The 72,089-nt window shown below is 38.5% G+C and overlaps 1 protein-coding gene across 2 annotated transcripts; it reads right to left on the bottom strand.

Moving 5' to 3' along the window:
• Positions 1 to 21,661: 21,661 nt before the first annotated feature.
• On the bottom strand, positions 21,662 to 46,304 carry LOC110942911. 2 transcript variants are annotated; one of them, XM_022184676.2, is made up of 7 exons: positions 46,124 to 46,304; positions 45,499 to 45,550; positions 38,493 to 38,566; positions 37,982 to 38,113; positions 37,844 to 37,895; positions 37,167 to 37,240; positions 21,662 to 21,770 (listed from the first exon to the last, which is right to left on the bottom strand). In XM_022184676.2, the coding sequence occupies exons 1-7, from the start codon at positions 46,252 to 46,254 to the stop codon at positions 21,677 to 21,679; spliced, it is 609 nt and encodes a 202-aa protein (XP_022040368.2). In that variant the 5' UTR covers positions 46,255 to 46,304; the 3' UTR covers positions 21,662 to 21,676. The 2 variants fall into 2 exon arrangements, 1 of the variants encoding a protein (XP_022040368.2); XR_002594866.2 differs by lacking the exons at positions 21,662 to 21,770; positions 37,167 to 37,240; positions 37,844 to 37,895; positions 45,499 to 45,550 and adding an exon at positions 38,276 to 38,377 and having other exon boundaries at positions 37,980 to 38,113; positions 46,124 to 46,142.
• Positions 46,305 to 72,089: the final 25,785 nt, after the last annotated feature.

The following is a 72,089-nucleotide window of genomic DNA, read 5'->3' as shown; positions in this document are numbered from 1 at the left end:
CTAATTCTTGGTGGTTTGATTCTGGTTCTATGGTTCATGTTACCAATTCTACTCAGGGATTCCTTTCAATCCGGAAGCTGGAAAGAAACCAAAGAACGCTTAAGGTTGGGGATGATCGAGAATTAGAAGTGAAGGCCATTGGAACATTACAATTAGTTATGAAAACTGGTTTATGTATTAAACTTTATGATACCTTATATGTTCCTGAGGTAACTCGGAACCTTGTATCAGGACCAAAGTTAGACATGGACGGTTTTATTGTTTCCCATGGTCATCGCCAACTCTCTATCCATTATGATTCTGTTCTTTATGGTACTGGTGTTCTGGATGGAGGTCTCTATAGATTAGAACTAGATGATGGCTTTTCCAAATCTTTGTTGTCATATAACATTAATGAATCACTCACAAAGATGGAAGAGAAACGAGACTTAGAGACTTCATCCATGTTATGGCATCAGCGTTTAGGCCACATTTCAAAAGAGCGATTAAATCGTCTCGTAAAGGATGAAGTCTTACCTCCTCTCGATTTCTCTGATTTTGGAACATGTGTCAAATGTCTTAAAGGTAAAATGACATTAGCGAATAAGAAAGGTGCCACTAGGAGCTCTAATTTATTAGAACTCATTCACACTGACATTAGTGGTCCCTACCAAATCGCTGGCATAACAGGACATACTTCATTTATCACTTTTATTGATGATTATTCTCGTTACATGTACTTGTATCTCATTAAGGAGAAATCTGAATCTCTAACAACTTTTAAAGATTATAAGGCTGAAGTTGAAAAGCAATTAGATCGTCAGATTAAAGTTGTGAGATCAGATAGAGGCGGTGAGTATTATGGAAGACATACTGATGTGGGTCAAGCTCCTGGTCCATTTTATGAGTTTTGTAAGGGCCAGGGGATTGTGAACCAATACACCATGCCTGGTACACCTCAGCAGAACGGTGTCGCTGAAAGAAGAAACCGTACCCTTATGAACATGGTGCGCAGTATGTTAGCCAACACTAACTTACCATTATTCCTCTGGACTGAAGCGTTAAAAGCAGCTGTTCATATACTCAATAGAGTTCCTTCTAAGTCTGTCCCTAAAACTCCTTATGAACTTTGGACAGGAAGGAAACCGAGTCTTAAATATATGAAAGTATGGGGCTGCATTGCTGAAGCAAAACTTTACAATCCTTTCCTAAGGAAACTTGACCCTAAGACAGTTACCTGTTTCTTTATCGGGTATCCTGAGAACTCTAAGGGTTATCGTTTCTATTGTCCTTCCCATGTCACCCGTATTGTTGAAACCAAGCGTGCCGCGTTCCTGGAGAATTTCAAGGTCAGTGGGAGCAGTACCAACCCTTACGAAGAATTGCAAGAAGTACAAGACGCGGGGGGGAGAGACTCGTCGCTTACCATTACTCCGATTACTCCTCTTGTACCCAATGCAACTATTGTTCCTGAAGCTACTGCACCAACTCCAAATTCATCTCTACAATCAGAACCCATTATACCTCATGACGAAGGCACATCAAACGCTCAAAACCAAGACAACGCTGAACCCGATAATCCACTCAGGAGGTCATCCAGGCAAAGAAGGCCTCCTAACTGGGATGATTATGTTACCTACCTGACTGAAATGGATCCCGGAAAGCTCAATGATCCTATCTCTTACAATGAAGCCATTAGCAGTGATCAGTCTTCTGAATGGAATAAAGCAATGATTGATGAGCTTGATTCCATGAAGAAAAATGACGTTTGGGATTTGGTAGAATTACCCAACGGAGTCAAACCCGTAGGATGCAAATGGGTGTTCAAAACAAAACTGGATCCGAATGGAAACGTTGAACGCTACAAAGCGAGATTGGTTGCAAAGGGCTACACTCAGAAAGAGGGAATTGATTATCAAGAGACGTTTTCACCTGTCTCTCGTAAAGATTCATTAAGGATCGTCATGGCCCTAGTAGCTCATTTCGACTTAGAGCTGCATCAGATGGACGTTAAAACCGCTTTCCTTAACGGAGACTTGGACGAAGATGTTTACATGAAGCAACCTGAAGGCTTTGAGCCTGAAGGTCAGGAGCATCTAGTCTGTAAGCTGAAGAAATCCATTTACGGGTTAAAACAAGCATCACGTCAGTGGTACCTCAAGTTTGATGAAGTCATGAAGAAGCAAGGTTTTATGAAGAATCAAGTGGATCAATGCACCTACCTCAAGATGAGTGGGAGCAACTTTACTATACTTGTCCTTTACGTTGACGACATTTTATTGGCAAGTAATAGTTTAGACATGTTGCATGAGTCGAAGCGTTTACTCTCGCATAATTTCGACATGAAGGATCTCGGAGATGCTTCTTACGTCATTGGCATCGAAATTCACCGAGATAGAAACAAAGGGATCTTAGGATTGTCCCAAAGGGCCTACATAGATCGTGTCCTTACACGATATAACATGCAACAGTGCAAACCCTCCATCGCTCCAGTAGTTAAGGGAGATGTTTTCGGTTCGTTTCAGTGTCCGACAACAGAGGTTGAGAAGGAGCAAATGAGCCAGATACCTTATGCATCAGTAGTCGGGAGCTTGATGTATGCTCAAGTCTGTACTCGTCCAGATATCGCTTATATTGCTGGAATGCTAGGCCGTTATCAGACTAATCCTGGCTTAGATCACTGGAAAGCAGCTAAGAAGGTACTTCGATATCTGCAAGGGACGAAAGACTATAAGCTGACTTATAGAAGAAGTGATCATCTAGAAGTGGTGGGCTATTCTGATTCTGACTTTGCCAAATGCAAAGATGACAAGAAATCCACTTCGGGCTATATCTTTATGTTAGCAGGCGGCCCTATCTCTTGGAAGAGTCATAAACAACAGTTGACAACAACTTCCACAATGATGGCAGAGTACATTGCTGTCTATAACGCAACCTGTCATGGAATGTTGATTAGAAATCTGGTCACTGGACTCAAAATTGTTAATTCCATTTCTAGACCATTGAAGCTTTACTGTGATAATTCAGCTGCCGTTAGTTTCTCGAACAGTAACAGTTCGACTGGAGCTGGTTTATATCTCGATACGAAATATCTTTTTGTACGTGAACGTGTTGAGGAAAATAATCTTTGTATCGAGTATATTAGTACTAAGGATATGCTTGCGGATCCGATGACTAAAGGTCTCCCTCCTAAGGTTTACGAAGAACATGTTCGGAATATGGGATTATGTAAAGACCTTATTTGAGCATATTGTACTAGCTTATGTTTTATGTTTAATGAAATTTCCTCAAGTTTGATTTTGTATGTCTATTAGAATATGTTCAACCGGTATAATGGCATATAGACAAATAAATAAATAAAAGTTACAAATCAAACAAAGGGCTTACGTGTATTTTGATCATGATGATTAGGTTTTAAATTAAGGCTATAGTATGATTAATGGGGGTCCTGAGTCGCATAATGATTCAACGGCTGTATTTCTCTGCTATAGTACTTGTTTAAGGCTAAAATGAGTGTTAACTCCTGATCAGGCTTAGCTAATACTCATAGTAAATGATTACTCGGCTAAGTGGGAGAATGTAAGATTAAATATATTATGTTTAATATTTAATCTATAGCCATCTTAATCATTTACATTATAGAGATCAAAATATATTAGAACCTATTATTTAATTAGTTGGTAATTGTTGATGGACCATATTACCCTTAGTAACTAATTAGGTTTCCTCCTGGGTGCTTATATAAGGAGAGTTATGTGGAGGTTTAAGGGTTACTCAGTTTCAACAATTCACACCCCATTAGATCATAACATCATTAGTTTCGGCCTCCTCTCCAAAGCCGATATCCCTTTTCGGTTTCTTAGCACCATCATCAGTTAGCATCCTAAGGAGGAACCAAATCAAGATGACAGGCATGTCGAACTCCCTCACTGGATTCTCCTCTGCACTATCTGCTGTGACAGGTATGATTTATTTGTTTTCCTTCATGCATAAACAGAACTGAACCAACATAAATGACTTAGACAATACTTTAGGCATGTCTGTTATACAACAACCTAGTAATGCTTAGTCAGATATTGGCAGGGTTGAGCATGAAATAGAAGTTGAAGAGAATATTAACAATTCTGAGGAAGATGATTTGGGTCAAACTAATACAGTTTTAAGAAGATAATCTAGAAATGTCAAATTTCCTACTAAACTTGATGACTTTGTTGTTGATTGGAAAGTTAAATATGGTCTGGAAAAAGTTTTGAATTATGCTAATCTATCTCCTGAAAATATTTGTTTTGCTTCTGTGTGGAATAAAAGTTGTGAACATGAGAACTATTACGAGGCTAAAACTTATAATAATTGGGTCGATGCTATGAATAGTGAACTTGAAGCTTTACATTAAAATGGTATTTGGGAGATTTTTAACTTAACCCTTAATAGGAAAGCTATAGGATGTAAGTGGGTATATAAAATTAAAAGTATAAGTCTAACGGGGAGATAGAGAGGTATAAGGCTAGACTGTTTAGACAAAAGGAAGGTATCGACTTCTTTGACACTTTTTCACCTGTTGTGAAAATGGTCATTGTGAGATGTGTATTATCTCTTGATGTGCATTGTGATTTGGAAATATATCAACTTGACATTAACAATGCTTTCTTATATATATAACAATCTTAATGAAGAAGTTTATATGTGTTTGCCTAATGGTTATAGTTGTAATCAGGGGTCTAAAGCGTGTAGACTAAAAAAATCTCTTTATGATCTTAAAGAAGCCCATAGGATGTAGAATGAGAAACTTGTTGCTATCTTGATTAAATTGGGATTTGAACAAAGTAGACCTAATCATTCCGTGTTTATCATAATAAAAGAATATGTGTTTATTGTACTTCTTGTCTATGTGGGTGATATTGTTATCACTTGTAGTTGTTCAATAGAAATTGATAGTATAAAGTCTTTTCTCAAATCTAAGTCAGTTTATGCACTGTCCTACTCAGGCTCATTTTAAAATTGCATTAAGCTTTTTAAGGGATCTAAAGTGCTTTCCTAGCATAGGTATTTTTTAGAAAGAATACGTGTTTATTGTACTTCTTGTCTATATGGATGATATTGTTATCACTGGTAGTTGTTCAAAAGTAATTGATAGTAAAGTCTTTTCTCCTAGCATAGGTATTTTTTAGAAAGAATATGTGTTTATTGTACTTCTTGTCTATGTGGATGATATTGTTATCATTGGTAGTTTTTCAAAAGTAATTGATAGTATAAAGTCTTTTCTCAAATCTAAGTCAATTTATGCACCGTCCTACTCAGGCTCATTTTAAAATTGCATTAAGCTTTTTAAGGTATCTAAATGACTTTCCTAGTATAGGTACTTTTTAGAAAGAAGAGACTTTAGATCTAAAGGCTTCTGCTGAAGCAGAATATCGTGTCATGAAAGAGAAAAAAGCAGTCCATTGTTTCTAGATTTTCCGCTGAAGCAGAATATCGTTCTATATGTGCTGCTACATAAGAAATCATGTGGATTTCAAATCTATTAAATGAGTTAAAGCGGAAGATAAACTTCTTGTTCAGTTACCTTGTGACAACACAACTGCTATTTCCATATCTACTGTAATATATGTTAAAAACTGTAGGTCCGGCTAGGAGGATCTAGTCGCCTAATCCTTGTGTACAAACCAACCCGGTTGTGCGGAATCCAACCGGGAAAGCAAACCGAGATAGAACACGCAAATACACGACACGCAAGATTCATCGATTAACACCTCTGTATTAATACGTATGAAAAGATCAGTTACAAATCAATGTTTACAAATGTATTTTGCAAACTCTCTCAAACTCTCGTGTGTGTGTTTGTGCTCTCTATGTTCAGCCCTGTGTTCTCTGCTTATCTTATCCAGAGACTGACTATTTATAGTCACAGCACCACGAAACGGACTTGGGCTTGGCGAAACATAACAACATCGACGAAACACTCGACGAAATGGAATTCAGTCGGCGAAACACATGTGTTTCGTCGACTTCCATGTGATTGGCCGAATATGGGCTTAGGCCCAAATGTTGTTTCGCCAAACTGTTATAAGCCCATATGCTTGTTTTGTTGATCTTGTTTCAGCCTATGGACTAAGCTCAAGCCCTTTGTTCTTTTGGCCCATGTTTGATCTTTAAGCAAAACGACGGAAGAATGCCGTTGCCCGAGCCGACATACGTCAAGTCGAGTCGCGTCCACAAACATGTATCAACAAACTCCCCCTTGGACGCTACTCGCGAGATTCGCCTTTCATATCTTCTATGTCGGAGGATCTTCAAAGTCTTCACGTCTTGAAAGCAGAAAGTGTATCAACAAACTCCCCGTTTCATGTAGGAAGTGTGGTGACAAACTCCCCCTTAACATAAGCTCCCCCTTGAGTTATGCTCGTGAATGACTTGATCATTAAAGCTTGAGATCCTTGTGGTATTGATGATGGTCAGCGGCAACTCGATCATCTTCATCATTTGAGTGCCTTCACGTCGTATCTTCATTCCGAAGCTTGTCATTGACCATGTTCTCCTTGCCTTTAGAATATGCACATGTAAGAAATCTAAACGCGTAATGAGAACAACTGCTTGGAATTTAGTTAGCATAACAAACGACACACGTATGACCATGTTTCAATCAACTACCGACCGACAGTTTGAAAGTTCATCAAATTTGTCAATTTTAGCCTTTAACTTTCAAAACTTGCAAATTTCGACCGTTTATGAAGATTTAGTCAATTCGGTTTTCGTTCAGGTTTCAGGTAACGAAGACTTGAGATCCAACATCGTACGATCGAAAATAAGACAGAAATAAAATCTTTTTGGCTTTTAGAAAGTTTATATTAAAACACACCTAAAATCTTTTTGGTATTTTTGAATATTTCGAAATTTAAAGACTGAAAGCAGTAAATAAATATATACAGACATTCTTTTTGCGAGTTTCGAGGGTAAGAGAATCATATCAGTGTACGGTCATGCCAAAACGCTCTCTTTGTTCAATTAATTAACATTAAGATAAGCATCCTATAACAATTATCGGTATTGTTGTCCACATAAGCTCAACTTATCAGATGTAATCATGGCGAGGGGATACGTTAAGGTATGATTAATACTTACCGACCGGTGTTCATCCACATCACGACACATTCCCGTATCAAGGTATGCACGAGGGTTCATCTTACCGGTGAGTATACCGATTATCATCTGTTTGACCGTATATGATGTGAGATTCTCACTTATTTTGATTGAAAACGAGCCCTATGTGATAGAATCACTTAATGATGAGGAACTTGATTTTCATATGCATGAGGGCACAGGAGCAAGTCCGTGAACAGGTCAGTACTTTCGTACAGCAGAGAGACGAACTTGACTCCCGGATAAATGTGATATTTTATCACTTATTTGTTTGGACATGTGATTCTTGATCACTTATTAAGGTCGTATGCAGTATGTACACGTATGTATAGTATCATGGAAGATCTAGACTTGTGTCCCCGTTATTTTTCGGTAAAAGATACAACCATGATACCCAGATGATAAGCAACATAAAGACCGAATATCTCAGAACCTCGGCAATCTATCAAACGAAATTTCGGTACTAAGACCATATGCCAATGAATGGTTCCCACCTGGTCTTCAGTCGATTTAAGATTTATATCACCCTGCACACTTTAAAATGATTGTGAGCCTACCGATACATCTTATATATAGCTGCTTATCGTTTTTCATTTAAGGTTTAAAGAGGTTTGGATAGACCACTGATGTACTATCATTTTCTCTTTTGCTCGCCAGGAAACTCATTTTTGTTTTTCTATTGTTTTTGTGTTTTTGAAATTTTTTGATGTTTTTGGATTTTCAAATTTGGATTTACTCCCCCTAAAATCAACAAACTAAGATAAAATTAAAACACAAAGGTATTTACAAAAATGATTTTCCGATGTTGGTTTTACTCTTGCTTGACCTTAATGCCGTTTACCAATAATAAAAAGTCAAATCTTGATTTGTCAAATGCTTTGGTAAAAAGGTCGGCACGTTGGTCATCGGTGTGGACCTTAACAACACCGATTAGCCTTTTATCAAAGCAATCACATATGAAGTGATATTTGATTTCGATGTGTTTGGTCTTTGAGTGCTGCACAGGATTTCTAGTGATCTGTAAAGCAGCAGAATTATCAACGTAAATAGGAGTAGTTAGGAATTCAAAACCGTAGTCGCGCAATTGTTGTTGGATCCACAGGACTTGGGAGCAACAACTCGAGGCAGCAATGTATTCAGCTTCCCATGTTGATGTAGCTACACACGTCTGTTTCTTGCACTGCCATGTGACTAGGCGATTTCCTAAAAACTGACATCCAGCCGTTGTGGATTTGCCGTCGATTTTGCATCCGCCGAAATCAGAATCACTGAAAGCGATCAAATCAAAGTTATTATCCCTAGGGTACCATAGACCGGTGTCTGGGTAACCCTTCAAATAACGAAAACTCCTTTTTACAGCTGCAAGATGTGAGGCCTTCGGGTTCACTTGATATCTGGCAAGCAGGCACGTTGGGTACATTATATCTGGTCTTGATGTTGTGAGGTACATAAGAGATCCGATCATCGCGCGGTAGTAGGAGGGGCTAACAGCTTCACCCTTCAAGTCTGGAGTAATTCCGTGATTTTGTGGCAATGGGGTACCGATGGGCGTTGCATCAGACATCTGGAACCGGCTCAAGATGTCACCAACATATTTAGTCTGATGGATGAATATCCCAGACTCGGTTTGTTGCACTTGTAGGCCCAAAAAGAAGGTCATTTCCCCCATAGCACTCATCTCGAATTTCTCCTGCATGATACGCTCGAAATTCCTACACAAAACATCATTAGTAGAACCAAAGATAATATCATCAACGTATACCTGTACCAGTAGAAGATCTCCATCGTGTTCTTTGATGAAGAGAGTACAGTCGATAAGACCTCTGCGAAATTCATTCTCCAGCAGATAATTAGATAAGGTTGCGTACCAAGCTCGCGGTGCTTGATGTAGACCATAGAGAGCTTTGTTGAGCAACCAAACCCGATCGGGATGGATAGGATCTTCAAAACCTGGAGGCTGCTCGACGTACACCTCTTCTTCAACCACACCATGTAAGAATGCACTTTTGACGTCCATCTGGTAAACCTTGAATCCTTTGAATGAGGCATAAGCCAGAAAGATCCGAATTGCTTCCAGACGTGCAACAGGTGCATACACTTCGTTGTAGTCGATCCCTTCAATCTGACGAAAACCTTGAACGACTAAACGTGCTTTGTTTCGGATAACAACTCCACGGTCATCCTTTTTGCATTTGAACACCCAACGGGTACCAATCTTCTTGTAACCAGCAGGTTTCTCTACGAGTTTCCAGACACCAAGCTTCTGGAATTGTTGCAGTTCTTCCTGCATTGCTTCAACCCAAGAGTTATCTTTCATGGCTTCTTTCCAAGTTCTTGGCTCTTCCTGTGAAACATAACACACGAAAGACCAATCATTTTGTTGCCCGGATTCTCGAATAGCTGCATACAGGCCTGCATTGTTGTTGTTTCACAACATGTTCCTTGTTTGAATGCCACTTTGCACATTTCTGATGATGTTTTGTTGAGGATGGGTATTATGAATCCTTGTTTCAAGATTATCTCGAACTGGAATATTTGTACCCAGGTTGTTGAGATTGAGATCAACAACTAAATCAATGCCCGGAATTGACGAAGAGGATGATGCAGTAGCTTTAGCTGTTCTAGGGGCATCCACTGGAGGAGTACCCTCTGAAGTACCATGAACTGCTGTTGTTGGAGCTTCTTGATCTGTATCTAGAAATTCATCATCCTCTGAAGATTTGTTCAATTCGGTAGCATCGTGAAAATCCTCATTGTCGAGAGCATTGTTGTTCACTGAAGATGGTTCTTGATTGACAAGAATTGGACGAACCACGGGTGAAACTGTTGAAGATGGTTCTTGATTGACAAGAATTGGACGAACCACGGGTGAAACTGTTGCATTGTCACTCTCGAAAAACATCCTTGCCGCAGCATTTTCTTCAACGGCTTCAACATTGATCGAATTGAAAAAGTCATCGTACTCAAACATCCAAGGCTGACCAGGACATTTGACTGGCAAAGTGTGCCTTTGTACTATGACTTCAGACCATTCTTCGACCCTTTTTATCTCTAGATTCCAGACTCTTAAGTTTGGGGTGGCATACCCAAGAAAGTATCCCTCAATTGCTTTTGCCCCAAACTTTCCATTAGGATCGATTATTGTCCACGGAGCTCCAAACGGTTCAAGATAGGACAAATCTGGTTTCCGTTTGTGAAGAAGCTCAAAGCAGGTCTTGTTGTGCCTTTTGACTGTAAGGACTCGGTTCAACATGTAACATGCAGAGGCCACAGCTTCAGTCCAGAATGGAATGGGCAACTGTGACTCTACCAACATAGTCCTAGCAGTCTCGATCAATGTGCGGTTCTTACGTTCAGCGACGCTATTCTGTTGAGGAGTATAAGCTGCACTAAATTCGTGAAGAATACCTTTTGAAGTGCAAAACTCCGCCATGGCATGATTTTTAAATTCAGTACCATTGTCGCTGCGTATCCGCCTAACCTTCAACTTATACAAATTCTCAATCTGAATGATCAAGTTTTTGATAATACCAAAGGTTTCACTCTTGTGTGCCATGAACGCTACCCAAGAAAATTTTGAATAATCATCAGTTATCACGAGGCAATATTGATCATTCCTGATACTTTTGTGCTTGACAGGACCGAACAAATCCATGTGCAAACGTTCAAGCGGAACGGCCACCGTGTTGATCTTCTTAGTAGGATGTCGTTTCTTCGTTTGTTTTCCTTTCTGGCACGAAACACAGACATCTTGAAGATGGAAGTTTTTAAGAGGAACACCATTCACCAATTCATTTGACACCAAATGATTCATTTTGCGTAAGTGAATGTGACCCATTCGTCTGTGCCAAGAGATTGAGTCTTTTTCTGTGGCTTTGGAAACGAAACATGTTGCTTGTGCAGACGTCGTAATAGCTTGGCTCATATCAAGGACATACAAATCATTTATCCTAGGAGCAGATAAGAGAATCCATTCTTTTGGAATTTTGAAGCCGGGTTTCAGCACATAACATCCATTTGCATCAAAGTGTACTGAGAACTGCTTGTCATAAATTTGTGAAACGCTGAGAAGATTGTGATCAAGTTGTTGTACAAAGTTGATGTTGTCAAAGCTGACAATCCCGTTGGATATCATTCCTTCACCCGTAATATATCCGCCCTTATCTCCAGCAAAAGCAACATAACCTCCTCTAATAGATTTGACGTCGTAGAGAAGCTTCATGTCGCCTGTCATGTGCCTGGATGCCCCAGTATCAACAATCCAATGACTACTGATAGTTCCTCCTGGAACACCCTGCACATGAACTCAATTGATTAGTTGGAGATGGGGACCCAAGCCATTGTGGTCTTGGGTCTTCCATTTTCATCAACAACAATAACTTCTATTCTTTGATGATTTGTAAATTGTGATGATCCCCCTGATTCTTTAACCGTTTTTGGTTTCCAGGTCTGTTTTGTTTTACCAGTGTCATTCTTTAAAACCTTAACTTCATGGTTGTCTGAAGTTTTTGAATTGTCTGATTTTACAGAAACAGATGTTTTGTTAACCACATCGGCTTTAATTGCCTTTTCATTTTTCTTGACCTGTTGGCGTTTCTGTTTCTGTTTCTTTTCCCTTTCTTTTACAAGACGGGGATCTTGGTTTACAGAAACAGATCGCTTGCGTTCAGTTTGGTCACGGGGATCATCAACTTTGCCTTTTTGTTTATGAAGATATGGACAATTTCGAATTACATGTCCAATTGTACCACATTCAAAACATGATCTTCGTTCAACAAACCCCGAAGTATCATGTGATCGTCTTGCCGATGATGAACTTTGTGATCCCGAGGTACTAGGTTTCGAACTGTTTGGTTCATTTCTTTTCAACACTGTTGCTTGTTTAACAAAATCTAAGTTAGATTTGTTTTCAAACGTTTCAATTTTGTCCGTTCCCTTTGATTTCACAAAGTTCACATTCTTGTTCTTCTTTTGATTCGGCTTCCTTTGACCTTGAGTCGATGATTTTCCTTTTGGTTTGTTATGATTTTGCTGCCTTTTCTCTGTTGGTAATTTCTTATTGCCATATTGTTTTCGAACTTCGGCCTTTGGAATAGGAGGACACTGTGTCACCGTAACACGTGATCCTGTCTTTCCCAAAAACTTACTTGTCAAATTTTCAAAGACTTTACTGATTAAAGATTGATTTACATTCTTAATAGGAAAATCTTTGTCGGAATAAATTTTATCATCACCAACAAGAGTGTACAGCAAATTCACACTCTCCGACTCGTTTGCAGACGAGGACTCGATTGCAATAGTCTTAGCGGGTTTTGCAGGAGGATCACATAGAATATGATTCTCAAGAGGTATGTCCTCTTCCTTGATTTCCGCATCAGACTTTGCTGCGTTAGTATCATCGGATTCATCATCAGAAGAATCAGCATCCTCAATGATAACTGGAGGATCCTGATTCAGTTCAGCAGAAGACACACATGTATCTGCTGACACATCTGAATCTGATGATACTTCTTTCTTGTATCCGAGTCCTGTTGCAAATTCCTTGACATCTAGAGGAACAGATGGTTCAAAGAAAGTTCTATCCTCCTCGTCAGGCATTGCATCATAATTGTGTCTCACAGGTGGTGGACATTTCTTGTAACCAATGCATGTGACATCCCGTTTTTCTTTCTGAACGTCAATGATGTGATCCAACACATAGCTAGAGCTCAAATAACTGTCTAGCTTAAGTTGGATCGCCTCACTTTCAGTTTTCACACAAGCCATCTCCTTTTGCATAATCTCAAGGCGAGTTATATACAAATTAATGTCAGTTTGTTTTCTGGAAACCATTTTTGTTAACTCGGTTTTATCTTTCTTTAATTTCTCAATTACCGACTTAAACTCTTTTTCATGGTTTTCATAAAACATGTTGGCTTCAGTGCACTTGGAAAGATCCACAGTCAACTTTTGGTTGTGGATGAATGTCACATCATACTTTTCTTGCAAAGCCTCGTGTTTGCTTTGCAACTCACATCACTTGGCATTCAATGTAACATGTTTGTCTTGCAAGTCAAACAAACTAGCTTGTAAAGCATCATGTTTGCCTTGCAACTCAGACATGTTTGCTTCTAAATTAGCACATTTAGCACTCAATCTATCACAATTATCACAAATAACAGCAGTGTGTTCATCGACACATACCTGACTTGATGAACTGTCGACATTAGCCATAAAGGCTGAATGGAGAGAAGATGAAGAATAAGCAGCTTGATCCACCAAAATAGATCTTCTTTGAGTTCCTGCTGCAGCTTCTTCCAAAAGCTCATCAATATCTGCATCAACTTACGCACTTGATGTGTCATCCACCTGATCATCGCCTGAACTTGAGGATTCTTCATCTGAACTTCTACTGTAACCAGAAGAGTCTTCATCCTCAGAAGATTCACCACCATTGGCGGAAGATTCTCCACCACTAGCGTGATTTAAAGCCTTCACAACCTCAGCAAAACACGCTGTTCCATCCGGAGCATCATTACTCAACTGGATTGACCAATCACAACCTTCATCTACTTGAACCACAAGTGCCTGGTTGGCATTTGATGGTCCCGCTTGGCTTTGGTTGTTGACAGGTATCAACGTACGTTCATTGTTCCTGTTCTGGTTCTGCTGATTGCCTTGGTTTCTGAAAGGATTCTGGTTCCCATGCTGTGCTGGCCTTGTACATTCCGTTTTAAAGTGACCCCGTTCACCACAATTAAAGCACTTCACCGCCTGCTTATCGAACCCATACTTGGTGTCTTTCTTGCTTTCCAAGCTGGTTCTGCCAGTTCTTTCCATGAAATCCTTTGCACTCCTTACAGCACTTGCAAAGGCCCACTTAATGTCCATTAAATCCATCTCTTCCTTGTCAATCTGCTGATAGTCTTCTTGTGTCAGATTAATGTTGCCAATCTGACCTTCCACTAACCCACAGTATGCGCTCACCAAAGTGTTAAGCAGCTCCATGTGTTCCTTTGCTACTTCCACACTGACCTTTGAAAAGCTTGAAGTGTCGAGCCGTACTGTATTTGGCTTAGATTGTTGACCAGCAGATGATGTGCTTCCATAACACGCTTGTTGTTGAGCAGGAAGTGGATTCCCATATAGATCAGTTGCTACAGTAGATGGCCGTTAGGCTTGCTGTTGAGGAACTGGCTGTAGAGGATTTCCATACAAGTCTGTAGTTGGAGCTGGCTTGATAGGAACCTGTATCAGATTGCCATATAAGTCTGTGCTCGTGACAAATGCCGTCTGAAGAGGAGCATGAGAGACTGGTCTTGCAGAAGAGGTGCTTGAGGTTCCATAATACATCTCTGGATTCTGTGGAACTGGAACCTTCTTTGCCTTTAGAGTTTCTTCCTGATCCTTGTTCTCTAAAAGTTGCACGAAGTCGTTGATGTTTGTTGTAGCCAAAACCCCGTTGTATTTCAGAATTTCCAAGAAACTATTCCATTGGGGAGGCAACGCATCAGTAAACTTCTTCACCACCTCAACTGGAGTCGTCACAACCCCAAAATTACCCAACTCAGTAAGCAAGTGATAGAACCGACTTGTCATGTCTCCCAACGATTCCTTATCCATACACGTGAAGCCATCAAATTCTTTCTTGAGTAGATCGTGTCGCAATTGACGTGTTGCTTCATTTCCTACCCCTCTGGTCTTCAACGCATCCCACAATTTCTTCGTTGTCTTGAAACTGACAAACTGATGGTAGATATCTTTGCTTAATGCCTGAGTAAGAATAGCATAAGCCTTCTTTTCCAGATCATACGTCTTCTTTTGATCTTCAGGAAGATCAGCAAACGTAGCAGCAGATGAAGCGGCAACCTCTATTGTTTGATCAAAATCTGTGGTTAAACGTAACCACAATTCGGTATTTTGACCAAGCACGTATGTGTAGAACCTATCAACCCATCCCGGATACTCATTTAAATGCATCAACTTTGGAGGCCGATTCAAACTTCCGGTTTCGCTCTCGCTCAATAAGATGCTTTGAATTCTAGGCGTCTGATTTGATACAAAAGCCCATTGACCGGGTGATATAGCATTTGTTTGCGAAGAAGTGGATACGGGAGATTCGGCCCATGAAGGAGATAAACTAGTGTTCCTGTACTTTCCCTCATCCGCAGACGGAATACCCCACCAACTTGGATTCATATTTGATCAAGAAATATGATTACCTGAAAATAACACCTCAAACAAATAGTTAAACCACAAATGCAAACCTTCTGTTAAAAAAATATAAGTGTTTCGACGAAACAAGAAACAAGTTTCAACTCTTATGAGTGACGAAACGGGCCCAAGATTATCTAAGGCCCAAGTGATCGGCAAAACAAATATATAATTTTTTAATTGACGAAATGGATTTTTAATTGACGAAAAGGTTTTATAAAGTTTGGGCTTTACAATCACGAAGCCGGCCCACTTAGAAAACTTTATGGCGAAACAGGTTTGAATGGCTTTTGGGCTTTACCGAAACAGACCCACTAACTCTTCGGCGAAACCAAATAATATTTTGAAGGCCCAATTCTTGATGAAACAGGGGTCCACTATCCACTCGGCGAAACAGAATTCAAAATTTTAATTTGGGCTTTCTTTTTGGGCTTTATATTTGACGAAACAAACATGCAATTATGGGCTATCAACTCAAGGAAACAGGCCCAAAGATTAGTGACGAAACAGGATCAATTTGATTATTGACGAAATGCTTTTGTTTCGTCAAACACCTTTGTTTCGTCAAAGGTTATTATTTTTGTTTCTGTTTCGTTGAAGAGTGATTCGTTGGATTGTCTGATTTGTCGAAAAGGTGACAGAGGGTTGGTAAACTTTTCAACCCTTATCCTGTTCTGACACAGCAGACACTCCTTTCGGCTCAGGACATGCCTGTTTCACCAAACAGGTAAGGTAAACAATATTTTAATTTCTAAACACTTCTCAATGCACAAACAGTTTTCACAATTAACTTTCAAGGATCAAAAAGTGTATTTTTATGAAGAACACTTGAAGATTGTGAAGAACAATATGAACTATTTGAAGTTTCCGGTGAACCGAAACTTTCCGAAACACACGATTTTGCTAAAATGTTTAATAAAAACCAAAGACTAACATGTGAGCATGAGAATAACACGGTTTTTAACAAAACATAAAGCAAAACACAAGATTAAACCCGATTTTAAGATGTTTTTCAGAAAAATATAAGCTATAAAACCCGAAAAACAACCAAGAACACCTCGGTTTTAACAAGGAGAAGAGCTTGGCTCTTCTCTGATACCACTTGTAAGTCCGGCTAGGAGGATCTAGTCACCTAATCCTTGTGTACAAACCAACCCGGTTGTGCGGAATCCAACCGGGAAAGCAAACCGAGACAGAACACGCAAATACACGACACGCAAGATTCACCGATTAACACCTCTGTATTAATACGTATGAAAAGATCAGTTACAAATCAATGTTTACAAATGTATTTTGCAAACTCTCTCAAACTCTCGTGTGTGTGTTTGTGCTCTCTGTGTTCAGCCCTGTGTTCTCTGCTTATCTTATCCAGAGACTGACTACAGCACCACGAAACGGACTTGGGCTTGGCGAAACATAGCAACATCGACGAAACACTCGACGAAATGGAATTCAGTCGGCGAAACACATGTGTTTCGTCGACTTCCATGTGATTCGCCGAATATGGGCTTAGGCCCAAATGTTTTTTCGCCAAACTGTTATAAGCCCATATGCTTGTTTTGTTGATCTTGTTTCAGCCTATGGACTAAGCTCAAGCCCTTTGTTCTTTTGGCCCATGTTTGATCTTTAAGCAAAACGATGGAGGAATGCCGTTGCCCGAGCCGACGTACGTCAAGTCGAGTCGTGTCCACAAACATGTATCAACAAAAACGGGTCTTAGAAAAACCCGACTCATTTCGAAACCCAGATCTGAACCGTAATAAATAAAACCGATCAGTTTTTACTTTTAGTTTCAATCCCAAAATAACATGACAGAAGAGAGAGAGCTCATGACAGAAGAGAGAGAGCACCTAAAAAGGTTCAAATGAGAAATCACAACTTTTATATTTATTTATTGTTTTAATTATGTCATTAATTAGGTTATGTAATACAATTAATTTCGGTTTATAGATACTAATGTTACGAATGATGTAGTTTCAATGGCTTAATAAAAAACTGAGTTTGGTTATAATATTAAATAACACCACAACTAAACGACCTTAGTTCTTAAACGACACTATACTTGATAAACGACATCAGGTGCCACTTAACAATATGATTCAAACGACGCCTAGTTTCAATAAGCAAATCCCAAACGACAAGGCCATCCTTTTTGCAAACAACGCCTACCCGTGTCATACTTTTCACACCCATTCGAAACCTGACTTTAGACAGACTCGGCCCGACCAAACGATTCTTTTTATATGATGATATATCTTCTAGTTGGTCTCATTTTATTCGGTTTTAAGGAGAAATTCATTACATATCATTAAACCACTTCTTTACACCCTATAATCAATATATTAAAACTCCATTAATAGGTCATTGAAGCTTTGTAGAACATGAATAAGTCATTGAAGCTTTGTAGAACATGAATGGTTTATGATAATTCAACCACATAAAATTACAAACTTGCTTCCAATCAACTTCTCTAGTCTTTTCCTATCATTCCCCATCATCTGAACTCTTTCACCATCATCCAAATTCGAGGATTTGAAGAAAGAAGAACCTAGGGCTCCTAACTTGTTTATAGGATTTCTCTTTCATATCTCAACGGAATTAGGTAATTCTCAAGCCTATTCTATTTAGTTTTTCATGCTCTACAAAACTCCTCTATCTATTTTGTGATAGAGGGCATACAAATCCAAATTTGGAACATATTAATTCTAGGGTTCTTGAACAATCAAATTTGGGGATTTTTACATTTAAAGTTGTGTTTAAATAAAAATAAACTGAGGATTTTATTTATTATCATATAAGATTAGCTCTTGGAAATTTTGGGAATTTTCGGACGTCATATGAATTTGTTATGAATTTTAGCATATTATATTAGTTTCGAAATTCATGGAAAAATACTAATTTATGAAAATATCATATTTCAAGTTTTATATTCTGAATTTTTTCAATAGTTCCTTAGTGTAGAATTTTAATAAAAAAGTTTATGTTTAACTTTGTCATTGATCATAATATATAGGTTAGATAATTGGTAAAACTAGATATATACTTTTCATGAAAATAATGACTAATTTAATTATTATAAAATAATCATTGGGACAAAAAAATGATAATCCTTATAGGCGGTGATAATATTCTAGTTGTTAGAGAATTATTAGATGATTGATCTATAAATATCTAAATAAAAGTTTATATATATATAGTAACCGAAATATATATATATATATATATTCTAGTTGTTAGAGAATTATTTCATTTATTCCTATATAATTTTATGTTATTATTTATTAATATTGTTGTCCATCAAAAAACTCATATTATTTCATGCATGGACTTAAATGACTAAATATAATTATATAGTGTAGTATTCAAGGAAAAGGACACAGTAACAGATGATATTTATGTCCTACCAAAACACATGTATATATTTATGTCCTACCAAATTTATATACAAGTATGGTTAAGAATACTTTATATATATTTTTCAAAATAATATTTTATGTAAAGTCCCCAAATCAAGAACCCGAATGATTAGTCTCGTTCATTGTTCCGTTTGTTTAGATTTTGATTTCTATATTTTTATGGTGGTTTTGTCGTTGGATTCTTTTAGATATTATTTATGAGGAATCATTTTTGGAATGCTTCACAACGTGTAAGTAGATCTTTTTTCCCATTTTTACCATTAAACTTTTTGGGATGTATCATTATGTCATAAAGTTTCTTGATTATGTTAAATCATTTACCAAGCATGCAATGTTGTTAATGCACTTTTGTGTGGATGGCACCAGTGATGTTCGAGACCATTCGGGTCACGACTGAAGTCGTCCGTCGGTTTGACTCGTCATAAGATATGCACATGACGAAGATACGAGAATGACATCATCATAATGACATCGTGATGATGATGTCATGAATTATAGTTTGCATGAAATCATCTCATGTGCATACTTCATGACTTCATATCTCCATACGCATGGAATAAAGAAATGCATGAATGACTTTCGCATGAAGAGATCATAACATCACCTTCGCTTGGAATGCATTAGAATGACTCATAACCTTCGTGAGGTAGATGGAACCTTCGCACTTCAACATGATCTTCGCATGGAATCAAGAACCTTCGTGGTTTACATGTACTATTTAGTATAAATACCATGTTAGGCCATCTGTATAACATAGAGCTTGAATGAGCTAGAGAGAGAGAGAGAGAGTGGTGAGAGAGAGTTGTTAGTTTGCTTTGTATTAGTCGAATCTTGTACCGAAACTTTGTCGAAATTAATACACGAAACCGTTAATCGTTGATATCTCTACGTATTGTTCATTCTCTCGCTTGGTTTGTGTCGTAACGTGGATTCCGCACTCGTTACGACATCCGGAATAAGAAATCATAGTAGTCCGACGATCCGTATCAGGACCTACAAATGTTAGTGTGTATTACGTGTATTATTTGGTTGTTGTTTATTTGGTTGTTGTGTTGGTTATTGAATTCAAGCAAGCAAGCAAGCAAACATTTTGTGGATACACGACTGACATTTCCTGATGGTATCACCTCACATTTTCTTTCATGGGCTGACCTTTTCTAATGACTATGAGATGTTGGTATCGTCACCTCATTTAGTCACGCTTTTGTGGTTGTTGGACACAAGCAATTGGTTTTGGTTTATTTTATTTATGATGCATTGTCTTATTAATTGGTACATATGTTTATATATGAAGTTGCATGTTTACTTTGTTAAATAAATAAATCAAATAATAAAGAAAAATATTTTATTTGAATTTAGATCTATTCGCCTACTTTTTGTTGACCTAAAAACTTTTTCTACGCATGATACATGTACACAAATATGAGTGGATTGAAGGTTGAAGACATGCCTTAGATTGATTAAGGGATTTTATTCTATGTTTGATGAATTTGAATATTGTATGATTTATTTGAGATTTCTATGAAAGTGTGACAATTTAATTTGATCGTGTTTTAAATATTAAACTTATAATAGTTATCATGAGATATGGACAATCCTCATGTCCCGTTCCAATCCGTTGTGAGTCGGGATATGGCAGCTTGCTAATCTGGTCTTTCATAAACGCACAAAACACTTTGAAATTGCTCTTGTTTTCTTAAGGGAGAAAATTTCAACAGGTTTTATTTGGATCGTGGGTGTTAAATCTAAGGATCAAGTTGATGATAGCTTATTATTTTTGTTGTATTTTTTTGCATGTTGGGCCTCTTCTGAGTTTTGGATTGTAACCGGTGGTTGGGCTCAAGACTTGTTGCTGGGCTAGTAGTTGGGTTGGATTATATCCATAGCTGGGTTTGCACATGGATCTCTTCGCTTGGCCTTTGGCAGGGCCCAGTTGTATAAATAAGAGAGATCATTCATCTAATCACTATGATAATATCTTCTCTGATCTCTCTCCAGAAACTTCATACGCAAAATTAGGGTTTCTTGTTGTGTGAGTTTGAGTGTTTGGTGATCATACTAATCATCAGAGATGGAGCAGATCATCCTATTGATGATCTGCATAGGTTGAGCGTTTCATTTTCATTAGAATTGTGGGTGTTAAATATTAAACTTATAATAGTTGTCATGAGCAATGGACAATCCTCATGTCCCGTTCCAATCCGTTGCGAGTCGGGATATGACAGCTGCTAATCTGGTCTTTCATGAACGCACAAAACACTTTGAAATTGTTCTTGTTTTCTTAAGGGAGAAAATTTCAAAAGGTTTTATTTGGACTGTGGGTGTTAAATCTAAGGATCAAGTTGATGATATCTTATTATTTTTCTTGTATTTTTTGCATGTTGGGCCTCTTCTAAGTTTTGGATTGTAACCGGTCGTTGGGCTCAAGACATGTTGCTGGGCTAGTAGTTGGGTTGGATTATATCCATTGCTGATGTGGGTTTGCGCATGGATCTCTCCGCTTGGCCTTTGGCAGGGCGCTGTTGTATAAATAAGAGAGATCATTCATCTAATCACTATGATAATATCTTCTCTGATCTCTCTCCAGAAACTTCATACGCAAAATTAGGGTTTCTTGTTGTGTGAGTTTGAGTGTTTGGTGATCATATTATCATCAGAGATGGAGTATTGATGATCTGCATAGGTTGAGTGTTTCACTTTCATTAGAATTGTGTTTTGTTCTTTGTCGGTTAATATGTGCCGACTAGATTATTGTACGTTGTTAATCTGTGCCGACTGGTGATCAATAAAGTTGTTATTAATATTTTGATACTATGTTCTTGACAATTAAAGAGGTGATCTACACACCCACAACAACTTAGTATTTTCTATTGGCTAATACATGATGCGATTACTTCATTAACCCCTATGAACCATAGGATTATGAAAATTAATTCGGTTCATTGAAGTACTTACCTGCCAGTGTTGTTGAATATTATTAGGGAAGCAGGTTGCTGAGGTGAGAGGTCAAACAACCGTCGAAGTATATATGCACATAAAGCAACACTACAAAAAAGTTTAAAGAAAAGATTATAAATAATTTTGCAGATAAATAATGTTGGGATTGAACCCTAACAGAGGAACAGATAATGTAAAGCCAAAACCGGATCCCATCAGTGGACACTTAATAAGCAGCAGTTTGCTCTAATCTTTCCCCTTGACAGTGGTTATCCAACAACTGATGAATCTTGAAGTGCTGCTCAAATACAACAACTGATAAACCAAACTCTGATGATTATCTAACTGCTGAAGACAAACTCTGTTGCTCTATCTACTGCCGTCTCCTAAGTACTGCTGAAGATTCAAGCACTGCCCTCTCAAAGACTGATCACCTTTGAAGAAAGCACTGAAGACTCAACATCTGTGCTAAGGCTACAACAGTGGAACGTGAAGCAGTAGTTTCCTTATGTTTTGTACTTTAGTGATTATCAGATGTTACATAACAGTAGTTTGTATAGAACAGTATTTATAGTTTGTTAGGTCGTTAGATGTCACTATCATGGTGACGTCAGCTGAAGCATATCAGTAGTTTGGTTTGCCTATAAGTATGACAGTACTCTGTACTGTTACACTTGATCGTTTTGAGTGAGTTTTTCTCCTCAATTCATCCTTTCATCTTGTGCAACCAACTCTGGTATATCAGGCTGAGGGGGAGTTTAGATTGTAAGGTTTGACTGTAATCTTTTGCTTTTATGTAAATCTTTTGACTCAATGAAAAGCAATTGTTTATCAATCTACACTTTCCTTTGTTTGTGTTTACAAAGTTTGCTACTCATTTCCGCTGCACTTATTCGTTTTATGTAAACAAACACACTCACAGACAGCCTCCGATCCTAACAATTGGTATCAGAGCTTGGACAGTCAAATTCGATCTAACAATCAATTTGACATAACAGTTCAGCTCAAAATTCATTGATGCTAAGGTTGGTTGTATCCAGTTGAAAAACAGAGTAACGAGTGAATCATGGTTAAATGAATATTCAAATACTCTGAAAATCAACCAAGATGTCATATGACACACAAATCTCACACAACAAGCGTTTTCATACATATGTCACTCATTGTTTTCAGATCTGTAAAATGTCTGATAAATTATGGGATCGTTCGATGTTTTCAAAATTGATTTCAATTGTTGTGTTGATTTTTGTGATGTTTAGTCAAAATTTCTCATGTGTTCAAAGGCAGGTTGAGAACCTTCAAAAGGACCAAATAAATTTTGTCCAAAACACATTGAGAAAATAAGGTGTCAAATCAGTCCTAATCATAAGTAATGTGAGATTTGAAATAAAACATGATCAAACATGGTCAGATCTCTCAAAACATTGCTTCAAAATGATTATGGACAAAGTATGTTCAAAATATAATCTCCTAGTGAGTATTTCTGAACATATGAATAAACAGGGTATAAAGGGAAAAGGAAAATGAACAAATCTTAAAGTATGGCTATCTCAAACTTTTGAAATCAAAAGCAAAGGAGTATAAGCATAAAACACTCTTGAGGTTCAAATTAGATCATCAGTGGTCATTGTGCAACTGTGTGCATTCATCAATACAGGAATTGTTCTGGTAACAATAGCATCTTCAGTGATGGTGTTTAAAAGGAATTTACAATCAACTGACAAGAAATTGACCAAACAATGGTCAAAATAACTTGAGAATGATATGATCATGAATTTACTGAAAAATTTACGGATCCTTTTGATTATTTTCAAAACTTCCTTTGATTTTTGTTAAGGTGTTTTCCTCTAAAATAAAAACCAGATATATTTCATTCCTTTATGAAATATATTTTGTTCTTTTACTCATTTTTAATAGTAAAAGCTCATCTCTGGTCAGGATGTAATTTCCTTATTTTTGTGTGAAATTACTATCCTTAAATCTGGTCAAAAGGAAATGACATACATACCAAGGTCAGGTTGAGCTCAAGTTAGGTTTTCACTGATCATAAATTGATTGTAAATTGACTTAGACTACTGAGATACTCATGCTCTAGTTCAGGTAATTAGACACAAAATGAGCAGCTCATGTAGAAATGTCTTCATCATCTAGGATGCTAAACCATTGTCTAAATAATAGACACTTGGCAAAACCTAGAACAAAAATTCCTGTAAACAACTGCTGGCAATTTAATCTTGATAATGTACATCTAAAATGTATTTTGTTAAGAATAGCATTTCAAATGCTCAAACAGATGTTAGATAAGATACTGTGCTTTCACAAAGCAAAATCAAGTTCTACATCTGAACAAGCAGGTGCTAAAAGAATTTGTCAAAAGTCAAAACACTGCCGCACAAACAGTTGTTAAACATATGATCCTCATTGGTTTTTATCCACTGTTGTTCCTAAAATGCTGTTGTGCCATAACATCTGCTCTCTAAAGTCTGTCCACTGCTAAAGTGTCAACCTCTACTCTTCAAAAACACTGATGGTTAAAATTTTTGTTCCATCCACTGTTACACCCACCATTTCATTTTATTACCGTTGTAACTACTGATACTTGATCCATCAGTAGTTGTCGAAACAACTGTCCTCCATCATTTACCATTCTATCAGATGTTTGACACGTGGTCAGTTTTTAGCCTTCAGATCAAAATGACCGCTGCCACATCAGCAATTACTTTTTCCCTAAATAAAACCCTGATTAAATCCAAACAGGGTTTTACTGTCGAATTGAATTCCAAAAGTTCTCTTCTCATAACAGTTTCCCTCTCATAACTCCAAAAACTTCTTCGATCTTCTTCATCCAAAATGACGAAACCAAAATCGAAGTCAAAATCAAAACCAACATCTTCTTCCACAACAGCAGATGCCACTCAAATGGCTGCTGAAACGCTGGAGATTCGCTACAAATCTCCACACAACTATGTAGGTATACTCACAAAACCTACCGATAACCACACCTTCGATTCCATCCTTGACATCCTTTCTGCATCAAAGTACAAAACTTTGATAACATCAGACGCGCCTATTTACCTTGACACCCAGAGAGAGTTCTGGAAAAATGCCACCCTTGAAAAACAAGGAGATATCATCGCTGCCATCAACTCCTCGATACAGGGTAAGAAGGTAAACATCTCACCAAAATCCATCTCTGAAACCTTTAAACTCGATGATTTAAATGGAAAAACCTCTTTTACAAAAGACGAGTTGGTAAAGGATTTCATGAAAAGGGGCTATGCAGAACAACCAAACAGGGACACTGTAACAACTCTCACTAAAATTAATATTTAGTATGATAATTATGCAATAAGGAAACCCTAATTAAGTTTAGTATGATTAATTAATCAGTTAATCAATATTAATTAAGCTAACAAGATTAATTAAGCTAAGTAAGGTTTATTAAAAATAGATATATATGGGGTCGTATAAGAACGTTTAATATTAATAATTAAATATATTATTTTATTTCCCTTACTCCGTTTTTAATGAAACTTAGGTTAAAACGTAGATAAAAATATGCTCATTCTAAAGACATATTCGTCGTTTTATAAAACGTTATATTTTAAAAGTTATGCAAGAAAAACGAGTGAAGCAGCTGAATTAATATATATAAGCAAGCTAGCTAGCACGTCAAGCAGGTAGGCAGGCACGTCACTATCCCACATCGACAGAAATATGTTGAGGTGCTTGCTTGCTTGCTTGCTATAAATAGGAAGCTTAGGATTCATTTTCTTTGCTCATTTCTCTTCTTCTCTCTATATGTTGGTGTTCTAACCAATAATCACCGATACGATATTCTGTTCGGTCGATTCAGGAACCAACTAACGGAATCCAAAGTATTATACTTTGTGAGTTCGTTAAACGGAATCCAAAGTACTATACTTTGTGAGTTCGTTAAACGGATGCCAAAGTACTGTCTGAATAAGACTACACTTTGTGAAGTTCGTTAAGGTTCGAATCTCGTGACTATCGTTGAGGTTTGATTTGGGTTTTTACACAAATACGTATTCCATTCTATTAAGCTATATGTCTAAATACTCCCCACCACACACACGCGAATCACTAATTAGTATAGCAGGGTGCTGCTACGATACAGGGTATTAACTCGATCGCTATTACGATTCATTTTCCGACCGATCAATATATCCAATGGATGTTTAAGTGCCACCCACATTAGGGTTATACTTTGTCGTTCGTCGTTAAATCGATGGATGTTTAAGTATCGCACTTTGTCGTTCATTGTGAGAATTTGATCTCGTGAGTTATCGTAATTGTTGTATTAAGTTACCTACCTAGTTCGTGTGCACTAGGTTACAAGGCTAAATCAATAGGCTAAGCTTTGCCTGTATAAATCTGCAATATATCAAGGCTTATCTGTAGACTAAACTTTGGCCGTAGGAATCTGCATGTTTATAATGTGAGTCATTCTTCTTTTTAACTGTTTTCTCACAGTTTGTGAGTAAGTATTACAATACCTCAAATTATTTTCAAAGGTTATAATTATAGGGATTAAGTCTTTGTAATCACCAAATTACAGCTGGTATGTGGGGTATTGTGCACATTACTATTTTTATCACTCTAGGTGAGTGAGTATCACTCTATGTGAGTGATTATTACTCTGTGTGAGTAAACCGTCACTATTGGGGCGACGGGACCCAATAGTGGTATGACCACAGTCACAGATCCGGTCGAGTGACAAATACCCATTCTTGATAATTGGTTGATAAAAACATTGTAATCGCTCTTAATACTGTGAATTATAACAAATCTGTTTTTATAAAACCTGAATGAACTCACTCAGTATTTCCCGCTGACAAAACCTTTTTAAAACGCGTTTCAGGTAATTACAGTAGATTGGAGTAAGGATTAGATCCAGCACTGAAGGATTTCAAGAAGTGGCTTATTTCATTAATTAAATCAAATTAAGAAATATCGTTTTTATATTAAAAGCTACCTTTGTAAAACATGTTTTTATCCCATCTATTTAATAAATAAAATCCGGTGTTTCTAAACTCTGATATTTTTCCTAACTCACGGTCCTGATGAAATTTCCGCTGCAATGTTTTTCAAAATAAAAATAATCACCGGTACCACTGGACTGCTCACGGCACCCGATTCCGTCCAGGGTGGGTCGGGGGTCGTGACAGAAGGTGGTATCAGAGCCACTGCTTTAAGCCTATAAGTGTTGTGATAATAATACTTAAGCTTAATTAAAAAGAGTTAAGAGATTTCTATTAAATGGTAGCACAGCTGATAGCAGTTAGACTTGAACATAAGAAAAGATGCCTTAGTATAAGCTAAGCCACTGGTTTACACAATTAGGTGTTATAATAATACCTAAGTGAAACGGAGAATTAGAAACTTAATATTATTTAATAGCACTCCGGATGGTATTTAGACTTGAACTTAAGAATTTTGCCTTAAAATAAACTTTAAGGTAAATTACTTATATAAGTGTAATGTAATGGATACTGGTATGACGGTTAGCAGGCAATAACACTTAATTGCTATTTATTCTTGCTCATTGATATTATTTGGTCTAGAATAAAGATATGTTATGGGAATACAAATTTCCTTGATTCTGGATAAAAGTCCTAATAAAAGAGGCACTTTTAAAATCTGGAAAAGATACTATTTATGGGAAATAGAAAATTTTCTCCGGCAAAACTGGGTATAGAGTAGCAGACTCTCCAGCTTGTCCGGACATATTGAGATTACCGCTCCGGCGCGACCCGGATAAGACGGGGTAAATGTTATGTCAAATCAGTGACAAGATTTCCCTAAATAGTATCATGACCAAATACCTGAGTGGTTCTTGGAAATATGAATCTGTTAAATACATTGACCTGATAAATGGTATGTTTATTTCAGCATGTGAAATATGTGATTATATAGATAGGTATATCTATAAGGAAATTCCAAAAAGCCATAAGGATTGACAAATTGAAATAAAGCACAAGCATCCGTGTCTAGAATTCTTTATCAGGAATCTCTTTTCCAATATCAAACATTATTTTGTTTGATCATTTACCTCGTAACTCATACAATGAGAACCCTTTAAAGATGGGATATCATCGAAAGTATAAAAATCTACAATGCACAAGTAAGAAACATATAAAGTTGTGCTAATGCACAAGAAAACACATGAAACTTAAAATATACGTCCACAGACGTTGAAATATATCACACACGACTTTCCAAGGCAAGAACTTTGAAAAGTATAAATTGGGCACGATGACACCAATACTAATTCTGTCAGTAGAAAACTACTAATCAAAAAGAAGCACTTTGCCACGTGATCCTACAAACGATCTACATTTCGCTGAGGTACGTTGGAACAAGATTTCACAATCATCGGTGCACAGTCTAAACTAAGTCATAATTATTATCACTGAAAAAGGAGTCACATACCTTTGCTAATCCCCTATTCCATTTCAGTTCATTCGACATTCCCTGATAATGGCACTTAACAACGGGTATCACACAAAATTCCAGATAAAAGTTCTTATATTCCTTTCGTAGCAATTCTGACTTCTGCCTATAATAAGTTGACTTTCGTGTTCTTTTAATGGTCATCATACCATAAAGAATTCTTTCATAATAGCAAATATTGATCCATTTCGTTTCTTGGTAAATCCATACGATACACATGCACTATTTGTTGCGCATGTGGTTCATTTGAGTTATAAGACCCTAGGAAGGCTTCATTCCAAATTATTGTTTTATCCAACCTCAAATATCATTTCGCTATACTTGATCTTTGCATTGTAAACCGCGTTTTGAAAAATGATTACTCTTTGATATTTGATCGATAAATTTTTTTTTTTTTGAAAAACTCGATTTTCTTTTTGAAGGTTATACATGGTTTCTGTTGTGATCATGTCCGAACTTCCTTATTAAAACTCGTTTTATCCAAACCCAGTTAACTTGCTCTCAATACGTAATCAATTCGAAGTCCCATATGATGGATTGAAACCATCATATTCAAAATAGTCCCAACAAGCACTTCAATTCTCTTGAACCATAACATGCTTGTTTAGTCTTCGAATTCATCAAATCATTTCTTCGATCACGATCACTTTGTGATGATATTTTCACAAATTTGAAGATTGAGCTAATCTAGGATTTAATTATTTATTTATTTATATTGAATCCGCTTTGTTGATTTATTTTATGAAAGCAATCTTAACACAATTGTGTGCTAAGATAATGATCCACCATTTCATATCCTAATCGAGCCTTTCGTGATATTTCTTACCTTATCATCATTGATCGAAAAACATTATATAAACTTAATTATATATAGAAACTTACAATATAGTATTCCTACATTTAAAATTTTTGTTAAAACCATTAAGGTAAAGAATTTATATTTTTACGTATAAAATTTTGTTTGAAGTATATTCTCATTTAAGTTTATGCATTTATTATTGGCAATTAATATTAGTTTTATTATTAGTAATAATATATTAATAGTAATAGTGTTAGTATTATTTTTAGATATTAGAGTTATTATCAAGGGCATGTATTGAATAGCCTAGCCTTAGTTAGGCATGGACTGGCCACCTATGCTTAAACAAGGCAGCACTAACCAATATCCGCCGTGATAATGACTAGGTAATTAAGTCATCATACTTATTTAGTAAATTTCAATTATATATAAAAATATTTATATATTATATATATACTTTGTACTGTAAAGAGAAGACATATTTTCATAAAACAATTAAAAGGGACGAATAGAATTATCTAAATAATCATAAACAAAACATATTATAAATAAATGTTCATCTTGATTAATATTTCACAACCATTAAATACTTATAGAAATATTCTTTTATATTAAAATATCAAATGTTATTTACGCAAGCCAATACTTAAGTATGCTTGATATTAAAATAAACATTTATTATTCTACTTTTATGATTTAAAATACCATAATCTTATAGTTAAACATACTTGATTTTAAAAATAATAATCATAAGTTCTAGAATATTGGGTAAACCTATATCATTATTTTGTCAAAGTTACCACGGATTTTAATATTTAAACCTATCTATATTTATTTATTATTCTACCTTATGATAACATAAAAAGGAAAAAGGATTTTAATAAATCAAAATATCACCTATCTTTAATCAAACATTTTGATTAAAATCTTCTGAATACAATTATAAGACAAAAATACACTAACTTTATTGTCTTTTCATGTATTCTTACAAATCACCCATCTCAAACACATTAATTTTCTCATATCATAATTTAATATCTGACAAAACATTTTCATGTTTTCATTTTATTTTGACCCGGTCAATCTTAAGTCTTCCTTAGGTACCAATCAAGGTAAGTTTTCTTCTGACAAAGAATTTTACTAATTCCAAAAAGTTCTTCACATTCATTTTAAGAATCTATAGATCGTATATCTTTTGGCTTGAACCCACTCACCTTGAAAAATATATATATATATATATATATATATATATATATATATATATTCGTTTGAACATTTCATCTTTTGAAATATCCAGATTCGCCTCCTTGAAACTCTCAAATTCGAAAACAATAAATTTATTCGGTCATCATTGAATTCTTTCAATCATTACAAACACTTTGTAGCGTCCGAATAGATTTGTAGCCTGTGCTAAACCCTATTCATACGCCATTTTTTTGATTTGTCATATTCTTGGTACAATTATGTACTCAGATTACGATACACTAAATTCTATTGTCCAATACCATTTAAGTAAACGATATTGACTTTCGGATAATCATTGACAAATCATTTTCCATACTTACATTCACAAATAGATATTTATCAATTCAGAATCTCCCCTAATTGATCAAAGTAAGTTCATTTCGGATATTGAATCCAATTGTTTCTATAAATCATTTCTATTTTTAAAATTTATACCCCTCAAAATATCTTTTGATTCCATTCCACGATACATTATTTCTCTTAAAATAAAAGAAGAAACATAAAGAAAATATCATAGTCCAAATCTCGAGGACGAGATTTCTATTAAGGTGGGGAGGATGTAACAACCCTCACTAAAATTAATATTTAGTATGATAATTATGCAATAAGGAAACCCTAATTAAGTTTAGTATGATTAATTAATCAGTTAATCAATATTAATTAAGCTAACAAGATTAATTAAGCTAAGTAAGGTTTATTAAAAATAGATATATATGGGGTCGTATAAGAACGTTTAATATTAATAATTAAATATATTATTTTATTTCCCTTACTCCGTTTTTAATGAAACTTAGGTTAAAACGTAGATAAAAATATGCTCATTCTAAAGACATATTCGTCGTTTTATAAAACGTTATATTTTAAAAGTTATGCAAGAAAAACGAGTGAAGCAGCTGAATTAATATATATAAGCAAGCTAGCTAGCACGTCAAGCAGGTAGGCAGGCACGTCACTATCTATGTTGAGGTGCTTGCTTGCTTGCTTGCTATAAATAGGAAGCTTAGGATTCATTTTCTTTGCTCATTTCTCTTCTTCTCTCTATATGTTGGTGTTCTAACCAATAATCACCGATACGATATTCTGTTCGGTCGATTCAGGAACCAACTAACGGAATCCAAAGTATTATACTTTGTGAGTTCGTTAAATGGAATCCAAAGTACTATACTTTGTGAGTTCGTTAAACGGATGCCAAAGTACTGTCTGAATAAGACTACACTTTGTGAAGTTCGTTAAGGTTCGAATCTCGTGACTATCGTTGAGGTTTGATTTGGGTTTTTACACAAATACGTATTCCATTCTATTAAGCTATATGTCTAAATACTCCCCACCACACACACGCGAATCACTAATTAGTATAGCAGGGTGCTGCTACGATACAGGGTATTAACTCGATCGCTATTACGATTCATTTTCCGACCGATCAATATATCCAATGGATGTTTAAGTGCCACCCACATTAGGGTTATACTTTGTCGTTCGTCGTTAAATCGATGGATGTTTAAGTATCGCACTTTGTCGTTCATTGTGAGAATTTGATCTCGTGAGTTATCGTAATTGTTGTATTAAGTTAACTACCTAGTTCGTGTGCACTAGGTTACAAGGCTAAATCAATAGGCTAAGCTTTGCCTGTATAAATCTGCAATATATCAAGGCTTATCTGTAGACTAAACTTTGGCCGTAGGAATCTGCATGTTTATAATGTGAGTCATTCTTCTTTTTAACTGTTTTCTCACAGTTTGTGAGTAAGTATTACAATACCTCAAATTATTTTCAAAGGTTATAATTACAGGGATTAAGTCTTTGTAATCACCAAATTACAGCTGGTATGTGGGGTATTGTGCACATTACTATTTTTATCACTCTAGGTGAGTGAGTATCACTCTATGTGAGTGATTATTACTCTGTGTGAGTAAACCGTCACTATTGGGGCGACGGGACCCAATAGTGGTATGACCACAGTCACAGATCCGGTCGAGTGACAAATACCCATTCTTGATAATTGGTTGATAAAAACATTGTAATCGCTCTTAATACTGTGAATTATAACAAATCTGTTTTTATAAAACCTGAATGAACTCACTCAGTATTTCCCGCTGACAAAACCTTTTTAAAACGCGTTTCAGGTAATTACAGTAGATTGGAGTAAGGATTAGATCCAGCACTGAAGGACTTCAAGAAGTGGCTTATTTCATTAATTAAATCAAATTAAGAAATATCGTTTTTATATTAAAAGCTACCTTTGTAAAACATGTTTTTATCCCATCTATTTAATAAATAAAATCCGGTGTTTCTAAACTCTGATATTTTTCCTAACTCACGGTCCTGATGAAATTTCCGCTGCAATGTTTTTCAAAATAAAAATAATCACCGGTACCACTGGACTGCTCACGGCACCCGATTCCGTCCAGGGTGGGTCGGGGGTCGTGACAGACACCCTACAAAAGGGTTACTTCCCTTCTGCACCCAGATTTTTATTCCACACACTGCTCATGTGTGTTTCAAATAAAACAACGTCCTTCAATGAGATACCAACAAAAATCCAATGCCTGGGGTATGCAATTTTGAACAATGAAAACTATAACTACTCCCAGGAAATATTTGATGATTTGGTAAAGAACGTTGATAATAAGGCATTTCTTCTCTTTCCAAGGTTTCTAAGTTACTATTTTGAACAAAAATTTGTCGAGAAAGAGGCAGAAGTGCCCAAACAAGGTGTCTCATTCAAAATAAACTGTTTAACAATAGAAACTTTTTCAAGAATGATGGCACCAATAAAATTAAAAACAAAAGAGGCAGAGCAGACTGTAGAAACTGCCACTGACCCTCAAGAAACCACTGCTGAGCCCACTGCTCCAGGTGATCAGAGTAGCACACCCACTGCTCTGAAACCCACACCTGCCACCACCAAAAAGACCAAAAGAAAACCATCCAGAAAACCCACCAAACCCAAAACAAAGGCAACTCTGGAAGATGAGATCCCAGAGCAACTGCCAGTGACAACACAAAAGTCACCAGAAACCACTACTGCTACTTCCTCACAGCAGTTGGTAGAAAGATCTCAACCCCAGCCTCAAACTCCTCTTGCATCCTCACAAAAGGATCAAGTTGTAAGCACAGGGACACCACAATATGAAGCTCTAGGTCCACTCGGATCTATCTTCCACAGTCCTGATCCCAAGGACATGTCTCTTTCAACACCCATACCCTCACCAATAATAATGCCACAATCAATAATACCCCTGTTGCATGCAGTTGATATGGCACAGACAAAAACCAGTTCCTCTCTATCACCCATTAGAGAGTATACCTCCACAAGTGACTGGGTCTGATGCACTTACCTCTGCTATCCCAGCAACAACTGAGGAGGTTACACCCCCTGAGTTACAAGTAACTCCCGGTGGTAGTTCAAGTGGAGCAGCAACTGCAACTGATGGATAAACAGATCTTCAGTTGGACAGTTGTTACATAACTAAGACTCCCTTAAAGGCAATTTCTTCCATGGCAACATCGGTAACCACCAGTGAGTTATCTTTAACTGCTGGTAACATCAAAGGATTATCGAGTGCCGAAGAAAGAAGTCCCCAGTACCAAGAAAAAGGGGCATCAATGGATGATTTTTGGGCTACAGCTCCTAAGTCACACATTGATACAACCACTGCTGGTGGGGATTCAGATGATCCTGTTAATTCAGGTGATGATTCAAAATACAATGAATTGACGGCCAGAGTTGAAAATCTAGAATCTTCTGTTGCCGAAATAAAAGATATGGTGCAGCAGCTGTTAGAAGCTCAAATAGCCCAATCTTCTGCTCCTCCTGCTCAAGCACCTGCTCCACAAGCATTTGCTGCAAATGAGCTATGGAATATTCTCCAACCACTGCTTGAACATCAGCAACAATTGGCTGCTAAACAGCACGCAAATCAAGTACAAATGCTGACTAACATGGTGGAGTCTCGGTTCAAAGACACTCAAGCAGACATTAAGGCTATAAAGGCCAGCATACAACAGAATGCTCAAAGGGAGAAAGGCCCATCTACCATTTTCTTCATGGATACACCCCTGGCAGATAATGCCAAAAAGGGGGAGAAAACCAAGCTGAAAAAGAAAGGTATAGAAGATGGGATATACTTTGAACCAGAAAAACCCAAAACCACAAAAACTTCAACAGCTGATACAACAGTAGTTACAAAAACTGCTGTCAGTAGCCAAACAGCTGCCATCTCATCAACACACACACCTCCAACACACACAACTACTATTCAACACACACCACCACAACTACTGTTCCATCTTCATCACCATCTGTGTCTATAACACAAAAACCACCACTATCATCATCTACAATCACATCACCACCACTGCCTCCTGCCATAAAGCAGAAGACAGCAGATGTTATAACATCTGTTGTAATGACAACAGTGGTTGAAACACCAGTTGTTTCAACTACTGTCAGTCAGTCACAATCACAAACCACTGATCCACCCAAAACATCATCAGCCTCTCCTCCATTAAAAAGGAGAAGGGTTTTCATTCCTGATGATGAGTCACCACCACCACCACCATCACATCCTTCATTCCCTGCTCAAAAGCAGAAGACATCTGCTGACACATCAGCAGTTGTAATGACAGCAAAAGTTGAGACACCAGTTGTTTCAACAGTTGTTAGTCAACCATCCACCACTGCTCTATCCTTTCCTATATCCCAACCAAGGATCTTTAGCAGAAAAAGAAAGCCTATTACTGCCGATGAAGGGATACATGATCCAAATGCTGAAAAATATCCACTAGAGCTTGATGCCATAAAAAAATGAGATAGCTCAAAAAGAAAATTCTCCTCACTCATTGGCTACATAGCTCCAGAAGATATAACTGATTATCTCAAGTTAAAGGCTAGGCAAGCTAAAGTTAAAGCTAAAGTTGACAGTGAAAAAGAAAGGCTAAGCGAGGTAGGCATTGCTAATAGACTGGAGTTCTACCTTGCAAAGGTTAAGCAGATGGAAGAATTTGCTCAAGAGCTAGAAAAGGAAAAGGCTGATCAAAAGAAGAGATTGAGAAAACAACTTCTAGCCTTCATCATGAAAGAAAAGTTCTATTCTGCTGAAGAATCTCAGTTTAAAGAATGGCCTTTAATAGCTTTGAAGCATGAGGCTGAAAGGATCCAAAAAGTCAAAAATGATCCTTCAAAGAAGAAAACTGCTCCAAACTGGAGTAAGTACAAAAGGCTCATTGCTGATCTCACTGCTGAGTATAAAAGAAAGAAAAGGGAGTTGGTGGATGCCAAGATAGACACTGCTGAAGCCATATCAAAATGGTCTAGGCAGCAAACAGATGAAGCCTATGAAAGGCTGAAGAATAGAAAAACTGCTGAATCAAGGGCTGCACAGAAACGAGAACAAATGTTGAAACTTGAACAGCAGATAGACAACCTCAAAACAGTGTTGAAAACAGCAGACAACCTTACACTGCAACAGCTGACTGAGGCAGAGGTTAAAGAAAAAGAAGCAGAGTACTTCAAAGACATCATCATGAAAATGGATCTGAAAGAAGGCAACTCAACAAAGCTTCAGAGCCTGTTTGAAAAGGCATTAAACAAATCTGCATCACCAAACACTACAACAAATACTTCAGAGATTGACAGGCAAGAACTCATTGAACAAAAAACTGCAGATGACATAGCTGCAGCAAACAATGTCATTGAAGAAGCCCTCAAAAGAATGTCTGATAGTTTGCATGTGTTTTCAAGGCCATCATCTCTCAACTCATCAGGAAATAAATCTCTCCCAAGAAACCCATTATGCTTTAAAATACTAAAGTGGATGTCTGATCAAAAGACCCACGTATTGACTTTGGTCAGAGCCAATGGTGAGGTGAAGCATATATCAAGAAAAGAAGCACTAGGCCTTAGTGTTCAAGATTTGCAGGATCTCCTTGAGCTTTCACTGTGCAGGGATGAAGATGATCAGAGTGCCAAAGAATTTGAAGCTCAATTCAAAGAACAAGCTAAGGCACTCTTGATGAGTAATAAAGGTCCTGAATAAGGAAGGGTTTTGGCATTATCTGTTCCAGGGGGAGATTGTTGGGATTGAATCCTAACAGAGGAACAGATAATGTAAAGCCAAAACCGGATCCCATCAGTGGACACTTAATAAGCAGCAGTTTGCTCTAATCTTTCCCCTTGACAGTGATTATCCAACAACTGATGAATCTTGAAGTGCTGCTCAAATACAACAACTGATAAACCAAACTCTGATGATTATCTAACAACTGCTGAAGACAAACTCTGTTGCTCTATCTACTGCCGTCTCCTAAGTACCGCTGAAGATTCAAGCACTGCCCTCTCAAAGACTGATCACCTTTGAAGAAAGCACTGAAGACTCAACATCTGTGCTAAGGCTACAATAGTAGAACGTGAAGCAGTAGTTACCTTATGTTTTGTACATTAGTGATTATCAGATGTTACATAACAGTAGTTTGTATAGAACAGTATTTATAGTTTGTTAGGTCGTTAGATGTCACTATCATGGTGACGTCAGCTGAAGCATATCAGTAGTTTGGTTTGCCTATAAGTATGACAATACTCTGTACTGTTACACTTGATCGTTTTGAGTGAGTTTTTCTCCTCAATTCATCCTTTCATCTTGTGCAACCAACTCTGGTAGATCAGGCTGAGGGGGAGTTTAGATTGTAAGGTTTGACTGTAATCTTTTGCTTTTATGTAAATCTTTTGACTCAATGAAAAGCAATTGTTTATCAATCTACACTTTCCTATGTTTGTGTTTACAAAGTTTGCTACTCATTTCCGCTGCACTTATTCGTTTTATGCAAATAAACACACTCACAGACAGCCTCCGATCCTAACAAATAATAACATATACGATGCGAAGGATAATAACATATAAATCATGTGTGTAATACGCACACATAAATGTTCGTGTCTCATATTCATCTATTTGACAAAGAGATCAATGGTGAATTTTGTAGCTTACCCCCTTAAACATACAAGTGAAGCAATCCAAAAGAAAGCACTTGTCCAACTTGACTCCTTATAAGCTATCCACACCTAGAAAACCCAACCAAAGTACAAGATTCTTAAGTATTATAAAATTTTAGTGTCTCGTGTGTGCAATTAATACAATGGGATCTAGTACATTCTTTTTAAACTTGTACGAGCCTTTTTTTACCGACAAACATGAATCTATTACATTTTCTTGAACTTATTAAAAGTAGTAATATAGACATTTTTAGCAAGGGACTAGGCTACAATGCATCCTGCATTCCGGATTATGTTGCTTCTTCTAGGCTCAATAGTGGTCTTATGTGTATAAGTGTTCCTTGGTTTCACAACATTACCCCCACCTCGGTCGAGCGACACCATGTCTCCAAGGAGCAAATGGGAAAATGACTTAAGTAATGTGACATCGCCTTCCCAAGTTGACTTGGAAACCGGTAAGCCCTCCCACTAAATTTTATTTTGATGAATTGTTTGTCCGGATCGAGAAATAGAAAGATGGTACAATGTCCCATCCTTTAGGATGTAACACAAAATAAGCTATATTGATATGTCCCATTGTTTTCAAGTTATATTTGTACATACAAATGAGCTATATTGATATGCCTATAGCATTGGGTTATAATAGACTTAGATTAGAGAAGGAACGCGAACCGAAAACATTGCAATGTGGATGTATATGTCTGTTTCAAATGTTATGAAACACCTGTCAACAATTCGTATTTATTACTGCCATTTTTCAAATAACTGAAATCCTTTTATTACTTTCACATAAAAAGGAAAAATACTTGCGATGCAAACTCTTTTGTATAAAATGGAGATAACTCATCAACTAGCGTATAAATCAGAGCTCCCAACACCAAGCAACCTAATACTGAAAAGATCACTCTGGCAACTACAACAAAAGATCCTCCATTGGCATCCCTAAGCCAAATAATCAAATCAAAATTAAAGGGTAAATATCTCAACACGTACTAGAATGAAGCCATCAAACCTTAAAGTGCCATTAAAACGCAAAATGTTTAGGTTTCGAAACACAAACGGATCAGTTTAAGAACTTGTAACTCTATCTATGTTACTTCTTACCTTTTTTAACGTCTTGTTAACACAAAATATAACGGATCTTTCAAATATTCCTCATGTGACAGCTTGTAGAACTGTGCAAGGATGTAACCAAGGCTAACAAGGCTATATATGGTCAACAAAGTTGACAATAATTAGCATGTACCAACACCCATATTAGTGAAATAGATAGAAATGATTCAAAAACATTTCAGTACTATTAGAAAGATTAATAGATTACCTTCCTAGTACATTCATTGCGGCCATTACTATAAATGCAAAAATCCAACTTGATTCCTTGTAGTATACCCATGCCTAAAATATACGGGTGTAAAAGCACATATGAGTCCAATAACTTCTAAATATATAACTAATAATGGATGACTTATAGTTTATACGTGTGTGTGTATGAACCATATTTTACTTTATCTACTTCCAAAGCTAAAAATCTTTTTGAGACTAGGTGGTCAATTACGTTACGCGTAGAAGTGCATCGCAAAACGAGTAATTGGGTGGGAGTTTAAACCATGTTGTATATTATTTTGGAGGTCAAAATGAATAAGGTTCTAGCGTACCACAAACTCAAACATTGGTCAAGGATTAAGCTACAAATTAACAAAATATAACTTTTAACACATTTTCTTAGTTTTACGAGTCAAACATATTAGAGATAAATAAATTATTAATGCACTTTTGTATGGATGGCACTAGTGATATCCGAGACCGTTCGGGCCACGACCGAAGTCGACGACGTTCCTCCGTCGGTTCGACTCGACATACGAGATACATGTGACAACGACAAAATAATGATACGAGAACGACATCATGACATCATGATGACATCATCATCATGACATCATCATGATGATGTCATAATTGTGTTCAACATGTTAACATTCAAAGAACAAGACCTTTGTGTATCTTAGCATGCCTTCATGTTTCTTGGCATGCCTTCGCATGGCATAATTACCTTTGCGAGGGTTCTTGGCACTTTCGCGTGAGAGCTTAGACCTTCGTGTGTATATTAACTGTTAGTATATATACGTTGTTAGGTCATTTGTTTACCAGTGAGCTTGAATGAGCCTAGAGAGAATAGAGAGAGAGAGATAGAGTTATCGGAGCTATTATATGATTGTATTTTGTACCGAAACTCTTTCGAAATCAATATACAGAAACATTAATCACTGTATCTTTGCGTATTGATTATACTCTCTCACTCGGCTGTGCCGTAACTTGGATTCTGCACTCGTTACAGCATCCGAAACAAGAAATCACGTTCGTCTAATGATCCAGGACCTTCAAGTGGTATCAGAGCGTAAGGCTTGATTTCTTGTTGAAAACCGTGCAGTTTTTAAGTGATTTTTAAGGTGTTCTTGAACAAAAACTCAAAACCAACATCTCTTGACTGAAAAACGAATTAAAACTCAAATATATGATGTTATCGGTTGATGTTTATGCTTAAAACTTGTTTAAAACGATGGATATTATCGAAAGTACAAGTTTTATTGAGTTTTGACGTTAAAATCACTATCCACCATTTTTTTTCGCAACAAGCTCGCCGTAATTAGTCGCCGGAGTCTGTTGATATTGTTTAAAATCAATCCTTAGTGAGGTTTTTAATTGAAAATTCTCTAAGATTGGTTAAAACCCTAGCGATTGTTCTCATTACGCGTTTAGTTTTGTTGTGTGTGCAGATGTGGCTTTCAAACAAGCTAAAGATAAAGAGAACGTGTCAGATGACAAGCTGTGGAATTACGACACGACATGCATACAAGCAGTGGATCAAGAAGATAAATTTGCAGCTGACCAATCATCAACATCACGAGGATCTAAAGCTGATCAAAGCTTTACAAGCTACATTCAAAGGGGAGTTTGTTGATGCACCTCCTGCCTGCAACTAGTGTTGATTCTTGAAGATCCGACAGAGTGAAGTCATCATGAGCATCTTCCAAGGGGGAGTTTGTTGATGCACTTTTGTGTGGATGACGCTAGTGATGTCCGAGTCTGTTCGGGCCACGACTGAAGTCGACGACGTTCCTCCATCGGTTTGACTCGACATATGAGATACAAGTGACAACGACACAATAACGATATGAGAACAACATCATCATCATGACATCATGATGATGATGTGATAATTGTGTTCAACATGCTAACATTCAAAGAACAAGACCTTCGAGTATCTTAGCATGCCTTCGTGTCTCTTGGCATGCCTTCGCGTCTCTTGGCATGCCTTCGCATGGCATCATTACCTTCGTGTGGGTTCTTGGCACTTTTGCGTGAGAGCTTAGACCTCCATGTGTATGTTAACTGTTAGTATATATGCGTTGTTAGGTCATTTGTTTAACGGTGAGCTTAAATGAGCCTAGAGAGAGAGAGAGAGAGAGTAGAGAGATAGAGAGTTATCAGAGCTATTATATGATTGTATTTTGTACTGAAACTCTGTCGAAATCAATATACGGAAACGTTAATCATTGTATCTTTGCGTATTGATTATACTCTCTCGCTCGGTTGTGCCGTAACTTGGATTCCGCACTCGTTACGGCATCCGAAACAAGAAATCACGTTCATCTAACGATCCGTATCGGGACCTACATAAATAGAAATAAAGTTTTGTATAAAAACATACTACACTAAAAAAATTCTTCTAATTTGGACTTGGTTCTGTAGATACTATATACGTATGTATAATTTTGTGTGTCTATGCAATATGATACAATGCACTTGTATAAACTATGCGAAGTGTTTTGGTGTTCTATGTTGGAAATTTATGAAAATAGTCTTTTTCACAAATATAGAAAAATGATTTTTTCCTATTTTGGACTAGAAATAAATATAAGAAAATGAGCGGATTTTATATATTTATTTGTGGGTTTGTGTTCTATCGTGGAAGAGCTTCGCAACGAACTAAACCATATGCAAAACGGAGCTAAGATGAATGAGATATCGATGCTCAAAGTTTGGTGTTTGAAACTTGAATGCTGAAAAAGTGGGAAAGTGGCATCTTCTCCCACATAGGAGGAGAGATGAAACTTAAAGGGGTATTTAAGTGGGAACTCTCCATCCTTATTGTTTCATGGAAGCACTCACTAAATGTACTCGCGAAGGGTACGTAGCACCCTAACTCGCACTCGCCCTCGCGCGCGCGTAGCGTGGGCGATGAGGGCTGCAAGGACCAGGTGGTTGGTGACGTGGCATGCAGGCACATGACCCTAGTGGGTCCGCGCGAGTACACGTGGCATGGTGGCACGCACTCGCGCATGGAGCATGGACACTGAAGTGACGTGCGCGGCACACCAAAGCAAGCCAATACGACGTGACTGTGTGGCGTGCTCGTATAGGCTCACAGGTGACGTGGCGCACGCGCGCAGGTGCGCATGGAACTGAGCCAGTGTGGCGCACACGCGCATGGAAGTGAGCCAAAATGGCGCATGCGTGCATGAGCGTTCACACTTGCACGCGCAAGGGCGCGCGCGCACCAGTGTGTCTTGCGTGCGCGCAGAAGCTTCCAGCAGTTATTGCCAGTGTAGTTACACTTCGGCATTTGAAACCGATGAGTCAATGCGTTTGACTGAGAATTTAATGACGAATTAAAGTGCATTGAAGATGTTTAATGCAGTTTAATTCTCCCATTAAATTCGTTTTTCAGTTTCGACCTTACATCTGCAGTATAAATAGAGGACCCAACTGCAGAATCAAACACACCAAAAATTTACACAACAACATACAATCTTCTCTGAATCTTCATCTTCTTTTTCAAGAATTCAAGGTATACCTTCGGGTTGGAGTCAAGACCGGCAGTGCAACTGCTCCGGGCTGTCGTATCCTGGAAACATACGTGTTCTCCTTGGAGACACCAAATTTGTTTTAAGGGACCTGTGTCTAACACGATCCTCAGCCAATAACACCAGTTCTGTTTGAATTTTCTGTTTTTGTTTTTTCATTTTTCAGTTGTAATTGTACTGTACTTTTATACGGATTCCTACATTCTATTATAATGCTAGAGAATTTGATTGAGAAAAGATGCTTACAATTAATTCACAGGGGTGTATCTATATTCTATACACAAGAATACATGAATATACCAAGACTAATTCTACGCCTAAGGTTTGAATAATTAAATGGTAATTATTGAATAGACTTGACGTATTGGCTATTGACTTGACCATTTACTATGACTTTTCCTTAATATACCCCCGCAAGATTGATAATCAGTCCGAGACTCCAATCTTGGAGCGAAGATGTTGAAACGAGCCACGATACATCGACTTTGTGAGAACATCTGTAAGCTGAACGGTTGTGTGTATATGAGTTACTTCAAGAAAACCACCCGCCTCTTTTTTCTAACAAAATGATAATCCAACTCTATGAGTTTCATTGGCGAATGACAAACGAGGTTTGCACAGACATATGTAGCACTAGCATTATCATAAAAGATCGTGTAAGGGTCAGGTACTGAAATTCCGAGCTTAAGTTAGAGATTTTGAACCCAAGAGAGTTAAACTGCTACAATGGCAAAAGTATTGTATTCGACTTCAGTGGAAGAACGTGACACTGATTTTTGTTGAGCCGACTTCCATTAGATAATATTAGAGCCAAGGTAGATGATGTAGGTTTTGGTGGTGCGTCCCTAGTTAGAGATACCGTCTAATTAAAATCTAAAAAAAGTTGTGAGTCTAAGAGGGGCAATACGGTTATGAAAGAACCAATGGTGAATGGTTCATTTCAAGTAACGAAGAACTCATTTTAGATTTTTCCATGGCAGTTATGTCGGGCAATGCGTAAATTGAGAGAGTTCATTAATGGCAAAGGAAACGTCGGAACGTGTGAAGGCTAAGTATTGCAATGAGCACACAAGTTGGTGATATGGTGTAGCATTCACAGTTGTTGACCTGTTCGTATGTGATAACTATTCAGTGGCACTTAGAAGGGTGCTTACATGTTTCGGCCCATCCATTTTGAACCTAGTGAGAAGGTTTTGATATAGTAACATATGTAGCTTACAAATATGATTTGGGTAGGCGGGGTTAACATATTTGGGAGGTTAAATCATGTACCCATCTTCATGTAACGTCCCATTTGACATCCAGTTACAATACATTCCAATTTTTGGATAAATCAATTGCCAATATAATCCGAACTGTAACCGACTTTTTCACCCGACAAAATATGTCAAATTAGTCGTTGTAATATTCTCCAATAAACTTTTTTTGCAGCAAAGCGAATGACGTTTTTGACAATTGAAGCCACTGGGTTCTAGTTTTTCCCGGGATATCCACTTGCAATCACTTGGTTTGTGAGAGATAGGGGGACCAGATCCCACATACCGTTTTTTAGGAAAGCATGTAATTCGTTGTTCATAGCATTGTGCCATTGTGGGTCTTTAAAGGCCTGGGTATGGGTGTTGGTTCAATAGTGGTGAGAATAAGATGGGGTTGAGGTACTGGCAAACTTTGGCTTTAATACATAGGATTTTGTTTATGGTTTCGTTGTGCCAAAGGTGTTTGGACACATCACACGCCTTCTCTTGGCAACAACATTTTGTTTTGGTGTATACGGGGGTTTCGTAAAATGTGGGTTGCCTTGTGATTGAAGATATGAGATGAGTCCTTGATACCCACTACCATTTTCAATGAAAAATAAGTTCAAATGAGTTTGAAAAACAACTTTAACTAAAATTTTGAACTTGGGAAACAGTTTGGAAATATCAAACTTTTATTTCATTGGATATAACTAGACGTATCTGGAGTAAAAATCCATGAAATTAACATGATAAGTAAAAGAATATACCGAATTTTCAATTGGTCCCCACACGTCCGGATATAAAAGTTTTAATGGTCTTCATACCCTAAATGAGTTGGTAACGAAATCTTTGTGGTTATTGTTTATAGAGCATGAGTTACAATAAAATTTTGAATTTTAGATTGAAGCCTTAAACATTTTGCTAAATATTTGAAGATCGAAAAGACGAGTGACCAAGTTTATGATGCCAATTCAACATGTGAAGTTGCTTAAACATTATCGAGTTCATTTCTCTCAGATCCACCTCCTGGCCTTTCTAAGAATTGTTCATTTCTAACTTACTCGCATTGCTTTCGCTAGTGCTCCATCAGTATCTCTATTCAGGTGGTTTTACGGTTTACGTGTCGACGGCGATTGGTTCACATTCAAGAAGAGGAAAGATAGTGTGTTCCTCCTTGCTATTCCTTTATGCCTACTTCTACGTATATGAAAGAGTGGAAAAACAAGTTCATCTTCATCTCCCCTAGAATGTTGTCTGAGCCTCTACAATCTCGGGATCCCTCCGCTGTTATCGAAGACGATGCCCCTCCTATGTCTAATGCCGACAGTCCCTTGTGGAAATTGATGTGTGAGCATACCACACGAGCTTTTAATTTTCCTCAGGGGATTTTAGCGATGGATGATTGATTCGGATGTGGCAGTCTCGAAAGGTCTTGGATAAAAGGACGGCTATTGAGTTGAACAAAGGTTGTTGCAATTAAGAAGGCATGTGAAAGAGGGTTTGTTGATCAAACGACAACAACAGGATGTAGTGATCAAGATTGTGATCAACAACAGCAAAACTATAGCAATCAAGGAACAATGATTGCATGCTTGATTAAAGGAGAAAACCCAGGTGTAGTGCAGTGTTAGATCGGATCAACAACAAACTTCAAAGGTGGTGAAGTAGCGGGTTTGATCAAGGTGGTAGAGAAGGATGTTGCCCTATTTGTGGCTAATGGTTCAAGTGTTTGGACAAGTTTAAGGTGTGATCCTAAAGAAGTTAGCAAACAGGGGGTGCGGTGTTGTTTGGGTTGCACCAAAGGTGTTGATGCAAAGCGGACACAAGAGACCGAGTATGAAGGTGGAAGAACTTTGTGTCTTACTTGGTATTCAAGACCTAGGAAGAACTTGACAAGATAAAGGGGTGATTGTTAGAATTAATCTTATTAACACTCAGAAGTTAGAGGATTCAAATGATTTCTTTTTATCCGTATTTTATTTCAGTAGGAAGGTTTATGATTTGTACAATTTTTATTTTATTTGGTTTCCTTATATTAATAGGTTACTTGTTTTCCAAAGGGTTGTTTAGTATAAACACGGATTATAATTTAGGATTTATGTACCTTCAGTTTTGATCAAACATTTTTTTCTTTTTAAATTCATTTTCAATTATATTGAAGAAGACCTAATTTTCAACGGTATAAAATGAAGTCTAATTGGCAAACAAGAAATTATTATCATACCACTATAGGAACAGTACATGCGGTAAAGTCTACCGCCATTAGTATGAACCACCTGTAACAAAATTGTGAACATATATATTCAGTTGGTTTTTTTTTTTTTTTTTTTTTTTTTATATGAAATGACGACTTTCTTGTATTAGGATACCACATTCCTCAATTGATAGCAGTTATTTCTTCTTGATACACAAAAAATACACTCTTAATTAACTAAATTAATATTCATGGTCTTTATATATATATCCCAAATAAATGCATCTATACATCCAAAAACAAATTGTAGACTAATTGATTGTATTAAGAAACATATATTAATTCCAGAAAGATTAGACTGAAAACGTGTATCTTTGAGAAACATACAGTTAAAATAGAGTATTAGCTTAAGATTATTAGACAATTACATCTACAATTTACATGACTTTCCGTTGCTAAAGATTGGGAACAATACACCACACAAGAAAATCTTATTACAAAGTTTTAGTTTATTATAGTAATAGTTGAATTATGTCTTCTTCTTTAAACTGCAAACCAACAGTTTTAGTTTATTATAGTTAATTAGTTCAATTCAATATTTCAAATTAAACATTGAAAAACCGTTAGTTAAGATCATGAGATTAAAAGACTTTACCTGGAATGTATATCAAAACAAGAAAAGTAGTCACCGAAAAGGAACAAGTAAGCAAACGCAGCTACCATCACACAAAACAAGAAGATAAACAACGTCTTCATTGAGACTCCAATGGATGCCGCTGCCACCATTATTGAACAGATGTGTATGTGTGGAGAACCGTTGCCAAACGTTAAAGAGTTTCTTTTTTTTTTTTTTTTTTTTTTTTTTTTTTTTTTTTTGTGATATAGAATGAACATAGAATTGGATTAGCTGACGTGCGTTGGATTCTCATGTGGGAAGTTAATTTAACACGTGGGTTTTAAAATTACTCCCTTATTTTTTAGAGTAAATTACGACGGTGTCCTTTACGTTTGCATTAAAATATAATCGGTGTCCTTTAACTAAAGAAATTACAGGCTCTGTCCTTTATGTTACCGGTTTTTAACACGTTATGTCCTTTAGACCTAACCTAGTTAAGTTTTTTTGGTTAAGCCTTACTATGTGCCTCTCGCATGAGGGCAACATGGTCTTTTCATCCCAATTTTATATTAAAAAATGAAATAAATAAATCTCTTTTATCCCCTTCATTTTTTTCAAGCCAATAAATAAATAAATAAATAAATAAACAATATTTTGGAATTAATCTTTGTTTTTTTATCAAACCAACCAAAAGAACTGACTACGATGACGTTGGAAGCTTACCATAAATTTCATCGATGTCGTTTTGTTCTAGTGCTTGTCATATGTAGAAGGCACTCATTGTAAGGTTTGATTCACGTTCCTTTTTTCTGTAGGTTTTTTTTTTATCGAAGTTTTAAGAGACATAGACAATAGCTATGGTTTTTGAGATAAATATGAACAATCAGATGCAAGGGGGAAATCCAAATTCATGATAAATTGAGATGAAAAGACCATGTTGCCCTCATGTGAGAGGCACATGGTAAGACTTAACCAAAAAACTTAACTAGGTTAGCGCTAAAGGACATAACATGCTAAAAACTGGTAACATAAAAGACAAAGCCTGTAATTTCTTTAGTTAAAGGATACCGGTTGTAATTTGATACAAACGTAAAGGACATCGGTTGTAATTTACTCTATTTTTTATTTTTACTGGTTGCACTCCCCTGTGAAGTTTTTAAATAAACACAATCAAACTTTATATTTTCTATTTTTTTAATTACATTAGAAAACATCTCTAACTTTTATAGGGGTTTATCTTATTCTCATAATTTGAATCATGTACGTATACACGACATATGAATTGAATAAAATACACAACATATGAAACTGATACTTCGTGTGGTACAGTTATTGTTTTTGTTATTAATGTGATGACAAGAGACTTTAGGTAAAATCGATGTACATATATTGTTCTACTAAATTAAATTCAAATTAATTGCAGGATCCATGAAGATTATTGCGTTTCTTATCTAAATTGAATGTTAACATGTTACTGTTATGCGTGAAATTCCGAGCCCATATCTTGCATAATATCTTAGGTTATATCTTGATTACATAATAGTTGTTCACAACCAGGATGCTGGATCAGGATATTGGTAACATTCTGATGCTGTATCCTGATGTTTACTAACAAACTGTTTGCAGGTTTCGAGTGCATGATCATAACGTTCATTAAGACTCGTTCCCTTGAAGACTCGGTCCAGATGGTTAGAAGAAGAACGTTGAAGTCGCAATACTTGGTCAATAATGTTAACAAGGGAATCTTCCAAGGCATCTCACTATTTTAGGAGAATTTGTTTATTCTTTGTAACTATAAATATATGGATAACCAGATCTCGTAGGACACATCACATTCACTGATCTCGAATACTTACACACTCTCTCGCAATTCACACACTTCTAGCAAGCATTGTAACACTTAGCAACGATCTGGGCATTATCCTGCACTGTATCCTAACTTTTTGAAGTAATAAGAAGAACTAGGCAGCTGCGATTGTCAGCTCCCGAGGTTTTATGCCGGAGATCTAGATTGATCAAGGGCTTTCCTCGTATATCTCGTGTCAACCTTTACATTTTTGCTCATTGTTTGATTGTTGATATAGCTTGATATCCTGAGCTATATCCTGAAAACTATTTTTGCAAACAACTAAATCAGCATATTTTTCACAAACACTGCTAGCACACTACCTCACTTAACTAATTTGATCACTTAATTGCTTCGGTAATTTTTGACCAAAACAGTTACCGATTTATTCAGTTTAATGAAACACCGACTATGAATCTGACTTTGAAGATTGAATGTTGACTACTGAGCACCGATCTCTTGATTAAAAATAGAATACGAGAAGAATTTTGCTACTAAATTCTATTTTTTGAAAAAGAATATATAATCACAGACTTCAAGCACCTTGATTCTTGCACTAAATTGAATGAACAGATGAAACAGATTACGCACTAGTGTGTAAATGGCAAACTTAGCAAATCTAAATGACATCGTAGATCTCAATGGTGGTTCATGATACAGACAATAGCCATCAAGTTGTAAACTTAGAAGAATAGAGAATGTTTGGTTGTGAATTCTTAGTGTTATATTTAGAAGAATAGAGAATGTTGATTGTGACTTCTTAGTGTAAAAAGTGTGAGGAATGGATTTTTAAAGGGGTGAAAGTTGAAAAGTTTTAAATTAATATTTTTAGAAAGGGGTATGAATAGTAAAAATGGAGGTGCATTTAGCCACACCCATTTTAAAAATACTTAAATCGTGGAAAGTTATTTTAACACATGAGGATAGTTTTAAAAATAAATCACTAACGTACGACGGAAGTCAAAATGAGAACACGAAGAATATATAATAAGATAACTAGTCTAAGATGTCACACCCCAACCGATGGCGGAAACATCGGGATGAGACGAAGTGTGTAGATTGCTTGCTCAAAACGTCATAACACTATGTGACAATAATTAATTTAAATTCAAATTTCATTTCAAAACTAAATGTCATACATAATTCAAAAGGAAATAACAACTTTGTTTCATAACATAACATAACAAACAAAATGATAGATTAATCTAGGTGTGTATCTAGTCCACCCTAAACTTGTTTCATGAATCATCCATACTTCAATAATCAACCTGCAACATGTATTAAAATAGAGTTTCAATGCAAAAGCAAAGAGCGAGTATACAAGTTTGTTTACATAGCATAATAGAATAAAAACTCATATCCAACATGAACATAACAAAATAGTTTCAACGTGCTAGTTTACGTAGTCCAAGTGATAGCCCAAGTTTCCCAATGCGTTTAAAGTACCTAACCCAAAGTTTAACGGGAGGTTGTTATGTCTCCTCCTAACAATACCCCAAAGACTAACGGGGAGGTGCATTACTCCTATAGCGCTACTATTGTTAAGGCGGAACTACACACAAGAATTAAACGTTCACATTGCACAAAAAGTCTCAAGATTCACAAGTTTCATGTTTCATGTTTAAATGGATAGAGTAAGTTTCAAATAAGTTTCAAGTGTCGTGTGCGTTTAATATAGAATACATGTTGCACCCAAGGTGTTAAAAGTAGAAATGGGTTCGAGTATACTCACGGTTTACAAGTGGTGACTTGAAGTTCCGAGAGCAAGTTTGTAGATGAGTTAGTTTGGAGCACCTTGTCCTTCTACACAAGGAAACGTAGGTGTGTGAGTTTGGCGTATACGGAAGATTATAGATTCAGAGTTTTTAAAATATAAAGAAAGTAACATAGGTGAAAATAATCATCTTGTACACATAACTCTTGTTCTTGACACTATTGAAACTCAAAAGAGTTGGTATGATTTCATGGATTCTAAGATCCATTAGAGTCGTAACAAGGGCATGGTCATAGATGATGTAACGTCCACTTAACAAATAACCATTAAGTCATCATCAAGTCTTAGTTACTTAGATGTATACATATAGAATAACTTAGATATTATATAGTTTTACAAGTCTTATGATTCAAGCATGAGGTAGGAGATTAATGTCTCCATTTAGGTACCTCTTTGTGTCATAGAATACATACATGAGGTAGGAAGAACGAGCTTCCATTTAGGCACCTCTATTGTGTGACACCCTAGGAAAACCAGTGAACAATACAGCTTTTCTAGCTTCCTCAGTTAGTGCGTACCAAATTTCGGGACGAAATTTCTTTTAAGTTGGGGATAATGTGACAACTCGAATTTCCAAGATTCTACTTCGTATTTATTGCACGTTCATGTATTGACTAGTCGTTTATTTGCAATTGATTGCCATGAAATTATATAAGTTTTGATTGTTTGATTGTGCATAGTTGTTTGTTATTTGTGGAATTGGTAAATATATGAACTTGGTGGTGAAACTAGGAAACGGTTATGAGATGGTGTGCTTGTGTAAAATATAATACTTAGGGATGTAGATGGTAATTAGTGAAATCCTAGATACTTAACCCTAATCTCATTTCACTAATCACTTTCACAAAAACCAAAGCACGTACATTCATTTTCTCTAGCAATCATCATCACCAAATCATTGGCAAGACATCACAAGATTTATTTCTCTTCTTCTCTAGGATCAACACAAGGTAATTGTAAATGATTGTTTATTGAGTGATGGATTGTTATCAATGTATGGTTCTTGTAATTCTTGAAAAACCCTAGTTTATAATATGAGGGTTCTGTGTTTTTAATTGATGTTGATAATTGTGATTATGATGATGATTAGTGCATACTCGGTAGATTATTCTGGTGACAATGGTTGTTGTTGATTAGCAATTGATGATTTGTTATGCTTCTGCCGTCAACACATATGAATTAGGGTTTTGAGATAGTTTGAACAATAGAAACGTAACTGCTTGAATCACAAAGATCGTAGGATGGAAGCTGTTGTCTGAGTTTCTGTGCATAGTGAATGTCTGAGTTTAATGATTAACATACGTCTGAGTTTATAATGAAAACATCAAGTGCCCGAGTTTATTTATAAATCATGCATGTCTGAGTTTTTATGTTAATGTATGGCCCGAGTTTAATGCAAGATACATAGGTTCCGAGTTTTAAAACATAAAAGGCCCGACTTTTCTTTGATGTGTAATGCCCGAGTTTCCTTTGAAATGATAAACGTCCGAAGTATTGGATGAAACATATGAAAAGGTCCGACCTTCATGATGTTTTGAGTGTGTCCGAGCTTAAACCAAACAAAAAGGGGTCCGAGTTTGATGATCAACATGCTGTCCGAGTTTAAGGATCATCAGACTGGTCCGAGTTTATGTGATAAAGACTGGTCCGAGTATGTATTTGATTATACGTCTGAGTTTAATGAGGATGATGGACCGAGTTTAATGGATTACCTTGTGGACCGAGTTTAATGATGGTGTTGTGTCCGAGTTTAATATGATCATCCATATCCGAATTTGTATGTTCATTATATGTCCGAGGTTGTATGATATATCATGTGTTATCCGAGTTTCAAACAGGGGAAACCCCCCCCACACTGGTCTGATATTGTGAAACTGTATGATGCTGTGTAATTGTCAATTTGAAACAAGTAGCTGCATGATATATTATGTTAGTCCTGTTAAGCCTGTATGACACTTTGATTCCTTGATTTCGTTAAACATGTGAAGTATTTACACTGTTAAAGGTATAAAGAGTGTTAACAGGGGCCACTAGAATAATGTACACGTAAGATTAAACCATGAAATCAGGGACGCTACGCATGAATTACGTGAATAGAATTGACTGCTTGCATGACGTATGATTCTATGTGAATAATTGTGTGCAACGGTATGATTCTGCATGTGTGAACATTATATGTGATATCATCCTATACACAATAAACACACACAACACAATCGCTTGGATATCAAAGTTGTGTAAACCCTAATTTGATGCAAACTCTTACATCGAATCATGTGCAATATATCCTAGGTTGTGTGTAACGGACTTAGACGATTAACAAACCCTAGAAGCAATAACATACCGAGCAAACCAAGGTGAGTTCACACAGCCAAGGCATGGGGTTCCCAGGGTGGGAATGGGATTTGATTATTTACTGGTACTTATCTATACTGGAACGTAGTGATGTGATTTGATGAACCATGGTACATACTCCGCTGATTGAACTACGACTAGACTAGTAACACTTATTGAACTGATCTTCGCACACCTGCCAAGGGTTGGCCGTGATATTATGACTGACTTCGCACACCTGCCTTTGGAAGGCCGCGAACTGTAATTTACATATCTTCGCACACCTGCCTGGTAGGCCGCGATACAGGTAAACCTAGTCTAGAATACACGGGATGAACACCCCCTAATATCTTCGCATACCTGCCTGGGAGGCCGCGATGGAAACTAATACGATACATGACATAACGAACGACATACTACTACTCACGCTATACTATTACTGAACTGTTAACTGTGAACTCGCTCAACTAGTTGTTGACTCTCTGCTGCATGCCTTACAGAACATTAGGTACATATGGAGCTTGCACAGGGAGGAGCAGGTCGTTGTGGAGCATGGATTATGTTTTGTAACTTATTGAACTTATGTTACACATTTGGGTTTTCGTACTTATGCTTCCGCTATACTTTAAAACTATGATTATATTTGACACCTATCATATTGAATGACTGGTTTACATTTATTATATTTGGTATTAATTACATGTTCGATATGATTGGTGGCTTGATCCTGGTCAGTCACGCTCCCAAGCGGTGATACTCCGCAGGTGGATTTTGGGGGTGTGACAGATTGGTATCAGAGCCATTGGTTATAGAGAACTTGGTTTTAATATGGGAAAACGTTTTTATTAAAACCAGACTATAACCAGAACAGTGCTCTCAACGATCCACAACGACGCTTCGCTCCACGTGCAAGACTCAACATCCTAGGTAATAAGGTCAATGTTTATTGCCTACATGCTAGAATTGCATAGAACTTTGCTCGTAGTATGCTTACCTTACTTTGCTCACTACTTGTTATTGCTTGAGAACACTTACGTGCTTACACTCTTCTGTCATCGCACTATTCGCGAACTTTTCTCACTTATGTTGCCTTTGATGTGAAGATCAATGGCCGGACGAATCAACATGACTCAAGCCCAGCTAGAGGCTCTTGTTCAGGCTCAAGTTGCTGCGGCACTTGCAGCTGCTCAAGCAGGTCAGCACGCTCAGCAACCAGTTTGCACTTTCAAGAACTTTATGGACTGTCGTCCAAGCTCATTCAGTGGCACCGAGGGGGCAGTGGGACTCCTCCACTGGTTTGAAAAGCTCGAGTCTGTGTTCGAGATGTGCGAATGCCCTGAGGCTCGCAGGGTTAAGTTTGCCACTGGTACTTTGGAAGGGATCGCGTTGACTTGGTGGAACGCGCAGGTGCAGATCCTAGGGTTGGCAGCTGCTAACGCCACACCCTGGAATGATTTTAAGGAACTTATCAAAAGGGAATATTGCACGCGAGAAGATATTCACAAGTTGGAAGACGAGCTGTATAACTTGAAAATGGTTGGGTCACAGATCGAAGCCTACACTAAACGGTCGAATGAACTGGCTGTGCTATGCCCAACTATGGTGGACCCTCCATACAAGCGTATTGAGTTGTATCTCAAGGGTTTGGCACCAGAGATCCAGAGCCATGTTACCTCGGCTAACCTTGACAACATCCAGGAAATTCAGCGCCTTGCTCACCGTATTACAGATCAGGCAGTGGATCAGAACAGACTGCCAAAACGTGTCAAGGCTACTACTACTGCTGTCACTACTGCTACTACTCCCAGTGACAACAAGAGAAAATGGGAGGGGGATTCCAGCAAGGGATCAGTTTCTGTTCAGTCTCAGCAGCGCAAGACAAATGACTACCAGAATTCGAGTCAGCAATCATCTGGCAGTCAGGGGCAGGGTGGATATCGGGGAATTCACCCACTGTGTAATAAGTGCAACAGACACCACAGCGGAAGATGTCGCAGGGAACGCTGTCAAAGATGCCTCAAGATGGGTCATGAGGCTAAGGATTGTAGAAGCTCTCGACCTGCAAACCAGGATCAGCAATTTCCGCCACCAGTTCCTCAAAACCCGCAACAGCAGCAACCACAGCGTGGAAACCGGGGATGTTTCCAGTGTGGGGCAGAAGGTCATTACAAACGCGATTGTCCTCAGTGGAACCAGAATCAGAACCACAACAATAACCAGGGCAACGGGAACAACAACAACAACAGGGGAAACAACAACAGCAATGGCAACGAGGCAAGAGGTCAAGCTTTCGTGTTAGGACGAGGAGACGCAATGAACGATATTTGAATTTATAACTTATTTTGAGTTTTCATTATTATGTTTCCGCTACACAAACAAAGTTTGGTTTGAACATCAAATGTATTGGGTTTTATGAATTATTTTTAACTACTATACTTTATGTTTGATATGATGGATGGTTTGATATTATTGAACGCACCTGCCGTATTTATGGACCTTACGAACAGGGTGTGCAAACCCTACCTGGACAAATTCGTCATTGTCTTCATCGACGACATTCTAATCTACTCCAAGAGTCAGGAGGAGCACGAGCAGCACTTACGTCTTATCTTGGAACTTCTTCGAAAGGAGCAATTGTACGCAAAGTTTTCTAAATGCGACTTCTGGCTACGTGAAGTCCACTTCTTAGGCCATGTGGTGAACAGGGATGCGATCCATCCAAGATAGATTCGATCAGGAACTGACCTGCACCGCGTACACCGACAGAAATACGCCAATTCTTGGGCTTGGCGGGGTATTACAAACGATTCATTAAAGACTTTTCGAAGATCGCGCAACCGCTTACTATGCTGACACAGAAAGGTGTCACCTACCGTTGGGTCTCGGGTGTGTATTGATGCAACGGGATAAAGTTATCGCCTACGCTTCGCAGCAACTCAAGATTCATGAACGGAACTACACGACGCACGATTTAGAGCTGGGAGCTGTTGTTTACGCGCTTAAGATGTGGCGACACTACCTGTACGGTACCAGGTGCACGATTTACACCGATCACAGGAGTCTCGAGCATATCTTCAAGCAGAAGGAATTGAACATGCGTCAACGGAGATGGGTTGAACTACTGAACGACTACGAATGCGCCATCAAGTATCAGCCAGGCAAGGTCAATGTTGTGGCCGACGCCCTCAGTCGAAAGGACACCCTACCTAAGCGCGTGCGAGCGCTACAGCTTACTATTCAGTCCAGTCTTCCTGCACAGATACGAGCTACTCAGATAGAAGCATTGAAACCCGAAAACGTCATGGCTGAAGCCTTACGCGGTTCAAGGCAACGAATGGAACAAAAGGGAGACGGCGCCTACTATGTAACGGGGCGTATTTGGGTCCCACTTTATAACGGTTTACGAGAGCTTGTGATGGACGAAGCGCACAAGTCTCGCTACTCGGTACACCCAGGGGCGGATAAAATGTACCACGACATCAAAACAACCTACTGGTGGCCAAGTATGAAAGCCCACATCGCCACCTATGTTGGCAAGTGCTTGACCTGTGCGAGAGTCAAGGTCGAATATCAGAAACCCGCAGGTCTACTACAACAACCCAGGATACCACAGTGGAAATGGGAAGAAATTTCCATGGATTTCGTTACAGGCCTACCCAGATCCCAGCGTGGGAATGATACTATATGGGTGATCGTGGATCGACTCCCCAAGTCTGCACACCTCCTGGCTATTAAGGAAACGGATAAGTTCTCCACTCTCGCAGACATCTATCTTAACGAAGTTGTTTCGAGGCACGGGGTGCCCACCTCCATTATTCCGGATCGGGATGCACGATTCACGTCAGAACCATGGCCAGCGATGCACAAATCTTTCGGCTCACGATTAGACATGAGCACAGCATATCATCCTCAGACGGATGGGCAGTCTGAGCGAACGATCCAGACTCTTGAAGACATGCTTCGGAAAAGCATCTCCCGTTAGTGGAGTTTTCGTATAATAGCAGTTATCACACCAGCATACAAGCCGCTCCATTCGAGGCATTGTACGGACGTAAATGCCGGTCACCTCTCTGTTGGGCAGAGGTGGGGGATAGTCAGATTACGGGTCCAAAGATTGTAGTGGACGCCACAGAAAAGATTGCACAGATACGATAACGCATGGCGGCAGCACGCGACCGTCAGAAAGCCTACGCGGATAAGCGTAAGAGGCCATTGGAATTTCAGGTCGGGGACCGGGTTTTACTTAAAGTCTCACCCTGGAAGGGTGTGGTTCGATTTGGTAAACGAGGCAAACTCAATCCACGGTATGTTGGACCGTTTGAGATCATAGAGAGAATAGGCCCAGTAGCCTACAAATTGAACCTACCAGCTGAACTCGGTGCAGTTCACAATGTATTTCACGTGTCGAATCTGAAGAAGTGCCTGTCAGATGAGACCCTCATAGTTCCTTTTAAGGAACTCACTATCGACGAGCGGTTGCAGTTCGTCGAGGAACCAGTTGAAATCACGGACCGGGATGTTAAGGTCCTCAAACACAAGAGAATCCCTCTTGTTCGAGTTCGTTGGAACTCCCAACGTGGCCCAGAGTATACCTGGGAACGCGAAGACAAGATGAAAGAAAAGTACCCCCAGTTATTCGAAACCAATGCATCCACTACTGAGGCTGAAGCTACTACTACTGAATTTCGGGACGAAATTCAAAATCAACGGGGGGATGATGTGACACCCCAGGAAAACCAGTGAACAATACAGCTTATCTAGCTTCCTCAGTTAGTGCGTACCAAATTTCGAGACGAAATTTCTTTTAAGTTGGGGATAATGTGGCAACTCGAATTTCCAAGATTCTACTTCGTATTTATTGCACGTTCATGTATTGACTAGTCGTTTATTTGCAATTGATTGCCATGAAATTATATAAGTTTTGATTGTTTGATTGTGCATAGTTGTTTGTTATTTGTGGAATTGGTAAATATATGAACTTGGTGGTGAAACTAGGAAACGGTTATGAGATGCTGTGCTTGTGTAAAATATAATACTTAGGGATGTAGATGGTAATTAGTGAAATCCTAGATACTTAACCCTAATCTCATTTCACTAATCACTTTCACAAAAACCAAAGCACGTACATTCATTTTCTCTAGCAATCATCATCACCAAATCATTGGCAAGACATCACAAGATTTATTTCTCTTCTTCTCTAGGATCAACACAAGGTAATTGTAAATGATTGTTTATTGAGTGATGGATTGTTATCAATGTATGGTTCTTGTAATTCTTGAAAAACCCTAGTTTATAATATGAGGGTTCTGTGTTTTTAATTGATGTTGATAATTGTGATTATGATGATGATTAGTGCATACTCGGTAGATTATTCTGGTGACAATGGTTGTTGTTGATTAGCAATTGATGATTTGTTATGCTTCTGCCGTCAACACATATGAATTAGGGTTTTGAGATAGTTTGAACAATAGAAACGTAACTGCTTGAATCACAAAGATCGTAGGATGGAAGCTGTTGTCTGAGTTTCTGTGCATAGTGAATGTCTGAGTTTAATGATTAACATACGTCTGAGTTTATAATGAAAACATCAAGTGCCCGAGTTTATTTATAAATCATGCATGTCTGAGTTTTTATGTTAATGTATGGCCCGAGTTTAATGCAAGATACATAGGTTCCGAGTTTTAAAACATAAAAGGCCCGACTTTTGTTTGATGTGTAATGCCCGAGTTTCCTTTGAAATGATAAACGTCCGAAGTATTGGATGAAACATATGAAAAGGTCCGACCTTCATGATGTTTTGAGTGTGTCCGAGCTTAAACCAAACAAAAAGGGGTCCGAGTTTGATGATCAACATGCTGTCCGAGTTTAAGGATCATCAGACTGGTCCGAGTTTATGTGATAAAGACTGGTCCGAGTATGTATTTGATTATACGTCTGAGTTTAATGAGGATGATGGACCGAGTTTAATGGATTACCTTGTGGACCGAGTTTAATGATGGTGTTGTGTCCGAGTTTAATATGATCATCCATATCCGAATTTGTATGTTCATTATATGTCCGAGGTTGTATGATATATCATGTGTTATCCGAGTTTCAAACAGGGGAAACCCCCCCCCACACTGGTCTGATATTGTGAAACTGTATGATGCTGTGTAATTGTCAATTTGAAACAAGTAGCTGCATGATATATTATGTTAGTCCTGTTAAGCCTGTATGACACTTTGATTCCTTGATTTCATTAAACATGTTAAGTATTTACACTGTTAAAGGTATAAAGAGTGTTAACAGGGGCCACTAGAATAATGTACACGTAAGATTAAACCATGAAATCAGGGACGCTACGCATGAATTACGTGAATAGAATTGACTGCTTGCATGACGTATGATTCTATGTGAATAATTGTGTGCAACGGTATGATTCTGCATGTGTGAACATTATATGTGATATCATCCTGTACACAATAAACACACACAACACAATCGCTTGGATATCAAAGTTGTGTAAACCCTAATTTGATGCAAACTCTTACATCGAATCATGTGCAATATATCCTAGGTTGTGTGTAACGGACTTAGACGATTAACAAACCCTAGAAGCAATAACATACCGAGCAAACCAAGGTGAGTTCACACAGCCAAGGCATGGGGTTCCCAGGGTGGGAATGGGATTTGATTATTTTCTGGTACTTATCTATACTGGAACGTAGTGATGTGATTTGATGAACCATGGTACATACTCCGCTGATTGAACTACGACTAGACTAGTAACACTTATTGAACTGATCTTCGCACACCTGCCAAGGGTTGGCCGCGATATTATGACTGACTTCGCACACCTGCCTTTGGAAGGCCGCGAACTGTAATTTACATATCTTCGCACACCTGCCTGGTAGGCCGCGATACAGGTAAACCTAGTCTAGAATACACGGGATGAACACCCCCTATTATCTTCGCATACCTGCCTGGGAGGCCGCGATGGAAACTAATACGATACATGACATAACGAACGACATACTACTACTCACGCTATACTATTACTGAACTGTTAACTGTGAACTCGCTCAACTAGTTGTTGACTCTATGCTGCATGCCTTGCAGAACATTAGGTACATATGGAGCTTGCACAGGGAGGAGCAGGTCGTTGTGGAGCATGGATTATGTTTTGTAACTTATTGAACTTATGTTACACATTTGGGTTTTCGTACTTATGCTTCCGCTATACTTTAAAACTATGATTATATTTGACACCTATCATATTGAATGACTGGTTTACATTTATTATATTTGGTATTAATTACATGTTCGATATGATTGGTGGCTTGATCCTGGTCAGTCACGCTCCCAAGCGGTGATACTCCGCAGGTGGATTTTGGGGGTGTGACATATTGTTCACAACTACACTTGTTGTTATAAACAACAAGGACGGTCATGAACATACAAGTATCAAGGTATTAACAACAACTAATCTATAGCAAAACATCAAGTAATGAGTGGATTCTTATGAAGGATAGCCCAAGCTAATCCAACCATCACACATTCAACAAGTTTCACACTTGTACACTACTTGTGGGTATAATCCCTAATTAAAACAGAAAGTTTATGAGGTTTTAACCTCTGATTTAGATGTCTCAACCATGTTTTTAAGCTTAACCAACCATAAGAGGGGTTGTAAGCATTAGGACATTGGTTTGAGATGTGTTAGACACAAGTTGGATAAGAAATAACATGTCATTTGAATAGTATAAAACAAACATAAAGTTTTAGTCCATTTTAGGGCAAATCCAAGCATGATTCTTCCAAAGAAAAACCAAGGATTCGAACCCAAGGACATAACAAAGCATTAGGAAGAAGAACCAAGTGATTTGGTTGAGAAATGAACAAGTTACACTCACTTTTGTGAAGCTTCACGAATCTGTCCAAAACTCAGATTCTCAGCTGATTAGAGAGCAATTTAGTGAAGATTTAGGAGTTGTGAAAGTGTAAAATGGGTTGGAGAAGGTGGGTATTTATAATAAATGAGTTAGAAGGTGATTGGAGGTGATTAGAGGTGGATTAAAGGTGATTGGGTGAGGTTGGAGAGTTGGATTTCGTGCAAAATTTGAAAGAAAACACAATCTGCCGAAAACAGGGGCTCGCGTAGCGCGAGCATCAAGCCCCATACCCGTCGCGCTACGCGACGGGGTCCAATTTTCTGGATTAAGTTTGAAAAATGACAATTTGGCCCCTGTAGTTCATAGTTTAGGGTTTTTAAGAGTTTTTAGGGGATGTTCTTGTCATATAAGCATTGTTTAAGGGCAAGACAAGTATGTTTATCATAAACCAAGTATAATTGAGTGCATGAATGTCGAAATTAAGTATCGTTCTCGTTCAAAACACGTTCAATGCATAAGTTAGTTTAATTATAAGTTTCGCACATAGTTTCCAAGAATAACAATTAGACATTGATTGATTCACGAAGTCGAACATACGAGCATACATAGAGTGTGTATAACATAAGTGTAACAAGATACAAGCTTCATTAATGATCCAAGTCTCGGTTTGATAATGATTACAAAGAAAGGAACGATTACAAGAATACAAAGTTTCCAAAAATAGAAATCCAAGCAATGGTTTCTAAATAGGGAAATTATGAAAACGCAGGGCGTTACAGTCTCCCCTCCTTTAGGAAATTTCGTCCCGAAATTTAGGAAGACGGAAGGTTTGAAAAAGTTTTGGTAATAAGGTCCAAAAAGGTCTTCAAAACACTGAATTTCTCATGGCACGTTTTACGAGAGTTTGGTAACATGGTGAAAACACTTATATATAGGAAGTACCAGCGGCGTATCCACCATCTTTTGACCATGTGACGTCCGTTTCGTATCCGGTGTCATGTTACGTTCCGTGTCTTACCATACACAATAGTACACTCTATGCTTCTCATACGACTATTACTATAATCCCGTGTGCACCCGCGATTACATTGATCGTCACATGATCCGCATAACTTGTACTAGTTGTGTATGAATTAAGGTATAAATAAATTCTAAAAATAAGATTGCGTGCATAGAGGCATAGCATATAAGAATGCTTGTGTTCCAAATAGTATGACAACGTAAGCGAATCTCTCGGGTTTCGCCCGCGTATAGTGCGAAAGTATAAATTTTGTGTAAAAAAAGCATGAGTCTAGGATAAGTTTAAATACGAACACGCACGAGAGCATAAACACAAAACGCGTGCCAGGAGTATGAGTAAAAATATGAGTATATATATGTGAGTGCAATTTTGAGCATAAACGAATGAGCGTGAGCATAAACGTAAATCGTATAAATGAGAGTATATGTATAAGTATGAGTCTATCATAAATTGTATAAATGCGAGTATAACTATGAATTTACGTATAAACATAATTGTATTGGTATGAGGAAAATATATGGATGTGAATATAAGTTTAAGCATAGTTGTATAGGTACAGGTACAAGTAGGATATATGAGTATAAACACGAATATGAATATTAGTGTAGACGTAATTGTATAAATGTGAGTGTAAGTATAATCGTATTAATATGAATATAAACTTGGACATAAGTATAATGTAAATGTATAATTTGGGAACACGAGTATAATATAAAACGTATGAATATAGATATGATTATGAAAATTAACATAAATGTGTAATTATAAATATAGGTGTAGACATAAGATGTAGAAATACGAATATGGATATGAGTGTAATACGTAATGATTTTGTTTATGATATGAATCGTAATATACGAATTTAAACATGAAGCGAAAGGCCAAGAAGTTTTGAGTATGAAGGTAAAAATGAGGGTATAAGTGTAATTGTCACGAGATATAAACCTAAGCACATAAAATGATATACATATATAGTTGTTTTGAGCAAAGCGTGACGTTTAATTAAAATCAAAATAGATTGAGTTGACATGACATATAGAATCTAGTTCATAAATGTAAAGAGAGCATAAAATATTTATTAGTTACGCGTGTTATACTTTGTGAAAGAAAGGGATTGCTACTCTTGCTTTAAAAAGGATTTACATTCGTTGAAGATGGTTGGTTCTTATGAAGTTTCCTTGCCCACACATTTTAAATTGACGTATTGAATAATGGTTGAGAAGGTTCTAGAAGTAAATAAGTTTGCATCGTTTTAAATGATCTTGCATTAAAGACGAAATTCGAATTTTAGACATTTTTGTGACAACGATGATTCGTAAGAAAAGGATTTTGGTATACGATCTTAGTGATTGTTGAAAAAGCGTTTTTAATAAAACATTTTACTGGTTTTGAAAGAAATTTTAGTAAATGATTGAATAACATTGGTAGTATTTTATAGGTGTGCGGGAAAAGTTGATTTGATTCCTAATTGAAAATAGAAGATCTCTAGTTTAAGGATATAAGATGAGCCCTTTTTTTTAGTAGTTACGTTGAATACAAAATTTCGTGGGCAATGGATTTATTAAACCAACTAGGTTGTAAATTTTGAAAATCGAGAAATAAGCGGTTATGGTAAAGGTTAAGAATTTCGTGTGTGTGAGCTATATAAAAAAAATATATATTGTAGGATAAGGAATTCGTTCATATAAACAATGCATGTTGAAATAAATAGGGATTTGGCTAATGATAAAAGATTTAGATATAAACGTGATCATGTTTACGTAATATAGTCTATTAAGGAAAATATCGGTAACGACCACCTAAGTAAGGGAATCACCCCTAATACGTTGGCTAGGCCGTTGTAAGATTGTCACACCCCCAAAATCCACCCGCGGAATACCACCGCTTGGGAGCGTGACTGACCAGGATCAAGCCATCAATCATATCAAACATAGCATTTAATAATGATAAAAGTAATTAACGTAAGTCACCATGACATGATTGATGTTTCACAACCAAATAATGTTTTAAGTAGCGGAAGCATAGTAAAGTAAATTCAAAACGAGTTATGAGTTCGACATCATTAACGATCCATCTGCCCACAACGACCTGCTCCTTCCCTGTGCAAGCTCCCAAGTATACCTAAGGTCCTGCAAGGCATGCAGCAAATAATCAACAAACTAGTTGAGCGAGTTCACAGAAAGTAAGTTCATAATATGCATAAGTATAGCTAGTGGGGGCTTCCCATACTAGTGTGTACTAAAGGTGGGGGGCTTCCCATGTTCATCCGGGTTAATGAGGGCTTCTCATTAACGGTACTTACTAGACTAACTTCCGACCATGTGTTCTTCTTTACCGAGAACAGGAAAACGTACAGGGTCACGTAGGCTTTACGTGACGTGCCCTTCCCCGAGGACAGTGGTACGCGTGGGGGCTACGTAGGCTTTACGCAGCGTGGCCTTCCGACCTGGAAGCCAGTGAATGGTATTGGGTTACGTAGGCTTTACGTAACGTGTCCTTCCCGACCCGGGAGACATATGGCAAATATACTGGGTTACGTAGGCTTTACGTAACGTGTCCTGACTAACCTGAGGACGATGGTCTATAGTCTGGTATATGCGTAAGTACGAGTAACTCCTTTTTCAATAACATATCCAACCCAATTCCCAACCCGGGAATCCCATGCCTTGGCTGTGTGAACTCACCTTGGTTTGCTCGGCAGATACACAGAAAGTACAAGTAGCAAGTAAATGGTCAACCACGTCCTATCATGGTTATTATACGAGTCAGGTTCGTATATAGCACGTATATAGTAATCACGTATAGTCATGGCAAACATGTACGCACGTAAGCAGATAAGACATAACATGTGAGGATCCAATTGTTCTAAGTCCAATCATACCCGGCCCAATAACATAAGCAGCCCAATAACAATCCAGATTCTCAATCGGCCCAAATAGCAAACACATACAAGTCCAATAGCTAACAGTCCACAATTCAAATCGTTGGGCTCAATAGATTGGGCCCGTAACAGTGAAGGCCCAACAGTGTGCGTGTAATCGGCGGTCTCGACTCGCAACGGGGTTACGAGTCGCAACGAGGATCTCGAGTCGTAATGGCTGGATGCGAGTCGCAACGGATAGTCTCGGTTCATCCCGGTCTGGTTACGAGTCGCAATCTGACTCGCAACAGAGGTTGCGGTTCGTGCGGTTTGGTCTCGAGTGGGGATTCCGACTCGCAACCCGAGTCGCAACCGGACGTGTAACTGATTTCCACAATTTTAGTCAATTAAATCCCGTGATTTCAGCTAACAGTTTTGGTCAGTTCTGTACCAAATCAATTAACATAATTTTCCACAAATCATTAGCATGATATCGATCAAACATAACAATTTCAACACAATATCATAAAAACCCTAATTATACCATGCATGAACACATCTAACAATTCATCAACAAACCAACATTCAAGCTAACCCGATGCATACTATAGCCGATTACTTGATCATTAAAACAGCCGATTTCTATATATATCAATACATTCAGTTCTAAGCTAATCATAACTACAACCTGATTATATACAAATCAATTCGAGGACCAAACATAACCACATGATCTAACCGGTCCTAGTTCATCATCATGCAAATTCCAATCGGTTCGATCTAAGCATGTAATCAAACATCATTTAACACAAAAGCATAAACATCATACTAACCGATTACAAGTAACGAGATGTGATCCGAACAATAGGGTGATCGGGTGGCCTTGTGCTCCGGTTCCTAATCCCGCCGAGAGAGAGATAGAGAGCAAAGCTTCTAGGGTTTGTGTGTGTGTGTGTGATTTGCAAAAGTGGTAAAACAAAACCCCTAACTTGGTTTTGTGTGTTGCGAGTGGGGAGTGGGCCGAGCCCACTCGGTTGTCTAATGGACCCGAGAACAAGGAGTGGCCCAAAGGGCTTGTGTACTCGGTTCACAAACATACGACATACATACACACATAATGCATAAATCATGTAATCAATTAATCATTCGGGTTTATAAAATCACGTATCGTGCACAAACGTTACATCAAGCAAGTCTAAAGTTCGAGTTGTCACATTATCCCCAACTAATTGGAAATTTCGTCCCGAAATTTGGTATGCACTCACTGAGGAAGCTAGGTAAACTGTACCGTTCACTGATTTTCCTGGGGTGTCACATCCTCCCCCCGTTGATCTGGAATTTCGTCCCGAAATTCCGAAGTAGTAGCTTCAGCCTCAGTAGTGGTTGCCTTGTTCCCGAATAACTGGGGGTACTTTTCTGTCATCCTGTCTTCGCGTTCCCAGGTGTACTCTGGGCCACGTTTGGAGTTCCAACGAACTCGGACAAGAGGGATTCTCTTGTGTTTGAGGACCTTCACATCCCGGTCCGTGATTTCAACTGGTTCCTCGACGAACTGCAACCGCTCGTCGATAGTGAGTTCCTTAAAAGGAATGATGAGTGTTTCGTCTGATAGGCACTTCTTTAGGTTCGATACATGAAAGACATTGTGAACTGCCCCGAGTTCAGCTGGTAATTTCAACTTGTAGGCGACTTTGCCAATCTTTTCTATAATTTCGAATGGTCCGACGTATCGCGGATTCAGTTTACCCCGTTTGCCAAAACGAACCACACCCTTCCAGGGTGAGACTTTCAATAAAACCCGGTCCCCGACCTCAAATTCCAATGGCTTTCTACGCTTATCCGCGTAGGCTTTCTGACGGTCGCGTGCTGCCGCCATGCGTTGTCGTATCTGTGAAATCTTTTCTGTGGCGTCCACTACAATCTCTGGACCCGTAATCTGACTATCCCCCACCTCTGCCCAACAGAGAGGTGACCGGCATTTACGTCCGTACAATGCCTCGAATGGTGCGGCTTGTATGCTGGTGTGATAACTATTATTGTAAGAAAACTCCACCAAAGGGAGATGCTTTTCCCAGCCGTTGCCGAAATCGATGACGCATGCCCGAAGCATGTCTTCAAGTGTTTGAATCGTACGCTCAGACTGCCCATCCGTCTGAGGATGATATGCTGTGCTCATGTCTAATCGTGAGCCGAAAGATTTATGCATCGCTTGCCATAGTTCTGACGTGAATCGTGCATCGCGATCCGAAATGATAGATGTGGGCACCCCGTGCCTCGAGACAACTTCTTTAAGGTAGACGTCTGCGAGAGTGGAGAACTTGTCCGTTTCCTTAATCGGCAGGAAGTGTGCAGACTTAGTGAGTCGATCAACTATGACCCATATTGTATCGTTCCCACGCTGGGATCTAGGTAAACCCGTAACGAAATCCATGGAAATTTCTTCCCATTTCCACTGAGGTATCTTAGGCTGCTGAAGTAGGCCAGCCGGTTTCTGATATTCGACCTTGACTCTTGCACAGGTCAAGCATTTTCCAACATACGTAGCAATGTGGGCCTTCATACTAGGCCACCAATAAGTAGTGCTGATATCGTGGTACATTTTATCCGACCCTGGATGTACCGAGTAGCGAGACTTGTGAGCTTCATCCATTACAAGTTCGCGTAAACCGCCGTAAAGAGGGACCCAAATCCGGTCCGTTACATAGTAGGCGCCGTCTGCCTTCTGTTCCATCTGTTGTCGTGAGCCGCGTAAGGCTTCAGCCTTGACGTTTTCGGGCTTCAGTGCTTCTGTCTGAGCAGCTCGTATCTGTGTAGGAAGGCTAGACTGAATCGTAAGCTGTAGCGCTCGCACGCGCCGAGGTAAAGTGTCCTTTCGACTAAGGGCATCAGCCACAACGTTGGCTTTGCCTGGATGGTACTTGATAGCGCATTCGTAGTCGTTAAGTAACTCGACCCATCGTCGTTGACGCATATTCAAATCCTTCTGCTTAAGAATATGCTCAAGACTCCTGTGATCGGTGTAAATCGTGCACCTGGTACCGTACAGGTAGTGTCGCCATATCTTAAGCGCGAAAACAACAGCTCCCAGCTCTAAATCGTGCGTCGTGTAGTTCCGTTCGTGAACCTTGAGTTGACGAGAGGCGTAAGCAATAACCTTGTCACGCTGCATTAACACACATCCCAATCCCCGAATGGATGCATCACAATATACTACGAAGTCTTCTGTGCCCTCTGGCAATGAGAGAATAGGTGCGCTGCAAAGCCTATCTTTTAAGTGCTGAAAAGCAGTCTCCTGGGGCTCTCCCCAGCGATAGGTAACACTCTTCTGTGTCAGTAGCGTAAGCGGCTGAGCAATCTTCGAGAAATCCTTGATAAACCGTCTGTAGTAACCTGCCAGACCCAAGAATTGGCGTATCTCTGTCGGTGTACGCGGTGCAGGCCAGTTTCTGATCGAGTCTACCTTGGATGGATCGACATGGATCCCATCCTTGTTCACCACGTGGCCTAAGAAGTGGACTTCACGAAGCCAGAAGTCGCATTTAGAAAGCTTGGCGTACAGCTGTTCCTTCCGAAGGAGTTCCAAAATAAGACGAAGATGCTGCTCGTGTTCCTCCTGACTCTTGGAGTAAATCAGAATGTCGTCGATGAAAACTATGACGAACTTGTCGAGATAGGGTTTGCACACCCTGTTCATAAGATCCATAAATACAGCAGGCGCGTTTGTTAACCCGAATGGCATGACGAGAAACTCGTAGTGACCGTAACGAGTTCTGAAGGCTGTCTTGGAGACGTCCTCATCCCGGACTCTCAACTGATGGTACCCAGACCTTAAGTCTATCTTCGAATAGTAACACGACCCTTGCAACTGGTCGAATAAGTCGTCTATGCGTGGAAGAGGATAACGGTTCTTCACCGTCACCTTGTTGAGTTCACGGTAGTCGATGCACATCCTGAACGTACCGTCTTTCTTTTTCACGAAAAGCACTGGAGCTCCCCAAGGCGAAGAGCTTGGTCGTATGAAACCCTTTTCCAAGAGTTCTTGCAGTTGCTTTGACAGTTCCTCCAATTCCGATGGAGCTAGACGATATGGTGCGCGGGCTATGGGTGCTGCTCCTGGAGCGAGCTCGATCTGAAATTCGACCTGACGATGAGGCGGTAAGCCAGGTAAGTCTTCAGGAAACACCTGAGGGTAATCACGTACAATTGGAATATCCTCCAATTTCTTTTCCTTCGTCGATGCATCTGAAACTAGTGCCAGGATGGCAGTGTGCCCCTTACGTAAGCATTTCTGAGCCTTCAAGAAAGAGATGATGCCAACCACAGCACCACTCTTGTCGCCTTGAACTTCTAGAGGTTCCTGACCCGAACGAGGAATGCGAATAACCTTTTCGCTGCATAAGATTTCTGCCTGGTGTTGGGAAAGCCAATCCATCCCAATCACGACGTCGAAGCTACCCAAAACTATGGGAATGAGATCAATGGAGAAGGCTTGACCAGCTAGAATAAGATTACAACCCTGAACTACGTGCGTGGCTTCTAGACTTTTACCGTTAGCTAACTCTACTACATGTTTGGTGGGTAAAAGTGTTGGTGCACGTTTTAGCAGTTGACACATTTTCACAGACATATAGCTTGTATCCGCACCCGAATCAAATAAAACAGTAACGTAAATATTGTCGAGGAGAAACTTACCCATAACAACGTTGGGATCGTTCACTGCGTCACCTCGACCTAGCACGAATGCACGACCACGAGCTTCATTACCGTTGTTGTTTCCCCCGTTGTTGTTATTCCCGTTGCCCTGATTGTTGTTGTTGTTGCGATTCTGGTTCAACTGAGGGCAATCGCGTTTGAAGTGACCTTCAGCCCCACACTGGAAACATCCCCGGTTTCCACGCTGTGGCTGCTGCTGCTGCTGCTGGTTCTGTGGAGCTGGTTGCTGAGGCTGCTGATTCTGATTCGCAGGACGAGGGCTCCTACAGTCTTTGGCCTCGTGCCCCATCTTAAGACACCTTTGACAACGACCCTTGTTACATGGGCCGTGGTGATGCCTGTTGCAGTTGTGGCACCTGGGTTGACTACCCTGATATCTCCTCTGTCTGTGACCACTAGAGGATTGCTGACTGGGACTCTGATAGTGATCGATCTTCTGCTGCTGAGCTTGTGGCTGAACAGATGCTGAACCTTTGCTGGAATCCCCATCCCATTTTCTTTTACTGTCACCAGATGTAGCAGGAGTAACTGAGGTGGTGACGTTAGCAGTAGCATTAACACGCTTGGGCAGTCTATTCTGATCCACTGCCTGATCAGTGATGCGGTGAGCAAGACGCTGGATTTCTTGGATGTTTTCGAGGTTAGCCGACGTCACGTGGCTCTGAATTTCTGGCGCCAATCCCTTGAGATACAACTCAATGCGCTTGTATGGAGGGTCCACCATAGTTGGACACAGAACGGCCAGCTCATTAGACCGTTTGGTATACGCCTCGATTTCCGATCCAACCATTTTCAAATTATAGAGCTCATCCTCCAACTTATGAATATCTTCCCGCGTGCAATACTCACGCTTGATGAGTTCCTTAAAGTCGTTCCATGGGGTGGCGTTAGCAGCTGCCAACCCTAAGATCTGGACTTGGGCGTTCCACCAAGTCAATGCTATTCCTTCCAAAGTGCCGGTAGCAAACTTGACCTTGCGAGCCTCAGGGCACTCGCACATTTCGAACACCGATTCTAACTTTTCAAACCAATGGAGGAGTCCCACTGCCCCCTCTGTGCCGCTGAAAGAGTTTGGACGACAGTCCATGAAATTCTTGAACGTGCAGACAGGCTGCTGCGCGTGTTGACCTATTGTGTACGAATAGGACGAGAGTTAAATACGAGAGTTAGTGTAGGATCTAAAGATCCTAGTGTGTGCCTATACTGCAGGATATACTACCTGCTTGAGCTGCTGCAACTGCCGCAGCAACTTGAGCTTGAACAAGAGCCTCTAGCTGGGCTTGTGTCATGTTGATTCGTCCAGACATGATCTTCATAGTAACAAGTAGCATACGTAAGAATGGTTCGCGAGTAGGGCGATGACAGAAAAGCGTAGGCATATAGGTGTTCTCATGAAATCAAAGCATGTGTATCTAAGCGTAATGCGAGCAAAGTTCTAAGCAGTTCTAGCAAACAGGCAATAAACATAAACCTTATTACCTAGGATGTCGAGTCTTGCACGTGGAGCGAAGCGTCGTTGTGGATCGTTGAGAGCATTGTACTGGTTATAGTCCGGTTTTAATAAAAACGTTTTCCCATATTAAAACCAAGTTCTCTATAACCAATGGCTCTGATACCAATCTGTCACACCCCCAAAATCCACCCGCGGAATACCACCGCTTGGGAGCGTGACTGACCAGGATCAAGCCATCAATCATATCAAACATAGCATTTAATAATGATAAAAGTAATTAACGTAAGTCACCATGACATGATTGATGTTTCACAACCAAATAATGTTTTAAGTAGCGGAAGCATAGTAAAGTAAATTCAAAACGAGTTATGAGTTCGACATCATTAACGATCCATCTGCCCACAACGACCTGCTCCTTCCCTGTGCAAGCTCCCAAGTATACCTAAGGTCCTGCAAGGCATGCAGCAAATAATCAACAAACTAGTTGAGCGAGTTCACAGAAAGTAAGTTCATAATATGCATAAGTATAGCTAGTGGGGGCTTCCCATACTAGTGTGTACTAAAGGTGGGGGGCTTCCCATGTTCATCCGGGTTAATGAGGGCTTCTCATTAACGGTACTTACTAGACTAACTTCCGACCATGTGTTCTTCTTTACCGAGAACAGGAAAACGTACAGGGTCACGTAGGCTTTACGTGACGTGCCCTTCCCCGAGGACAGTGGTACGCGTGGGGGCTACGTAGGCTTTACGCAGCGTGGCCTTCCGACCTGGAAGCCAGTGAATGGTATTGGGTTACGTAGGCTTTACGTAACGTGTCCTTCCCGACCCGGGAGACATATGGCAAATATACTGGGTTACGTAGGCTTTACGTAACGTGTCCTGACTAACCTGAGGACGATGGTCTATAGTCTGGTATATGCGTAAGTACGAGTAACTCCTTTTTCAATAACATATCCAACCCAATTCCCAACCCGGGAATCCCATGCCTTGGCTGTGTGAACTCACCTTGGTTTGCTCGGCAGATACACAGAAAGTACAAGTAGCAAGTAAATGGTCAACCACGTCCTATCATGGTTATTATACGAGTCAGGTTCGTATATAGCACGTATATAGTAATCACGTATAGTCATGGCAAACATGTACGCACGTAAGCAGATAAGACATAACATGTGAGGATCCAATTGTTCTAAGTCCAATCATACCCGGCCCAATAACATAAGCAGCCCAATAACAATCCAGATTCTCAATCGGCCCAAATAGCAAACACATACAAGTCCAATAGCTAACAGTCCACAATTCAAATCGTTGGGCTCAATAGATTGGGCCCGTAACAGTGAAGGCCCAACAGTGTGCGTGTAATCGGCGGTCTCGACTCGCAACGGGGTTACGAGTCGCAACGAGGATCTCGAGTCGTAATGGCTGGATGCGAGTCGCAACGGATAGTCTCGGTTCATCCCGGTCTGGTTACGAGTCGCAATCTGACTCGCAACAGAGGTTGCGGTTCGTGCGGTTTGGTCTCGAGTGGGGATTCCGACTCGCAACCCGAGTCGCAACCGGACGTGTAACTGATTTCCACAATTTTAGTCAATTAAATCCCGTGATTTCAGCTAACAGTTTTGGTCAGTTCTGTACCAAATCAATTAACATAATTTTCCACAAATCATTAGCATGATATCGATCAAACATAACAATTTCAACACAATATCATAAAAACCCTAATTATACCATGCATGAACACATCTAACAATTCATCAACAAACCAACATTCAAGCTAACCCGATGCATACTATAGCCGATTACTTGATCATTAAAACAGCCGATTTCTATATATATCAATACATTCAGTTCTAAGCTAATCATAACTACAACCTGATTATATACAAATCAATTCGAGGACCAAACATAACCACATGATCTAACCGGTCCTAGTTCATCATCATGCAAATTCCAATCGGTTCGATCTAAGCATGTAATCAAACATCATTTAACACAAAAGCATAAACATCATACTAACCGATTACAAGTAACGAGATGTGATCCGAACAATAGGGTGATCGGGTGGCCTTGTGCTCCGGTTCCTAATCCCGCCGAGAGAGAGATAGAGAGCAAAGCTTCTAGGGTTTGTGTGTGTGT

Source organism: Helianthus annuus, chromosome 15 (genome assembly GCF_002127325.2).
Source record: "Helianthus annuus cultivar XRQ/B chromosome 15, HanXRQr2.0-SUNRISE, whole genome shotgun sequence".
In the NCBI taxonomy this organism is placed as follows: Eukaryota; Viridiplantae; Streptophyta; class Magnoliopsida; order Asterales; family Asteraceae; genus Helianthus; species Helianthus annuus.
Note: the sequence above shows the minus strand (reverse complement) of the source record. Positions and strands in the feature narration are given on the sequence as shown.

What these genes read in the sequence shown, in the direction of transcription:
- LOC110942911 (XM_022184676.2), bottom strand. Translation starts at nt 46,254, where the DNA reads ATGGTGGCAGCGGCATCCATTGGAGTCTCAATGAAGACGTTGTTTATC. An exon ending in CATGTACTGTTCCTATAGTG is followed by an intron (nt 38,567 to 45,498) that starts GTATGATAATAA and finishes CGTATATTTTAG; the next exon opens with GCATGGGTATACTACAAGGA. An exon ending in TCCACATTGCAATGTTTTCG is followed by an intron (nt 37,241 to 37,843) that starts GTTCGCGTTCCT and finishes TGGGTTTTCTAG; the next exon opens with GTGTGGATAGCTTATAAGGA.